General features: G+C 37.0%; 1 protein-coding gene, 1 long non-coding RNA gene and 1 pseudogene across 2 annotated transcripts; 2 read left to right on the top strand and 1 right to left on the bottom strand.

Annotated features, from left to right (window-relative positions):
* Window positions 1–43,786: 43,786 nt before the first annotated feature.
* LOC121990224 lies at window positions 43,787–44,316 on the top strand. The gene is made up of 3 exons (XR_006114514.1): window positions 43,787–43,856; window positions 44,078–44,170; window positions 44,246–44,316. It is a non-coding gene; the product is annotated as an uncharacterized LOC121990224 (long non-coding RNA).
* A 14,691-nt stretch (window positions 44,317–59,007) lies between these two features.
* On the top strand, window positions 59,008–60,080 carry LOC121991035 (annotated as a pseudogene).
* A 2,850-nt stretch (window positions 60,081–62,930) lies between these two features.
* Window positions 62,931–65,226, bottom strand: LOC121992538 (transcription termination factor MTERF15, mitochondrial-like). Its single transcript, XM_042546996.1, has 2 exons — window positions 64,015–65,226; window positions 62,931–63,081 (listed from the first exon to the last, which is right to left on the bottom strand). The coding sequence occupies exon 1, from the start codon at window positions 65,201–65,203 to the stop codon at window positions 64,016–64,018; it is 1,188 nt and encodes a 395-aa protein (XP_042402930.1). The 5' UTR covers window positions 65,204–65,226; the 3' UTR covers window positions 62,931–63,081; window position 64,015.
* Between the last annotated feature and the right edge of the window lie 6,863 nt (window positions 65,227–72,089).

Here is a 72,089-nt window from a genome sequence, read left to right as displayed (position 1 = left end):
CTCATCATGCTCTACCGCCTACTGGGCATCTGGGTTTGGCTGGTACTAGGCCCCCCTCCGCCACGACATGACATCATCATCATCTACATGGACACCTGCTAAAGAGAAGCTCCTAGGTCCTATGACGTCGAACTCAATCATGGCCCGAACATTACCTCAGGTGACATCAATATGAAGGTGGGCGAAATATGTACTCGTCAAAATATGATAATACGACATATGAACTCGACCGCTGGTGATATATCCAGCTGAATAGATAATGGTCTGAAAGATATGTAGACTAATATCTATGTCTAATCTATGACACAGGGCATACAAGAGAAAGGAGTGAAATGGTCTCATCATCGCAATGTCGCGAATGGATAGTGGTAAGATACAGAAAACTCAAACCCTATAGAGTGCATAATCATGAACTCGAAGGCCTACTGACCTAAACATAGTCACTGTGGGTACACGCTCCCCTCCGAAAAATATGAGTAAATTGTATCCAGAGTAATGTGTGAGTAGGGATCACCAAATGGTAAATCCCTAGGAGAGTAGCACTGAAAATGACACGTAGATGATCGTAACCCTAAGAAGTCCTGAATAGTGGTAGGAGATAATGTAATATCCGTACCAGCTACCCTAGTGATATAAGTGAGATCATCTACCCTAACCAAGTTATTATAAAATTCAGCACATAAATTTATGTTTACTGAACTGGTACAATAAACAAGGTTCCACAAGTTATAGTGACTAATAACCTCTATAACTGGAACACATTAACGTAGAAAAAACTCTCTATCTAGGCACTTAGTCCTAATAGGCACATAAATAGTTGATTCAAACTTAATCCTAAGTTCGTCAGTGGGGAACCTAGGGTCAATACTAGCAGTCAAGGGCCCAACACCAGATCTAGAGCGTTTTCTACATTATATAAAAAAAACTATATTTAAGCAAGTAATCAGTGAAATATTTGAAGAAACTTAGGAGGGCAAAGAGAGTTACCGAGGCATCGTGACTACAGTTTTAGAGATGACGACCTGGGTTGATTCGCAGTAGCGTAATAACCGCGGAATGAAGTAAAATTTTAATTTTGATCACTCTCGCAGTAAAGCTCGGAAGGAGCCTTAACGAGAGTGAAGAATATATGGGGTAAAGGGAGAGGGCGCCCTTGCCCCCCTATATATAGGGGGCTGCGGGCGCTCGGACCGTTCCCGGGCGCCCAGGATATGGCGGGGCGGGGTGCTCGGAGTCCCTTCCGAGCGCCCCGGATGGGAATACCAGGGGCGCCCGCCCCTGGTTTTTGACTTCGTTTTTGTTTTTAAAGAATTTCTAAAATAGTTTTTAAAGTTTTTTTTTAAAGAATTTCTAAAAGAGTTTTTAAAAGAGTTTTTTTTAATAATTTTTAAAAATATTTTTAAAGTTTTTAAAAGAGTTTTAAAATAATTTTTAAAAGAATTTTTAAAGTAATTTTTAAAAGGATTTTTAAAATTTTTAAAAGAGTTTTTTTAAAAAGGATTTTTAACGTTTTTAAAAGAGTTTTAAAAATAATTTTTAAAGTTTTTTTAAAAGAGTTTTTAAAATGATTTTTAAAAGGATTTTTAAAGTTTTTTAAAAGAGTTTTTAAAGTAATTTTTAAAAGGATTTTTAAAATTTTTAAAAGAGTTTTTTTAAAAAGGATTTTTAACGTTTTTAAAAGAGTTTTAAAAATAATTTTTAAAGTTTTTTTAAAAGAGTTTTTAAAATGATTTTTAAAAGGATTTTTAAAGTTTTTTAAAAGAGTTTTTAAAGTAATTTTTAAAAGGATTTTTAAAATTTTTAAAAGAGTTTTTTTTTTTAAAATAATTTTTAAAAGGATTTTAAAAGTTTTTTAAAGTTTTTGAAAGAGTTTTTAACGTTAATTTAATTTAATTTTAATTTAATTTAATTTAATTTAATTTGATTTGATTTGATTTAATTTAATTTAATTTAATTTAATTTTAATTGAGTCATTAGTCATCTCACCCGATCTACGTTTTCAATCAGAGAATCCTATAATTTTGTGAGATGAATTAGTTTCAATTTTAGGGTTTGGTTTAACTTTGTATTAGATTCAGGTTTAGCTTTGCGTCCAACTGATAGATATTCTCTGGATAAACTTCTGAGATATGGTGAGTCACTTGGACATTATTAGAGTAACCATGCCTTCGAGGTTTTCCAAATAGTCCTATCTACTGGACTTAGTACAAAACCTTAGTCTAACTGGTTACGATCCATAAAGGGTAGCTTCGGTCAATTCCACTTAGCCAAATGCACCAGGTCGAAGCCATATCTTCCTAGACATGCATAGACTAAGCTTCTTTAATGTACTATCATCCAAAACTTCACCAGTACCATAGGTTAAGTTAAACTTGAACCCTTTCTAATTAGTCCTTATTACCTTGCCAAGTAGGTTGGTTTGGGTTACCCTGCCGGGTAGGTTAATTAGGGGTGGGCATCGGCCGGTTTGGTCCGGTTTTACCCTACTACGGTTTTATTTTTTCGGTTTCGGTTTTAAAGATTTTTGATCCAAAACCAAACCATTTTATTACGGTTCGGTCCGGTTTTTATTGTAATACGGTCCGGTTTATACGGTTGGTTATATACGGTTTATACAATGAATTAAATTGATTTTGTGCTACTACAAATATTAGTTTAAAGACAAAGAAAAAGTATCAATTTATTAAAATAATTATGAATTTAAAGTAATACTAAAATTTTGTTATCTAGTAACAATAAATAAATATAAATATATAATTTGATTATGCTATTATATTATAAATGATTAGAAATTAATCCACTTGTATGATCCAATATCCATAAAAATAATGTTTTAAGTATAATACGGTCGGTTCGGTTTTTTCGGTTTTTTGGGAGTCAAAACCGTAAACCGAACCGAATAACCGAAATTTAAAAAACTTAAATCGAAACCAGCCGAAACACCGAAAAAACCAAACAAAAAAAATTGAAAATTTTCGGTTCGGTCGGTTTTTCCGGTTTGAACCGAATTATGCCCACCCCTAAGGTTAATTTTGGAGGTGCTAGCTATTCTGGAGCATCCCCCTGAATTATTGGCCTTTTAATTTTTGGTTCTTGGTTTATGTCTGTTCTTTTTGTAGTTATAATTTACTTGATGATATTCTAAGTCTTGGTGTGGCTTAAAATATTTAGATTTTGAATTTGTTGGTCTAGGTTTTAATTTTTGATTTGGTTTATTTGGTTTTATATACTGTATTTTTTCTTTGGGTATGTAGTATTAGTTAAGTCCTACTTGCGCGATTAAACACGCTTTCGGAACCCAAGCTTTACTTGTTGGTTTATGTTGAATTATTAATGATTTAAATATTTTATTTGAACTTGACTTATAGCCAAGCCTGATTTTATTGTAAATTGCTTTTTGATTATTTAAGATTAAATCTAAATTTTTAGATCTTGTTGTAAATTTTTCTAGCATTTTTGTTAATTTATTAATTTATATTTTTAGTGATAAATTCTCCTCCTCAAGTGTTAGATCTCAAGTTGGATTATCTTTTGTAATTTGTTCCTTGAGGTTTTGGTTTTCCTCAAGGAGTAATTTGTTTTCATTTTCTAATTTAACTAATTTCCTATTTAAACAAGAAATAATTTTAAAGAACTTTCGATTTAAATTTTCGTATACCTCTTCGGAACCTTCAGAAATGAGTACGGACTCGTGGCTCGATTCAGGTTCAGACCCGTCTTTCGAATCGTCCTCCGACTCTGCTTCGCGGGCCATCAGCGCGAGGTGACTCTAGTGCTTCTGATCTTCGGCCTCCGATTCGTCTGAGGAAGAGTCGTCCCACATCGCTTTAAGGGCCTTCTTTTTGGTCGTCTTCAGTTGTCGTTCTTCAATCTCGGGCACTCGTTCTTGTAGTAGCTCTTCTTATTGCACCCAAAGCACGTCGCATTCCTTGGTTCGGTTGGAGAGTTGCTCTTCTGCAGGTCCTTCTTGTTGAAGCTCTTCTTCCTCTTGGTGAACATTTTCCTTACCAGGTTCACCATGTACTCTTCGTCTTCAGAATCCTGGTCAGAATCTTTATCGAGTTCAGACTTGTTCTTTGTTCTTTCCTTGGAGGAACCTGCAAACAGGGCAATACCTTTCTCAGTTTGGGCGTTAGTCTGTTCGTGTAGTTCTAATTCACAAAATAGTTCACTAATTTTAACTTAGATAGATTTTTTTAAATTTTGTAGGCATCCATGATAGATGCCCACAAATTATTGTGTGGAAATGCGTTTAACGCGTACCTTATCAGATCTCTGTTTTCCATCTGGTGGCCTATCGCGTGGAGCCCGTTGAGGATGTCCTTGATCCTCGCGTGAAGCTGACTCGTCGTTTCTCCTTCCTGTATTTTTATGTTAAATATTCTATTTAATAACAAATCGCGTTTCGTTACCTTAGCGTCGTTGGTTCCTTCGTGCAGCTCGATCAACTTGTCCCAAAGTTCTTTCGCGTTCTGGTGCGGTGCTACCCGGTTCAGTTCTTCCCTTGTCAGTCCGCATTATAGCGTGTTGATTGCCTTGTTCTCCATCAATGTTTTCTTCTTCATGTCCGAAGTCCACTGTTCCGGATCAAGTAGATTTCCGGAGTTGTCAACTGGTGCTCTGTAGGCTTTTGTGACATTGAGCCATTGGTCGAAGTCCGTCTTCAGGTAGACTTCCATCCTTTTCTTCTAGTACGAAAAATCGTCCCCGTTAAATAGGAGAGGACATACCGTGCTGAAGCCTTCAATCTGAGACATGCTGACCCTGCACACAATAAAGCAACGACAAACAAAGTCTCAAGACTTGGTCTTGGATTAGTAGTGCGGGAAGAATTAAGAATAATAAAAAGAGCTAAATTGTTGTTGCACCAATTTAGATTTAATTGCAACGGGAAAAAATTCCAAAAAGGTAATAATATCAGTTTGGAATTATGCGAAAAATTGAAAGCCGAAAACGAATAAAAGGAAAGTTTCACCCCCTTGTCTGATTGGTGGTTGCACCAAATCAGAGTGGTACCTGCTCTGATACCACTTGTTGGATCGTGAAAGTCGATAGAGGGGGGGGTGAATATCGATTTTAAACTTTATCGAGAGATTGTGCAGTGGAAAATGTATAAGCGAAAAGTAAAGAGCAATGCTAACACAGTTCGATTTACTTGGTTCGGAGCCTGTGTCGACTCCTACTCCAAGGCCCGCACACAAGGGTGCTTTCGATGGGCAATTCACTAGCAATTCGAAGGTTTGATTACAAATTAAGTACAAGAATGCTAATGACAAAAATAAAACAATACCGACAAAGAAAGAAACTAGAGGAACAACGCGTTGTCGGAGCTTTGCAGCATCACAGGAGCACAAGAGATCAGATTGTGAGTTCTGTGTTGAGCTTCAGCCTTAACCCTCCTTATATAGGAGGTTTGGGGCGCTTGGAACCTTCAGGGCGCCCTGACCATGACGTAGTAGAGCCAACCAGGGCGCTCCACGTGGTGAGGTGACGCTGAGGATAAGTTTTTGCCTCCAGGCGCCCGGGTACCTCCTGGGCGCCCGGACCCTGTTTTCCAACGGTTTCCTACCTGCAAGAAAACGTTAGTCCGAGGCAAATATATATCCTGCAAAATAGAGTATTAGCACAGTTTTCATTAAATAAAATATTAATTAGATTCCATCTCCTCGAGACCGGAATCTAGTCAAGATCTCGACTTAGAGTTCCGAAATGGTTTTAAGTCGGATCAGCGCCTAAGTTCCCTTCCTGGGAACGCGTCTTCACAGTTACTCCCCTCTAGTGACTTACCTTCACTTACCTGGCAAACGTCCGGTCTGCCCTTCGACCTGTCTGGGCTTCGTGCCAGCTATCCGGTCGGCCTGTCACCTAGCTGGGCTTCGTGCCATACATCAGGTTAGCTCGTCGACTTGTCTGGGCTTCTCCTGCACACTTGGTCAGAGTATTAGATAACGACAAAACTAACTTAACATATTTTATCATTCATCAAAACTTGAATTAGACCGTTAGTGCTAACCGCACCAACACAGTCGACCGATCAATGTTGAGTCAAACTTGATCCTGAGATCAGTGGATCTAGATCAGGCTTAACTTGGCTATAAAATGAAGCCTCGATCAAGCACTTCAACAACTATTCAGAACAACTTCTACTCTTGCTCGCTACTCCGAAACAGTTCAAAAACACCTAGCCGCTGCTTCGACAATCGATGAACATCTTCTTATTTTTTTATTGTCGGTAACTAAATTTTTTATATAACAATTGTACTTTAAATTGTAATATTATTTGAGCTATTAGTAATTGTCTAACGAAAGTGATCATCGATGGTAGGTTTTGGAGTAGGAGTCATCAAAGGCTCCGAACCAAGTAAAATTATTTGTGTTTGCGATTGTATTTCCTTTTTTATTTCCACTGTGCATTTTGTCTTTTCCAAAAAAAAAAACGTGAAAGCCATGAGTGTTATTCCCCCCTCCCTCTAGCACGTCTCGATCCTACACCAACTACCATCGATTCTGACTCTCAACTACCACTGACTCCCAACTCCCGGCTACCACCGATTCTCACTCCCGACTACCACCAATTCTGACTCCTGGCTACCACCGACTCCCGGCTACCATCGGTTTTAACTCCTAGTTACCACTGACTCCTGACTCTCAACTCCCGGCTACCACTGATTCCAAGTGGTATTCAGATGAACCTTTATACAGCGAGAAGCGAAGAGCCCGTAAGCATCATAACGGAAGTTACGAAAAAGTGTAGACATCCCTTCCTAAATAAATGGGAAATAATGACCCTTTATTTCGAAGAACGTGGTAACGTCTACAAGTAACATGGAGAATGTGGTAACTCCTGCGGGTAGTGAGGGGGACCTGGCGAAGTCATCCCGCCCCTATAAAAGGTAGACAAACTCCATGGAAAAAGGTATGAGTACACAACATCCAAACCCTAATTCTCAGCAACCACTTCTCTTTTCTCACAATCTTACTTGAGAATTGGAGTGGCTGCACCGAGGAAGCCCCTGACCGTCATCCTAACTCGCCCTTTCGGACATGTTCTTCATTTCAGGTGCTAAGGAGGAGCATCGTGAGCCAGCATAGGAAAAGGGGGTCTCCTACACAATCAACATCCATGACACCTCACCGATAAGTTGACTATTAGCATTCTCAGGCAGGATCCAATTAGCACCATCTATGGGAACTCTGAGTTAAGAACTGCACTGAGACGCAGCTAGATGGATGACACCAGAAGATCTAGTGATGATGCTAGCGGAAAATCAAACGTTATCACCATGACAATGAAAGAATTTAACAAACCGATAGCAGCCACAGTTCAACTGATACTACAAGAACAACCCCAACCATTATCACCTCTTGGGCTTATCATCCTGAATGAGTAGCCGTCCCAACCCTTTGAGGCCGCACCAACATTGTAACAAAAATTAACTCGGCTTGTAGAGATGCCGAGGGAGGCATTCCCTAACTATTACTATAAGAAATTTGGGATTCAACAATACCCAATAGACAACGGGTTTTTAAAAAATTGTTGTCATTTTCTATTTAACAACAGTTTTATTGAAAATCATTGTTGTTGGTCATTTTTTTTAAAAAAAACAATGGTTTTTAAAAAAATCATTATCTTATATATGTCAAAGACAACGATTTTTTAAAACCGTTGTCTATGAGCTTATTTTTTTTTTTTAGTCTACAACAACGCTGTGAATCAACTGTTGCTATTAGCATTACTTACATGGTAATAGACACGATGCGGACAATCAATCTAAGAATAAAACTAGCAAACGGCGGCGGCATCATATCATTTCATCTTTGCCTCCCTCTTCGATCTAAATATGTTGGCTTCTCTTTTTCGCTCCAATCTCGATTCCTTCCTTCCTCCCGTCACTAATTCCTTCGCATCCTACTATCCTTCATTTTCCGCCTCTTCTGGATGGATTTCCTTGGTCGAATTTGTGGCAGAGAGGCACTTCAAATAAGTTATCCTCGATTGTGGTGTCTCATTTTATTTTATTATTTTCCCCTCTCGATCTGAGCTCTCTATCTCGTGGTTCTATTTATAAGTCTTTTTGAAACATTGATCCAGAAACGCTTGTGTTTTACAATATGAAGATTTGATAGATTTGTTCGGCAAAAGCAGTTGCTGTTTTTGACTCTGATAGGAACCTCAAATCTGTTTGATAGTCATCTAGTTTTGATTAATCTTCCAATTTTTTTTCTATGGTTAGGGATATGTCGCTTGGGAATTCGCTAAACACGGGAGCTTGTAATCGTCTCGAAAGAGTCGGTATAGCTTTCTATCAGCATTTTCTACCTCCTTCCAATCTATAGCAGCATCGGTTAACTCAAAATTTTAATTACTTATAATGACGAAAAATTCACACCAATTCACACTCGCATCATTTTCTCGTCTCTTCCAAATTTATAGCAAAATTGGTGATTTTGGATTCAAAATTATGGCCAAAGTTCACGCTTGCATCATTTTCTTGTCTTCAAACTTATAGGAAAATGGCAGATCCTTAATCGCATATAATTTGGCAAAATTGATACTTGCATCATTTACTTGTCTCCTCGCAACTTCTAGAAACATTGGTTATTTATGATCCTTAATTACTTCTAATGAGGCAAAAATTCAAGCATCATTTTCTTGTTTCCTCCCAATTTATATCAATATTGGTTAAGTCAGGTCCTTTATTACCTCTAATGAGGCAAAAAACTGCACTTGCATTAGTTCTCTGTTCATTTTCTTAAATTTTCTAGGGAAGTAGTAGATTTATTACTGTTTGGTCTTTGTAAATTATGTAGGTTGCTCCTTGTGAACGGCCAGCACTTAGCAAAGGATACATTTTTCCTCAAGGTATGGTGACTTTTGGAGGAAATAGGCAAATATGTACTGTTTTAATTCTGGCTCGAACTGTTTGCATTTGATCTATTTGGTTCTATTAGCTTAAATCTAGTCCATGCTGTAACTTGAAGATCACTCTTAGATTACTTTTATTCAGTTTGATATGGAGCATTAAAAGCACATATTTTTTGAAAACCTTGATATGGATATGCACCTGCACTTCAGATTTAAACTTGAAGATCCAGTATGGAGTATAGAAAGTCATTTAAATACTCAAATGGAAATGAATCGAAAGACACTGTAATCAATTATCAATCTTTTACCATTGGATTACCATCAATGGATGTTGACAGAGTAGATGACAATGAACCCCCATACTTTTCGTGACGATTATGATGGGACTTGGGCGGACAATGTTTAACCAAATATATTTTGCTTTTGAAAATATGTTTGCTGACAATATTTACATGTAACATGTCATTCTACTTCTCTTCCTATGATATAGTTCATGATCAATGCAAACTTAAAGGATTAATCTAGAGCCTATGATAATTTTCTTGATTCATTTTATTTAAGGCATTCTTTCCTTTAATGGGCCCTTTAATTTTCTTTGTATATATCGGTATATTGTTATGTTTGGCTTACTGAAGACCATACATATCTAATCGTTGTTGGATTACTAAAGTTAGTTATATGATTATTTATGATATTGCAAATAACATAAATTTTTATATTTTCTAGATGAAACTCGGAACATCATTTGGTGCATTTTTGGATCCAGTAGCTGACAAGGTGGGTTTGTTCTTGAGATAATAATTACTTTCTCTAAAATTAGAAATAAAAATTGCTACTTTCTCTAAGTTCCAGATTACATAATCTTATGCCCCCGGGACATGGTTGAGTTACCTAGTGCGGAGCAGAGTTACTACCATAGGTCAAGGGTTCGAATCTCGGTAAAGTCAAGGAAAAAAATCCTCCTCTGCACTAGTCAACTACAGCTTCCTGATTTACCTCCTCATAGATGGTCGTGGGGCCGATCGTGTGGAGCCGCTGGGGTGACGGATTCCACCTTTTGCTACCACAGATTACATAATCTGATTATCTTGATGATATTTTTTTTTAAAAAAAAATTTCTATCAGCTTATGGTTGCTGCCACATTAGTTTTACTTGAACCAAACCTTTGTAGTATACTGTGTTTAGAGAATTTCATTGTTTTCTAACAGCATCTTCAATTGCTGGAAGCTACAAATTGAGGATGAATTATTTGGAAATTAAAGTAGAACTACATACTCTTACTGATGAAAGTGTATTAATGTAGGCAAGTTGTTTCTCTACCTAGCCCTTGATGAATCCTGACGAGATTGTTCAATATTTTATTTCTTTTCACTTTTATTAGATGACTAAATCAAATGATTTTCATAGTTATATGAGATTTAAGCAGTGCAATTATATATATATATATATATATATCAGATATCTTCAAGAGTACTAAGAAGAATGTCGGAAAGTTAAAAAATTGGAGAGACTTTAGCAAGTTAAGGAGCATTAGGAGCTACAGTGTCGCCTCTTCACCGACATTTAAGCAGAAAATCTCATGCATGTGTTGTGAGAAGGAGTCCTTAAGGGTACTAGGAAGAACGTCGGAAAGCCAAAAAAATAGAGACTTCAGCAGATTAAGGAGCAATAGGAGCTACAATGTCGCCTTTTCATTAGCATCTAAGTAGAAAATTTCACGTTGTTGTGTTGTTCTACCTTTATTTTATTAGTGTCGTTACTTGTTATTATGTTGGTTGCTTATGAAATTTGTTTTGAATGTTGTAAACATTATTTTCAAACTTTAGAAAATTATATATTAAATTTTATTTTTTAATTTTATATTTTAAATGATTTATAATACTAGCAAATTTTATATTTAATTTAATTTTTTTATTTTTATCTGAAAAAGGATAATGATTTTTCATTGTTGTAAAATTATCTTTGCCTTCAAAGACAACGATTTTTAACCATTGTCTTTGAGCATCCCCTTTAACAACACAATCTTTAACAACAGTTCTAAAGGAGCTACGATAATGGTGAAAAACTGTTGTTGTTAGGTTTTTTTCTTGTAGTGCATGTCGATATCTCTACTATGAGAGAAAAATCTTTGGAGTCCTAAGGGGAACTCCTCGGCGGAGTCCTCCAAAAGAAAAAAAAATATGTGTATTGTGTAAAGTACAGGAGTCCTCCCTTCGTGCAGAATATCCTTTGAGATGAAGTCCCTAGGCATTTTTGAGCCTTGTAAATTCAGGAATATAATGACGCACTAATCCAGACAATGACATTTGTAAGTTTGAAAATGTCTCTTTATTACATCAATACACAGATGAGGTCAAGTGTCGGATTTTCTTGACGACGCTTTGGGGTTTGGTACAAAGATGGTTTAACCGTCTCCCAACATCCTCTATTCTATCTTTTGAGGATTCCAAAACAGTGTTCATGCAGCATTTTGCTACTAGTCAAAAATATCAAAAGAATCCACATGATTTGTTTGCCCTCAAGCAACATCTTAAAGAGCCTCTAAAAGAGTAATTGTAGAGATTCAATCAAATAGTCATGGATGCACCTTTGGTTACCCTCAAGATATAAGTCAATGCATTCTTACAAGGCTTAATCGACTGAGATTTCTTTAGATCCCTCGTAAAAACCCCCAGTTGACTTCGATGGGTTACAAGCTCGGATTTTAAAGTATGTTCAAGTGGAAGAAGCCCAGTCTACAAAAATAAAAGAAGTATCAACCCCTAACTCAGTGTTCGTTCAACTGGACTGAAATGCACCTCTTCCTCCTTTATGAAATTGGGATTTCAGAAAACATAAAAGGGAGAAAGCATTGCAAATACTAGAAAGTACCTCGGCCCCTGTTAGTGGACCAAGTCGGGAGGTTAAGGCAATGCCCTACTGTGACTTTCATTAGTCAAATACTCATTTCACTCGAGAATGCTAGCAATATACCTGGGAGCTACGATTCGTAGCCGATCAGAGAACAGCTGGTCATATTCAATTGACTAGAAGATCCTCTGAGCCTTACCAGCGGCAGCAAAGTGTTGGACAAAGGACAGATGCTCAACGAGGTCCTCGATCGTGGTCTCATTCTCCCAAACATATTCCTGTCAACGCCTAGCTGCAACAGGAGTCAAGGCGAGAGAAAAGCAATGCCAAGAAGGGCAAAGGTAAACTTGATCCTTTAGGAATGATTAGCATGACTTCTTAAGGTCTAATAGATGTAGATTCCACTCGGGCTTGAAAGGCCCATGATCGTTGATTGGAAAACTACGAGGCCAGCTCGAGTCGAGGTACGACTCAAGGCCCCATAATCAACTTCAAACCTAATGATTTGGAGGGAGTAGAGATTTCTCTTGAAGATGCCTTGGTAATTCAGACTTTTATAGCCAACTATATAATAAAGAGGATATTCATAGGCACGGGCAGTTTCATTAACTTCGTCTTCAAAGAAGCCTTTGATCAACTACAATTGATGGGGAGGAGTTATACCTCGTAAACACCTCTTTATTTGGATTTACCGACGCCGAATATAGTTCATGTTACAAATCCATCTTTCTCTTTCCCTAGGAGAAGAATCGAGGAGGAGAACTAGGTGCACTCCTTTCCTAGTCGTTAATACGGAGTCGACTTATAATGATATATTGGGAAGGTAAGCTTTAAGTGCTTTTGAGACTATCGTATCTACTTTCCATCAAAAGATCAAATTTCTAGTGGATAATCAAATTGAGGTGGTAAAGGGGAGTCAACTGGTGGCCAGAAAATGTTATGTAGAGGTAATTCAGGTTCATTCTCGAAAAACTCGCCGAACTCAAAACACCTTCTAGGTTACCAAGAAGTCATAGTGACCTGACTAGAGGAGGGTCATCAGGTGGCCATCGATCTCATATCATGGCTTAGAGACAAACTGATTGCTTGTTTCTCTTGCAATCATGATGTCTTTGTCTAGTCACCTAAACCGGTTGTAGGAGTCTCCCCTTCGGTGATGTTCCATCAGTTGAACACTCTACCAGGGGCTCGACCTGTGTGGCAAAGGAAGTGAAAATTCTCACCTGAGCAGAGCCATGTGATCTGGGCAGAGGTGGATAAATTGTCAGGAGATGGATACATACAGGAGGTTCAATTCCTGATTTGAATGCCCAATGTAGTGTTAGTCTCCAAATCAGGAGGTAAGTGACAGGTCTGTATTGATTTCTGGGACCTCAACAAAGTCTGCCCGAAGGACTATTATCCATTTCCTTGTATTGACCAACTGGTGGGCGTGGCTGCTGATTGTGAGATCATACGCATGCTTGACGTCTAACAAGGGTATCATCAAATCCCATTAGCTTTGGAGGATTAACAAAGTGTCAGTTTCATAACTCCTAAGGGAAGGTTTTGTTAAACCGTTATGCCCTTTGATTTGAAGAATATAGGGACGACCTATCAAAGACTTATGGATCAAGTTTTCAAATATCAGATCAGGAAAAACATGGAGGTATACGTCAATGATATCTTAATCAAATTTGCATGAACCAACACTCTCATTTTAGATATTGAAGTAACTTGCGGCACCCTTAGGCAATACGGTCTTAAGCTAAACCCTCACACGTGTCTATTTGGAGTTAGGAGCGGGAAATTCCTTGGGTATATCATCACCAAATGGGGAATTGAAGCTAATCCAGAGAAAGTACAAGCCCTCTAGAATATACGGTCGCCTGTAATCTTAAAGAAGTCCAACGGCTGGTGGCTCGTATCATGACATTGTCTCAATTCATCTCCCACTTGGCCAGTTAAAGTATGCCTTTCTTAAAAGTGTTAAGAAGAGGGGCCAAGTTCAAATGGGATGATACTGTTGGACCGTGAAGAATCGATAGAGGGAGGGGAGGGGGGTGAATATAGAAAACAAAAATTTGTCGAGTAAAGTACGTAGCGGAAAAGTAAAAACAATGCTAACACAGTCGATTTACTTGGTTCGGAGCCTTTGACGACTCCTACTCCAAGGCCCGCATACAAGGGTGCTTTCGATGGACAATTTACTTATAATTCGGAAAGTGATTACAAGAATTGAGTACAGGAATTATTAGAAATGAGAATACCTGCAGAAAGTAAGAACTTGAAAAGAAAAGCGCGTTGTCGGAGAGCTTCGTAGCGTCGTAGGAGCACAGGAGAGCAAATTCTGAGTTATGTTGGAGCTTCAGCCTTGACCCTTCTTATATAGGAGGTTCGGGGGTGCCTGGTACCTTCAGGGCGCCCCGGTGTGACGTAGCTGACCCAATCAGGAGCCTCCATGTGGCGTTGACGTGAAGGGGATAAAACCTTACCTCCGGGCGCCCGGGTACCTCCGGGCGCCTGGGTACCTCTCGGGCGCCCGGACCCAAGTTTTCCAACAGACTCCTTCCTGCAAGAAACACGTTAGTCTGAGGCAATTATACCCTACAAAACAGATTATTAGAACAATTCATTATTTAACAGAAATGAGTATGACTTAGATTCCGTCTTTCCGAGACCGGAATCTAGTCACAATCTCAACTTAGATTTCCGAAATGGATCTAAGTTGGATCGAAGCCTAAGTTCCCTTCCCGAGAACGCATCCTCACAGTCACTCTCCTCCAGTGGCTTACCTTTACTTACCTGCCAGATGTCCGGTCAACCCTTCGACCCGTGTTGACTTCACGCCAGCTATCCGGTCAGCCCGTCGTCCTAGCTAGACTTCGTGCCAAATGTTCGGTCAGCCCGTCGACCCATTTGGACTTCGTGCCAGCTATCCGGTCGACCCGTTGACCTAGCTGGGCTTCGTGCCAGACATCCGGTCAGCCCGTCGACCTGTCTGGGCTTTTCCTGCACACTCGGTCAGAGTGTTAGATTAACAACAAAACTAACTTAACCTATTTTGTCATTCATCAAAACCTGGGTTAGACCGTTAGTGTTAACCGCACCAACAATCTCTCCCTTTTTGATGGAATGACAACTTGGTTAAGTTAGTGTAAAATGCAAGTTAAAACAAGCATTAATAGGTTTTTAAGTTAGTTTTCATTTTCAATTTTGTTTTAGCTAACTTAACCACCTAACCCTCCCCCTTTGGCATTCATCAAATGTAAACATAGATCAAATAAACATAAATTTTGCAAAAATTTTGCAAAAAGAACACAAATCATATTGACTCAGGGGAGTTTAAAATATTTTACTTTAAAAGTGTCTCTTAACCTTTTCAAAAATAGCTCAGTTAAAAAAAATTGTTAAGTTAGAAGAATCGCTTTGTAAGGAATAACTTTTAACAAGCTTTTCAAAACCTTTAAAACATGAGTTTTATAGAGATCAATTTTCAAAGTAGGTTGACACGATTCTAGTTTTAAGGAAGAGTATTTTGAAGGAAAACTTAGTTTGTAAATTTAAACTCAAGATTACAAAATCCAACTAAGTAAAATTAGGTTTTGAAAAAAAACTAATTTTTTAAAGAATTTTAAAAGCTAACTTTATCTTTTAAACCAAATTAATTTTCAAACACTAAGTTAAAGGTAATCTTTAAATTTTCACACACTAAGGTAGACCTAATTTTCAAGTTTATTTATTTTTTTTTAAAAAAAAATTAAGATTAAAAAACGAGCAAAGTTTTGTAAAAGTTAGTTTCAAAAATGTTTTTAAGAAAACTTTAAAAAAAAAATAATTTCTCCCCCTGAACCTGATATACAAAATCTGTATAACCATTTAGTTACTTACTGACTATTCAAAAGATAACAACTTTCACTTAGTTAGTCAAGTTAAGTCTAAGTATCAGTAAGTGTTTGACTACACTGAATGACTTAATTTGATTAATATCTGTTTGGTATTTAACGCCCAGACTTATATCGATGCACTGAAATAAGCATCTTAAGTCCAGATAATCTGTCTATTCACCTAACCCCTTTCTATGTTTGGCAGTCACAAATAAAGGAATCCTAGGGTGTTGGTGAGATGCTCAAATACTAGTCTTAGGGGTACATGATTTCTAGGGAATTTTTCTAGTCTAAGGCTAAAAACTGTTTTGAAATTCTAAAAATAAGAAATTTTGAAAACATACAAGTATTTTACCTTAGAATTTGAAAATAGTCATTTTTGAAAATATTTTTAAAATTCCTAATCTATTAGACACATCCCTAATTTTCTACGTAGATTGCTAAATTCACTTTCAGGGTGTGATTTAGTGAATATGTCAGCTAAATTAGACTTTGACTTAATGTACTTGAGTTCAATGTCTCCTTTAGTGACATGATACTGATAAAGTGATGCCTAATTTCAATATGTTTGGTTCTGGAATGATGCACTGGATTTTTTGTTAAATTAATTGAACTGATATTGTCAATTAACACTTTTACATTTGTAAGGTTCAAGTAAAATCTTTTAAAGTGTGCATCATCTATAATAATTGTACAACGCATTCTCCTATGGCTATGTATTCTGACTCAGTTGTGGATAGCGCAACACAGTGTTGCTTTCTAGTAAACCAGCTAACAAGTGATGGACCTAGTAGTTGACAATGACCACTTGTGCTTTTACAGTCTAGTTTGCACCCAGCATAATCTGAGTCAGAGTACCTTATTAATTCAAAGTTATTAGTTCTAGGATACCAAATACCTACATTTGTTGTTCCTTTAAGGTATCTGAATATTCTTTTAACCTGAGTTAAATGTGATTCCTTAGTACATGTTTGGTATCTAGTGCACATATTAACTACAAATAAAATATCAGGTCGACTTGCAGTTAAGTATAGTAGGCTACCTATGACACTCCTATAATATTTTAAGTCAACCGGTTTTTCATTTGGGTCATTATCTAGGATTGTGTTAACGACCATTGGTGTTTTTATATCTTTGGTATTTTCCATTCCGAATTTTTTGAGTAATTCTTTAGTGTATTTTTGTTGATAAATATAGTTTCCTTCATTTGTTTGTTTGATTTGTAATCCTAGAAAATAAGTTAGTTTTCCTACTAAACTCATTTCAAATTCTTGTTCCATTAGACTTGTGAATTCATCTAAAAATTCTGAATTTGTTGACCCAAAGATGATATCATCTACATAGATTTGAGCTATGAAAATATCCTTTTGTATTAATTTAATGAAAAAGGTTGGGTCAATTTGACCTTGGTTGAACGCTTTAGAAATTAGGTACGAGGTGAGTCTTTCATACCATGCTCTAGGGGCTTGCTTAAGTCCATATAAGGCCTTCTTTAATTTAAAGACATAATCAGAGTGTTTTAGATTTTCAAACTCAGGTGATTGTCCTACATAAACTTCTTCTTTTATTAGTCCATTTAGGAAGGCTAACTTAACGTCTATTTGGTACAGTCTAAACCCTTTATGGGCTGCATAACTAAGTAGCATTCTAATAGCCTCTTGTCTAGCCACTAAGGCATACATTTCATCATAATCAAGTCCTTCTACTTGACTGAACCCTTTGACAACTAGTCTGGCTTTATTTCTTGTGATTTCCCCAGTTTCACTTAATTTATTTCTAAATACCCATTTTGTTTCTATTATCTTTTTATTTTCGGGTGGTGGTACTAAGTCCCAAACTTCATTTCTTTCAAATTGAGCTAGTTCTTCTTGCATAGCAATTACCCAGTCTAGGTCAAGTAACGATTCAGCCACTGTTTTAGGTTCAATTTTAGAGATTAATGAAATTTGATTTAGGTTTCTAAAGGATGACCTAGTCTGAACCCTTAGTTCTGGGTCATGGTAGAGGATAGTGTCATATCTGTACCAGCTACCCTAGTAACATAAGTGAGATCATCTACCCTAACTAAGTTATTATAGAATTCAACACATAAATCTATGTTTACTGAATTAGTACAGTAAACAATGTTCCGTAAGTTATAGTGGCTAATAACCTCTATAACTAGAACACAAGAACGTAAGAAGAGCGCTCTATCTAGACACTTAGTCCTAATAGCTACGTAAATGGTTGACTCAAACTTAACCCTAAGTTCATCAGTGGGGAACCTAGGGTCTATACTGGCAGTCGAGGGCCCAGCACCAGATCTAGAACGTTTTCTATCATAATAATTAAGAGGAAAATATAATAAGCATAACTAAACGAAATATTTAAAATCTTAGGAGGAAAGGTTTTACCGAGGCTTCGTGACAAGAATTTTTAGAGATGGTGACCCCGGTTAATTCGCAGCAACGAAATAACCGTGGAATAAAATTTTAAATTTGATCACTCTCGCGGTAAAGCTCAAAACGAGCCTTAACAACAGTGAAGAGAAGTGGTGCAAAAGCTGAGGGCGCCTCTGCCCCCCTATTTATAGGGGGCTCCGGGCGCTCGGACCATTCCCGGGCGCCCAGGGTTGGCTGGGCGGGGCGCTCGGAAGGGAATACCAGGGGCGCCCGCCCCTGGTTTTTGGCTTTGGTTTTTTTTTTGTTTAGTTTTGAAATAAATTTTTAAGTAAAATGAATTTAAGTTTGAAAATAAATTTAAGTTGAAAAATTTTAAGTTTAATTTTTAAAATAAATTTTTAAGTTTAATTTTTAAAATATATTTTTTTAAGTTTAATTTTTAAAATATATTTTTTTAAGTTTAATTTTTAAAATATATTTTTTTAAGTTTAATTTTTAAAATATATTTTTTAAGTTTAATTTTTAAAATATATTTTTTAAGTTTAATTTTTAAAATATATTTTTAATTTAATTTAAATATATTTTTAATTTAATTTAAATATAATTTAATTTAATGTTAATTTAATTTTAATTTTAATTTTAATTTAATTTTAATTTAAATTTAAATTTAATTTAATTTAAATTTAATTAAATTAAATTTTAATTTGATTTAAATTTAATTTAATTTTAATTTAATTTAATTTAATTTAATTTAATTTTAATTAATTTTAATTTAATTTAATTTTAATTTAATTTTAATTTAATTTTAATTTAATTTTAATTAATTTTAATTTAATTTTAATTAGATTTAAATTTAAATTAATTTAATTTTAATTTTAATTTTAATTTTTGATTTTAATTTTAATTTTAATTTTAATTTAATTTAATTTAATTTAAATTTAAATTCATTTTAATTTAATTTTAATTTGATTTTAATTTAATTTAATTTAATTTTAATTTGATTTAAATTTAATTTAATTTAATTTAATTTTTATTTAATTTAATTTAATTTTTATTTAATTTTAATTTGATTTAAATTTAATTTAATTTTAATTTAATTCCTTAGTCATCTTTCCCGATCTATGTTTTCAATCAGGGAATCCTATAATTTTGTGAGATGAGTTAGGTTCAATTTTAGGGTTTGTTTTAACTTATGTTAGATTCAGGTTTAACTTTGGGTTCAACAGATAGACATTCTCTGGATAAACTTCTGGGCTATGGTGAGTCACTTGGACATCATTAGAGTAACCATGCCTTCGAGGTTTTCCAAATAGTCCTATCCACTGGACTTATACAAAACTTTGGTATAACTGGTTAGGATCCATAAAAAGTAGCTTCGGTCAGTTCCACTTAGCCAAATGCACTAGGTCGAAGTCATATCTTCCTAGATATGCATAGACTAAGCTTCCCTGACGTACTATCATTCAAAACTTCACCAGTACCATTTTTCAAGTTAAACTTGAGTCCCCTTCTCTAATTAATCCTAAGTACCCTGCCGGGTAGATTAGTTTGAGTTACCCTTCCGGGTATGTTGTGCCAGCTATTCTGGAGCCTCCCCCTGAATTATTGACCTTTAATTTAATTTTTTGTTTTGGGTTTATGTCTATTTCTTTTATAGTTATAATTTACTCGATGATAGGTCGAGTTTTGGTGAGTTTTAAAATATTTAGATTTTGAGTTTTTTGGTGTAGGTTTGTATTCTGTTTTTTGATTTGGTTTATTTGACTTTACGTAATATATTTTATCTTTAGGTATGTAATATTGGTTAAGTCCTACTTGCGTGGTTAAGCACGCTTTCAGAACCTAATCTTTTCTTGTTGGTTTGTGTTGGGTTATTAATGAATTAAATGTTTTATTTGAACTTGACTTATAGCCAAGTCCGGTTTTGTTGTAAGTTGCTTTTTGATTATTTAAGATTAAGTCTAAGTTTTTTGATCTTGTTGTAAATTTTTCTAACACTTTTTAAGTTGTTAACTTTTAATTTTAAGGATGAATTCTCCTCCTCAAGTGTTAGATCTTGAGTTGGTTTATTATTTGTGATTTGTTCCTTGAGGTTTTGATTTTCCTCAAGGAGCAATTTATTTTCTTTTTCAATTTTCATTAATTTATTATTTAAACACAAAATAATTTTAAAAAACTTTTTGTTCAAATTAAAGTATACCTCTTCGGAACCTTCGGAAACGAGTACAGACTCGTGGCTCGATTCGGGTTCGAACCCGTCTTCCGATTCGTCCTCTGACTCTACTTCGCGGGCCATCAGCGCGAGGTAACTCTGGTTCTTCTGATCTTCGTCCTTCGATTCTTCCGAAGATGAGTCATCCCACGTTGCTTTGAGGGCCTTCTTTTTAGTCGGCTTCGTTTTGTCGTTCTTCGATCTCGGACATTCATTCTTGTAGTGCCCCTTTTTGTTACATCCGAAGCACGTCACGTTCCTCGATTCAGTTGGAGTGTTGATCTACTGAAGATCCTTCTTGCTGAAGCTCCTTTTCTTCTTGGTGAACATCTTCCTTACCAGGTTCACCAGGTGCTCTTCATCTTCGGAGTTATGGTCAGAATCTTCTTCAGGTTCAGGCTTGTTCTTCTTTTACTTGGAGGAACCTGCAAACAAAGCTATACCTTTCTCGGATCTAGCATTAGTTTGTTCGTGTAACTCTAATTCACAAAATAATTCATCTAATTTAAGTTTAGATAAATTCTTAAAAATTTTGTAGACATCCACGATAGATGCCCACAAATTGTTGCGTGGAAACGCGTTTAATGCATACCTGATTAGATCTCTATTTTCCATCTGGTGGCCTATCGCGTGGAGCACGTTGAGGATATCCTTGATCCTCACTTGCAGCTGACTCGCCGTTTCTCCTTCCTGCATTTTTATATTAAATATTTTATTTAACAACAAATCCCTTTTTGTTACCTTAGCGTCGCTAGTTCCTTCGTGCAGCTCGATCAATTTATCCCATAGCTCTTTCGCATTCTGATGCGGTCCGACTCGGTTCAGCTCTTCCCTTGTCAATCCACATTGTAACATGTTGATCGCCTTGTTTTCTGTCGACACTTTCTTCTTCAAGTCCGAAGTCCATTGTTCCGGGTCTAGTGGAATTCCGGAGTTATCAACGGGTGTTTTGTAGGCTTTTGTGACGCTGAGCCACTGGTCGAAATCCGTCTTGAGATACACCTCCATCCCCTTCTTCTAGTACGGGAAATTATCCCCGTTGAACAGGGGAGGTCGCACTGTGCTGAAGCCCTCAAGTTGCGACATTTTAATCTGCACACAGGAAAACAAATAAGAGAGGTTCCAAAACTTGGTCTTGGATTAGTAGTGCGGGAAGAAATAAAAAAATAACTAAATTGGTGTTGCACCAATTTAAATTTAATTACAACGGAAAGAAATTTTCAAAAAGATAATAATACCAGTTTAGAATTATACGAAAAACTGAAAGCCGAAAGAATTTTTTTTTTAAAACAGATCACCCCCTTGTCTAATTGGTGGTTGCACCAAATCAGAGCGGTACCTGCTCTGATACCACTTGTTGGACCGTGAAGAATCGATAGAGGAGGGGGGGGGGCGGTGAATATCGAAAACAAAAAGTTGTCGAGTAAAATACGCAGCGGAAAAGTAAAAACAATGCTAACACAATCAATTTACTTGGTTTGGAGCCTTTGACGACTCCTACTCCAAGGCCCGCACACAAGGGTGCTTTCGATGGGCAATTTACTAATAATTCGGAAAGTGATTACAAGAATTAAGTACAGGAATTATTAGAAATGAGAATACCGACAGAAAGTAAGAACTTGAAAAGAAAAGCATGTTGTCGGAGAGCTTCGTAGCATCGCAGGAGCATAGGAGAGCGAATTCTGAGTTATGTTGGAGCTTTAGCCTTGACCCTCCTTATATAGGAGGTTCGGGGGCGCTTGGAACCTTCAGGGCGCCCCGGTGTGACGTAGCTTACCCAACCAGGAGCCTCCATATGGCGTTGACGTGAAGGGGATAAAACCTTGCCTCCGGGCGCCCGGGTACCTTCCGGGCGCTCGGACCCAAGTTTTCCAACAGACTCCTTCCTGCAAGAAACATGTTAGTCCGAGGTAATTATACCCTGCAAAATAGATTATTAGCACAATTCATTGTTTAACAGAAATGAGTATGACTTAGATTCCGTCTTTCCAAGACCGGAATCTAGTCACGATCTCAACTTAGATTTTTGAAATGGATCTAAGTTGGATCGACGTCTAAGTTCCCTTCCCGGGAACGCGTCCTCACAGTCACTCCCCTCCAGTGACTTACCTTTACTTACCTCCCAGACGTCCGGTCAGCCCTTCGACCCATCTGGACTTCGCGCCAGCTATCCGGTCAGCCTGTCGACCTAGCTGGACTTCGTGCCAAATGTCCGGTCAGGCCGTCGACCCGTTTGGACTCTGTGCCAGCTATCCGGTCGACCCGTTGACCTAGCTAGGTTTCGTGCCAGACATCCGGTTAGCCCGCTGACCTGTCTGGACTTCTCCTGCACACTCGGTCAGAGTGTTAGATTAACAACAAAACTAACTTAACCTATTTTGTCATTCATCAAAACCTAGGTTAGATCGTTAGTGTTAACCGCACCAACAGATACATGTGATCAGGCCTTCATACAGTTGAAAGACTATTTATCCTAACTTCCCCTCTTCTCCAAGCTGATAATGAAAGAAATGTAGTGGGAATATTTGTCAGCCTCAGATGCAGCAGTTGTGACAGTCTTGATAAGGTAGGAGGTTAAGGTACAATGCTTTATAAATATTTTTTCGATCATCTGCTAAAAGAAACTATAAGGGCAAGTACACTAATCTTGAAAAGCTGGTGTTGGGGCTTACCTTGGTTGCTTGTCGGCTAAGATCATACTTTCTAGACCACCCAATTACTGCCCTCATGAATAGTTGCTTGAGGCGTTTGTTGACCAACCCAGAGGTCTCAAAAATGTTAATCAAATGGACTACTGAGTTAAGTGCATATGATATTCAATCCCAACCAAGGACCTCTATCAAGGCTCAAATCTTGGCCAACTTCCTTACAGAAGTACTAGAGTAGATGGCTGAAGGCACCTCGAGAATTTATGTGGATGACTTCTCCACCTAATAGGGTAGTGGGGTTGAAGTTCTATTGAGATCTCCTTGAGAGGAAGTGCTCTCTTTCTATTCATCTAGACTTCTGAGCACTCAATAATGAGGCTAAGTATGAAGCCAAGCCGTGAAATAAGTAGGAGCTTCTCGAGTCATAATCCACTCGGACTCTCAGACTCAGTAGATATCCGAAAATTTTGAAATTAGGAGTTAAAAGTTACAAGGTTATGCTAAGTCTTTTGGAAGACTTTGAGTCCATTTTTGAGAGATCAGTCTTCAAAAAATATCTAGAGCAAAGAATCAGAAGGTAGATAAGCTAGCTGGCTAAGTTAGCTAGTGCACTCTCAAATTAGAGAACCGAAGATTGCATATTACAAGTACTGTTAATCTCCTAGGTTAACTAAATCACAAATTCAGATGCATTAGCTGATTGGAGGGTGCCTATTAGGGCTTACCTAGAGCGAGGATGTCTTCCCGCTAACCCGAAATAGGCTTGGTTGCTCAAAAGGAGGGCGCCTCGATTCACTCTCATCGGGGATGCATTATATTAACGATCCTTCTCCCGACCTCTTATCAAATGCTTGGGTCATGAAGATGCTGACTATGTTATATGGGAAATTCATGAAGGCATCTGTGGTAATCATGTGGGAGGAAGAACATTAGCACAAAAAGTGTCGCTCGCTGGGTATTTCTGGCCAACTCTGCAGGTAGATGCTACTCGATTAGTCACCGCTTTCAGAAGCATCAAAACCTATCTCATTGCTCGACCGAGTTCTTAAATACTTCCATAGTGGCCTGACCCTTTGATCAATGGGGTATGAATATCGTGGATCCTTTCCCCATCGGCAGACAATAAAAAAAGTTTTTATTGGTAGCAATTGACTATTTTTCCAAATGGGCGGAGATTGTACCTCTAGCCCATATAACTGAGCAAGAGGTCATGAAATTCTTATGGAAAAACATCGTTTGTTAATTTGGATTGCCTTACAATTTATTTTAGATAATGGTCGACAGTTCCAGAGTCAACATTTGAAGCATTGGTGTGAGGGTTTCGGCATTCAGCATACTTTCACTTCAGTAGTCTATCCACAGAACAATGGGCAAGTCGAGGTAATTAATCAGGAGATCGTTAGAGAGTTAAAGATCAAGTTATATTATATTTGAGGAAGCTAGGTAGACGAGTTACCTAGTATACTCTGTCTTATTGAATGACCCCTTGAGAAAGTACAAGAATGACTCTATTCCATCTTGCCTATAGCAACGAAGCGATCGTTCTAGTGGAAGTCGACAATGAGTCTATTAGAAGAAATACTTACAAGCAGGATAATGCTGAATTGCGCCTTCTCGACTTGGACCTAATTTCATAAACTTAGGCAAAAACTTCTACCCGACTCATGACATATCGCCAAAGGATATGTCTCAATTTTAATCGGCATGTAATACCTCGCTCGTTCCAGGTTATGGATTTAGTTTGGAAGAAAGTAAAGTCAGTCGGTGATATTGGCAAGCTAGATCCCTGATGGGAAGGACTGTTTAAAGTAATGGAGAAGATGACCTCAGGAACATATTACCTGGCAGACTCCAATAGTAAAAGGCTAGTTCAACCATGGAATGTCAATCATCTAGAGCCATATTACTCTTAAAATCATCTTAGTAACCCAACTTATCTTTTAGGCATTTTCTTTTTTCATTTCATTAGAAGGTGTACTCATCTTTTTAACATGAATAAAAGAGCCTTATTTCCAGACTGATCTAGGACCTAAACTCTACTGACTCAGAGATAGTCACAATTGAGATCCTTCATTCTACGGTGTTACGGGTTATGATAGATCGGCTTGGTGAGTGAAGGAAGCGTCTAGGTTAAGAAAAATAAGAAAGACATATAGTCAGTTGAATGAATACCGAGCGAGCACTCACGTGCTCATATATGCTCGGCTGGACAAAGTCCACCTGAACATAAAGACATTCAGCCTTCTGTATGATTGTTAGCATATTACCGGCTGACTGCAGGCCGAGCGAGTACCCATGTACTCACATATGCTCAGTCGGGCAAAACTCGCCTCAGCATAAATGCATTTAACCTTATGTATGATTGTTAGCATATTATTGGCCGCAGGTCGAGTGAGTACCCACGTACTTAAATATGCTCGGCCGAGCAAAGCCGCCCGAGCATAAAGGCATTTAGCTTTATGTATGATTGTTAGTATATTATCGGTCGACCGCAGGCCGAGCGAGTACCCATGTATTCACATATGCTCGGCCGGGCAAAGTCCGCCTGAGCATAAAGACATTTAGTCTTATGTATGTTTGTTAGCATATTACTGGTCGACCGCAGGCCGATCAAGCATTCACATGCTCATGTATGCTTAGCTGGGAAAAGTCCGCTCGAGCATAAAAGCATTTAACATTATATATGATTATTAGCATATTACCAGCCGACCGCAGGCCGAGCAAGCATTCATATGCTCATATATGCTCGGCTGGGAAAAGCCCACCTAAACATAAAGGAATCTAAGCCTTATGTATGATTGTTAGCATATTACCGACCAACCGCAGGCCAAACGAGCATTCACATGCTCATATATGCTCAACCGAGCAAAGTCTGCCCGAGCATAAAGGCATCTAGCCTTATGTATGATTGACAGTATATTACCAGCCGCTCACAGACCGAGCACGCACACACGTGCTCATATATGCTCGACCGGGCAAAGCGCATCCGAGCGTAAAGGCATCTAGCCTTATATAAGATTCTCAACATACGATCAACTTAGACGACCGACCGAGATATATTCAACAGAAAGTATTCCTAATATACGACCGGCCTGAACGATCAGCCGAGACATATTCAACAGGTGGTATTCTTAACAATATATATGGTTGGCTTGAACGATCAACTGAGACACATTCAACAGAGGGTATTCCTAATATATGACCGGCTTGAACGATCCGTCAAGACATATTCAACTGGAGATATTCTTAATAGTATATACGACCGGCTTGAACGACCGACTGAGACACATTTAACAAGAGGTATTCTTAATATACGGTCGGCTTGAACGACCGACCGAGATATATTCAACAGGAGGTATTCTTAATATACGGCCGACTTGAACGATCGACTGAGACATATTGAACATGAGGTATTCTTAATATACGGCCGGCTTGAACGACCGGCCGAGACACATTCAACAGAAGGTATTCCTAATATATGACCGGCTTAAATGACCGGTCGAGACATATTCAACAAGGGATATTCTTAACAGCATATGCAACCAACTTGAATGATTGACCCAGACATGCCTAACATGATATTTGGCGGAAATATCTTGTAGAAGCTTCTTCAGTTATAATGACGTATCCCCATTATAAATACAAGTAATAAACGACAAAACAGGTACATCTGGGGTACATAAAATATTCCTTAAAGGATTATTTCACGAAACATAGCAGATGACTTCATCTCCTAACAAACCCTAGCGAATCGGGAACCACTTCACGACTACGGAGGTCACGTGAGGTAGTATAAAAAGGGGGATCTTTTCCGTTAGCAAGGTACGCAAGTTCTAGCATATAAACTCTGTTTCACTTCAGTTATTGTTCTTCTTCTTCCTTGCTTTCACCTTTGAGAGAGAAACTGACTTGAGCATCGGAGGGTCTAGCCAGGGATCCCCATCTCGGTCTTAGGTCACTAACGCTTTGTTGGTTTGTCTCACTGTGCGTAGGATTGCGAAGGGATTCCTCCAGATCTACAGGAGGTTTTTCTCATCAGGGATCGACGTTCACCGGAGCTAGTGCACATCTTCGTAGATTTTAGACAGGATCACTCAATAACAAAAGAATCACCACTACTTTAACCACCATGATCAGCTTTGAATAAATAGCAATAAAGATAGAAGGTTGTGTCTTTTGTAATGTTGCACTCTAGCCAATTCGGATGATTAATGAACCATATAACTTAAAATTTTCGTTTCTCCTTTAGATAAGAACACTAAGGAAATTCATGATTGTTACGCTGAAATGGATATTTTTATAAATAGTAACGCCTGACAATCTCCCTTTCATTCACATTATACTCGAGAATACTTTTTGTTAGTCCAAGATCACTAGGATACTCATTTAAGTCAGCATCAAATTGTGTTGGAGGTGGCGTAGAAGGAGGAGGTGGTAGAGGGGGAGTTACTCTATTTAAAGTAGGTTCATCTCATATCTTCTTAAAATATCTTAACATTGTTATTTCACCTAATTTATCATTAATATAATATTTTAAAAATATAAGCACCTAATTTAATAATTATCTTTTTCCAACCATTTAAAAACAAATAGCAAATAAAATTTTCTAAAAGTCCCAAACTTGCATTTTATTTCACAACTATACAATAATTTCTGAAATTTATATTTCGCAATTATAATGCACCAATACGTTCAAAATCAAATTATCCAATTCTAAAAAGCTCTATATTTATATAGAGTTATTTCATTATCATTCTGATATAAATCATCTTGTATATTTTATAAACTATAGAACTGAAGTTCTATGGCATGAGGGGTGTACTCACTTCTTTATTAACTTAGTTGAGAGGTTATATACTTCTTAGGAGATTATATTGTTTGTTTATGAATGACAAAATCAAGCATTTATTGTCATTATTATTATTTTCTAACGGAATGAAATTATTGTTTATCTATTATCATAAAAGAGTAAGTTGACTTATATCAGTAATTATCATATGAAATAACATTTTAATCAAAACAAATGAGAATAAAAGAACTCTATTTTGCTGGAATAAAAAAATCAACAACATTTCATACGCTACATGTAATTGATTTATATCATATAATATGAAAGAAAATAGCAATAGGGAAGAGCTAATGAATTCCCAACTGTTGGTTTAGTTCCGAATCAACAGAAAGATCAAGCAAAAGGGATCCAAATTGTCTAATCATGCACAAAAGACAATTCATGTCAACAAAAGACATTTGCTGTGGAGCATTGATGAAGCGACGATAACGACGCTAGCATCAAATGATAGCAACACTGGCAACAATAATGTACAACGACATCGACGTGGGCAGAGGAACTTGAGGGTGAAGATTAGAGTTAGGGAAAGAATAAAAAGAAGAGGTAGAAGAAAATATGGGAAAGACGAAAAGGTTTGTATGTTAATCGCCTAGTTATTATATCATGTAACGGATAAGATTAATTACTACAATGTATAGAAGTTACAACTAGTTACTACAATATGTAATAGATACGATGACTAACTGCTATAATTTGTAGTAACTACGATGATCAATAGCTGCTTTAATGCGATAACAACCCTTAGTAGTTGCTAAATTATCATAACAGCTAATATAAATACAATTGTAACATTGAAACAACTACGTACATAAGTAATTATTACAATTGTTTTAAAATAAATTTTATCCAATTTAAAAGTACTTTTGATAGTTGAAGCAATTTTCATCCTCTTAATAAAGATATAATAGTATTTAAAATTTAACATTTAGGATTTAAAATTTTAAAGTTTAAAGTTCAATAACAATTATTTAACATTTAGGGTTTAAAATGAAATAATATTTTGATATAATAATATTTATATAATAATTTAGATTAAAGTTAAATAGTTAGTTTTTTAATTATCTTGTTATAAAGACTTTTTGTATATATAAAATATGTGGTGGGATATTTTTTTTTTTTGGAAAAAGGTATTTTCATGATTTACCGAATTTTTAGTACTTTCTTAGTTTTGCCCAACTTTTTTTGCCCGACGAATTTAACAAGACGTTAAAATGTATATTATCAAATTCGGAGGATAAATGTCAAAATTTGGAAAATAAAAAATAAAAATGACGCCCCACATTTACTAGTCCAGAAAATTTTAGATTAGAAGAAATCTTTTTCATTCATTGGTTGGATGAATTAGACTCCATCTGTTAAATATGTGAGAATCAATTCATCCAATTAATAAATGAATAGGGAATATAATCCAGAGATCCTGGATTATAGGATCCTTGCCTCACGTTCACATGAGATGATTGACGTCCTTTTTTTTCTTGCATAGACCTCTAGATTTAGTATTATTACAGGAGTTACTGCCAACTTTTATAACGTCTAGGAATTAGTCAGTAGCCTTATCCAAAAAAACAAAAAAAAAAACCTTATCCATAGAATTTAGTCAGTAGTTGTTATATTCTAACTTTTATCTATTCCATATATAATGATTAAATTATATTTATTTAAAATAGAATTAGTGTCATGTAATTCTCAATATTTAATTTACTTGTTGAAATACTATTTTAATAAGATTATCATTAAAAAAAAATTTAAAATTAAAATAATATAAAATTATCATGATAAAAATTAACAACTAGCTTCTATAATTATAGTTAAATGTTAGCATTTATAATTATAGAATTAATTTCTACACGATGGATTATCATATAATATAAAAATATTTTAGACCGATCACTTTAAAAGGATAGAGGGGCACTCATTTAATTTCAATATAAAATGGGATACTCATATGTCGGAAACACGGAGAATGGACGCTCATTTAATTTTTATGAAAAAAATACTAAGCGTTTTTGCCTGACCTATTTAACTAGACGGAAAAATGTAAATTATAAAATTCTAAGTATAAGAGACTTGTTAGCCTGAGCGTCGAGATTAAATTTTCTGTCCCTAAATTTTTCTGTCCTTGTGTTTCCTTATCAATCAGACGGACCAGATTACATCCCAAGTGTTGGAGCAATCCCAATGGTCCGCGGGACCATGTGTTTTGGTGTTTGGGCAAAGGGTTTAAGTTAGGTTCACCCTTGTATTTGATATGTGTATTTGAGTTGTGCAGGTTTGCAGGATACACATATGACTCAGGTTGATGGCTTCGGGTCCGGTGAAGGATGGAGCATCCGAGGGACCGTGGACAAGGCAGCGAGGACAAGGGCCGAGGATGGCATTGGGGATGAGCCGCGGGCTTGAATGCATCTGAGGGACGAGAGCCAAAGGAAGTAGGCTTGAAGGCAAAAGGTCAAAGCTGCAAAGGAAGAATCAAGTGAGTCATAAGGGTGAGGGTACGAGTGCACGAGAGATTGTACTCGGAGTAAAATCCTAGTTTTTAGGGTTTTACTGTAGCAGTACTGTAGCGCTACTGTAGCAGTACTGTAGCGCTACTGTAGCAGTACTGTAGCGCTACTGTAGCAGTACTGTAGCAGTCGACTGGTGCAGAGTTGACTGAAATCGAGCCGTTGGGATGTAACGGTCGAATTTCCACAGAGGGCAGTCGACTGCATGTTTTAGCAGTCGACTGGTAGGCGGGGTTTTCCAACCCGTGGCCTATAAAACCAAAGCTTGGGAGCTTGGTTTGAGTTGACGAAATAGAGGTGGTTAATCTCTATTAGTAGTCTACTTGTGCCCTAGCGTCAAAAGAGTTCTTGTGAGGGTTGTGGTGAGGTTTCTCCACCCACAAGGAGCTACGTGAGCTAGCCGGAGTTTGCCGGGGAGTAATCCACCGAAGGATCGGGATCGTCCACCTCAAGGACAAGCCGTGGAGTAGGAGCCCTAATCTCCGAACCACGTTAAACGAACGTGTCATTGGTTTGCTTGTTCTTTCCTTGTCTTTAGATTAGCTTTAGTATTCGTATTTGTATTCTTTGTATTCCGCTGTGCTAACGAATACGTAGGAAGCAACGATTTGGGGGCGCCGTCTATCCAACCCCCCTTCAAGCCGGCCGTCCGATCCCCAACAAGTGGTATCAGAGCGAGGCCGCTCTCCATTGGACTAATCGCCAAGGAAGCAAAGATGATCGGCTTGATTGAACCGCCAAAATTTGAAGGAGGAAGCCTTGGGGACATCACGTATTGGATGATGAAGATGGAGATCTTCTTCAATACGGATTGGGACATCATGATGATTATCAAGGACCCATTTGAAGTCCCAAGAGACAAGAAGGGAAAAAGACTCCGACCACGACATTGGACGGAAGAGCAAACCTCACGATCGGAGGCAAACTCAAAGGTAATATCAATCTTAATAGATATATTGCCGTCTAATGTGATAAATGGTGTAGGTGAGTATAAGAACGCCCACGAGTTGTGGAGCAAAATAAAGAAGGTTCAATGGGAAGAACTCATACCTACACAAGAAGAAGAAGAAAAAGAAAAATCCGAAGAAACGGATGTAGAAGCTCAAGTAGAGGAAGATCAACAAGAAGTTGAGAAATGTTCAACATCCGAGGAGGAGAAGAAAGATGAAGTGGTTCAAGAGGAGAAGAAGGACCATTTGGATGTGGAGACCAATTCAACATCAAAAGAGGAAGAGGAAGTGAATCCGGTCACATCCAAGGAGAAGGAGGATGAAGAAAGGCCATCCACAAGTGTGAATGAGGAAGATATAGCATCTACATCCTCAAAGGTTGAAGAAGAATCCAAGACAAGTGAAGAAGAAGAAGAAGAAATCTTGGAAGAAGTCAACCTAGTGAGCACCTCCACCGAAGCAAAGTCAAAAGATCACATCATTTGTTTCGGGTGCAATGAGAAGGGACACTACAAGAGTAGATGTCCTATGGGTAAGAAGAAGGTAGCTCCTAAACTCAATTCAATTCATTTTGAATCTAATTTGAGTTGTAGGAAGAAGAAGGAGAAAAAGCACATAGTGTGCTTCACGTGTGGTGAGCGGGGTCATTACCACACCAAATGCCCAAAGAAGAAAGAGCTCAAGAAGTTGGCGCATTTGAAGATGTGGGAGAAGAAGTGGAGGAAGAATGGAGGCTCATGTCAAGGGGGAGCTCCAAAGGTAAAGGGTAAGGTAAACCCTAATTTAAATTTGAAGTCAAATTTAAACTCCTCCATGCATGCTAGGAATAATTCTCATAATTTACCCATGCAAAATTTTGGATTTAAATATCATGATAGGAGTAGGGTAAATGTGGATCATAACCCTAGGAAATCTATGCATTATAAATTTAGAAATGATAGACCTAAGGAGACCCAAGGCATTAATCCCAAGAAGGGGAGACATATGCCTAGAAAGGGTAGGTCTAGGAATGTCCAAGGTGGACATGTTGACTCTAGGTTTAGGAACCTAGAAAGGGAGAACCAAGCTTTGAAGGCAAAGCTTGATGGTTTGGAACAATTCCTTAAGAGATTCACTATTGGATCTAAGGGATTAAATATGGTGTTGGGTAGTCAAAGACCCAATAATGATAGATCGGGCTTGGGATACCGATCTAGTCCCTCCAAGGTCAAAAGGAGACCATGTGCTAGGGTGGCACATGATAAGTGCAAGGGAGTGTCGTCCAAGGCCAATGAAAAGAAATATGCTAGGGTTGCATATGATTATGGCAAGGATGATGTGTCTAAGGTCAAGAAGATAAGGAGATCTTCTAAGGGACATCATTGTGGTTTAGCCACAATAGATGAGTCACCTAAGGAGGTGGCTAAGGTTAAGAGCTCTAGGGGGAGCTCAAAGAGTCAATTTGGGACCCATGGCCAATGGATCTCAGGTGGATTTTACTTGGGAGTCTAGAGGAGTCATGGAGTGTGCCAAATGGTTTGGAGACGGACTTGAGTCTCAAACCTAGGGTTTTGGCATAATTGGGTTATATTTCATGCTTGAGAATATGACATTGGGGTCATATAGCATGATAATTGGTTTTGGATGTATAGATGTCATATAAACCAATGCTAGGGATGCATTGTGAGTTAGTATGGGCAAATACATCAAGAGGAAGCCAAAACTAGGACTTTAGGTCAAGGTTCAATTGAACTTTTTAGCTAGTTTTGAGTTTTATGTCAATCTTGGGATTGGTGATAGATACATTTTTGAATGTATTTTTCCCAAGTAGACATGGGTAAAACAGACCTCTCCACAAAATTTGGGGATTTTTGGAGGTCTGTGGAATTATTGGTGCATTTCTGAAATTGGGTCAGAAATGCTGAAAAAGGCTGAAAAACTGTGCCAGTCGACTGCAACTTTTGGCAGTCGACTGCACCAATCGACTGCTAAAACATGCAGTCGACTGGCTGGAAACAGAAGCATTCTGTTCGCTCGACCAGTAGCGACCAGTCGACTGGTACTTCTTGCAGTCGACTGATACCAGTCTGAAATTGTCTTCAGCACTGAATTTTGACCAAGTCAACTCATACAAGTGTATGAAATCCATGGGGGATAAACACACGAGTTTAGGGTCAATTGGAATGACAAGTTTTCAACAATTGGGATATTGTTGGAGAACTTTTTGGATGTTAGGCAAAGGGGGAGAAGTAAGGTTTAGTTAGGAAAACCTGAAAGTACCTTTGTGTAGGGGGAGCCTTGGGATAGGTTCTTAAAAAGCCCGTTGTAAAAATCCTAGCTCAATGGAGAGCTTAGGTAAAGGGGGAGCCTTGGGATAGGTCCTTCAAAAGCCTTATGTGGAAAATCCTAGCTCAATGGGAGCTTAGGTGTAGGGGGAGCCTTGGGATAGGTTCTTAAAAAGCCCTGTGCATTGTTACGGCGGTTGCCAAGTGTGTAGCCTTGGCAACGTAAGTCCATTCGGCAGTGTAAGTCCAAGTGTGTAGCCTTGGCAACGTAAGTCCATTCGGCAGTGTAAGTCCAAGTGTGTAGCCTTGGCATCGTAAGTCCATTCGGCGGTGTAAGTCCAAGTGTGTAGCCTTGGCAACGTAAGTCCATTTGTTTTAGCATGTTTATTTGCTATATATTTTCCCTAACTTAAACGTATTGCCAAACACCAAAAAGGGGGAGATTGTTGGAGCAATCCCAATGGTCCGCGGGACCATGTGTTTTGGTGTTTGGGCAAAGGGTTTAAGTTAGGTTCACCCTTGTATTTGATATGTGTATTTGAGTTGTGCAGGTTTGCAGGATACACATATGACTCAGTTGATGGCTTCGGGTCCGGTGAAGGATGGAGCATCCGAGGGACCGTGGACAAGGCAACGAGGACAAGGGCCGAGGGGCGACTTGAGGCATACGAAGGATGGCATTGAGTGCACAGCGGGCTTGAATGCATCAGGGACGAGAGCCAAAGGAAGTAGGCTTGAAGGCAAAAGGTCAAAGCTGCAAAGGAAGAATCAAGTGAGTCATAAGGGTGAGGTACGAGTGCACGAGATTGTACTCGGAGTAAAATCCTAGTTTTAGGGTTTCTTGTAGCGATCTTGTAAGCGTTCTTGTAGCGCTCTTGTAGCGATCGTGATCATTGCATGTTTTGGCGATCGGTGTGCGATCGGCCGATCGGTGGCGTGAGCAGAATGTGAAATCGAGCCGTTGGGATGTAACGGTCGAATTTCCACAGAGGGACCGATGATTTTAGCAGTCGACTGGTAGGCGGGTTTTCAACCCGTGGCCTATAAAACCAAAGCTTGGGAGCTTGGTTTGAGTTGACGAAATAGAGGTGGTTAATCTCTATTAGTAGTCTACTTGTGCCCTAGCGTCAAAAGAGTTCTTGTGAGGGTTGTGGTGAGGTTTCTCCACCCACAAGGAGCTACGTGAGCTAGCCGGAGTTTGCCGGGGAGTAATCCACCGAAGGATCGGGATCGTCCACCTCAAGGACAAGCCGTGGAGTAGGAGCCCTAATCTCCGAACCACGTTAAACGAACGTGTCATTGGTTTGCTTGTTCTTTCCTTGTCTTTAGATTAGCTTTAGTATTCGTATTTGTATTCTTTGTATTCCGCTGTGCTAACGAATACGTAGGAAGCAACGATTTGGGGGCGCCGTCTATCCAACCCTCCTTCAAGCCGGCCGTCCGATCCCCAACACCAAGGATGTCTTACAGATCACGAGGATGCTGCACACATCTTAAAGATGTCATGATGCTTTGAGATGTAATCTGGTCCATCCGATCGACAGGGGACACGGGAACAAAAAAAATTTAGAGACAAAAGATTTGATCTACTGAGTACCCATGACGTCAACTATTGGCACCTCTCACATAAGAGGCACCCCGCATCTTTTATGTGAGACGTGCCTATGGCAGTCGCCCACGGTAGACGCCCAAATTATCAAAGCCTCTGAGCATATATATGTATAAGGCGAAGTTCTCCCAGGTGGTTTGCATGTAGTTTGGTGCGACAAAGGACAGCTGGACGCCATGTCGACTACGGTAAATGGGATAGGAAGCAAGCAGTACCACAAACGCATCAGCATCTCACCTCTCCCAAGAAAATCCTAGCGCTCGCCTCTCCTCTCTCACCGAACCAAATCTCTCTCACTGCGATCTCTTTGTTGGATCACGACGATCTACTAGAAGAGGGGTTGAATAGCTTGCAAATAAAAAGAAAATTCTTCTCAAACTTTCAACAGAACACTTACATAAAATATAAAAGTAATAAATTAAAACAGAAAAGAAGAGGCATAGGATGTTTACTTGGTTACAACCGGGGAGGTTGTTAATCCAAGGAGTGGAACACACTAGGATATCTTCTTCCGGCGGAGAAGCCTCTTACAGCAATGAAAGCGCAAAAAAGAAAGAAGCTAAACTTTAAAGAAAGCACACAAGTATTGGAATTACAATTCTTGAGTTGATATGAAGTTTCTAGACCAAGGTTGTATTTATAGCCTTGGTCGGGGCGCCTGAAAGGGTTCCGGGTGCCCTGGGGGGATAAAACTTTATCCCCTTTCAACGGATTGCGTCAAACGCGATCCTGATCAAAATCCAACTCCGGGCGCCCGGACCACTAAAGTCAACAGAGTTGACTTTTGGTCCGATCCCTCTGCTCCTGTACTGCTCGCCTCGGTCCGGGTCTTCCGCTTCGACTCCACTCGCTTGGGTGATTTCGGTCAACCGAAATAAGGCTCATCCGAACCCAATTTCAGCCTTCTCGAGCAATCTTCCGCTCCGGCTTCTTATCCCTCGGAAACGCCGTGCACCTCCTTCTCGTCCGCCCGCGTACTCTTCTGCAGCGCCTCGTACCTCAAACGCACCGAGTCCGTCGACTCCCTCTCGTGCCGTCCTTCTTGCTAGCTGCGTCTTTTGCTTGACTCCCTATACTCCTAAGCTCCTGAACACTTAGACACAAGGTTAAAAACACGACAGGACCTAACTTAACCTATTGATCACATCAAAACAACCTTGGAGTTCCAACAATCTCTCACTTTTTGATGTGAGCAACCCAAGTTAAGGTAGGGTAAATAGACATAAAAAAGAAATAACTAATATTGCAATAAAGTACAAAAAAGATAGAGAAATTGTACAAAAAAATTATTCTACCTCCCCCTAGACTTATACTTTTCTTTCTCCCCCTTTGATCACATAAAAAAATGGGGTTCCGAGAAAAAATCTAAGGGTTAAAACTTAGAAAGATTTTTAAAAATTATTTAAAAAACTTGCAATAATGTTTCTAAGTTTTAAAAAAAATTCTAAGTTTTGCAAAAGAAATATTTTTGAAAGAATTTTTCTAACTTAAATTTTTGAGAATTTTCTAAGTAAAAAAAACTTTAGATTAGAAAATTTTCTGAGTAAAAATAATTTCTAATTTTTCAGAAGAAATTTTAACTTAGGTAAAAAAAAGTTTTAAGAATTTTTCTAAGTAAAAATTTTACGCAAGAAAAAATTTTTTAAGTATAAAAATATTTTTTGGAAGATTTCCAAAAAAATATTTGAAAAACTTTTTAAAGCATTATTAAATTTCAATCTTAATGCTTTATCAGAAAGTTAATTAAACGTTTTATTTCAATATTTTGGCTTCGAGGCAGTGGCGAGGCACTAGGCCTTCTTGGTTATTAGAACAACAACCACTTTCTTAGACAAAGCCTCATAAAGAAATTTTAATGTCTAATTTTCTCGCTGAAAGATCTAAATCTAATTAATGGTTCAAGTTAAATAGGACTTTGGAACCCAATATAGGTTCCAGCCTACTGGATTAACTAAAAATTTCTTATGGACATACCTTTTTGAGATATTCCTAATTTGTCCCTTGTGGTATCTAAAGTACCAATTTAGATTATTAAATTTTCTAACATTTGTATTAGATGAGCATGCACGGGTTTTCAAGTTATTTACTTGTATTTTTAAATTAGTATTTTCTAATTTTAATTTGTCTAATTCTTCTAAAGGGCAAGATTTAGCAAGTATTACTTTTAAAATTTTAATTTCTTTTTCAAATTTACAGCAATTCTTAGTTAACAGTTTAATAAACTTAAATAGTTTATCGGGAGGAAGAGATCGTACCTGACTTACCTTGTCGATCTCATTGTTTGTGTCTCCCCCTGAACTGCTGCTATCTTCCGATGTAGCTCCCCTTTCATCGATGCTCTCGATGCTCATTTCGGAAGAGCTTGACTCGTAGTAGTCGTCTTGATGACTTGCCATTAGTGCAAGTCCAGAGAAAGCCTCGATTTCCGATTCGGACGATGTATCGTCCCACGTTGCCTTTAGGACCTTGCGTTTTTGGACAGGCTTCTTACCTTTGTCCTTGTCCTTATTCCTCAACTTGGGGCAGTTGTCCTTGACGTTCCCTTCTTCGTTGTAGTGGTACCAACGGATCGTCCTTTTTTTTCTACCCTGCGGATGATTAGTATTTTTAGATTTACAAAGTTTTTTGAAACGTCTTACCATCATAACCATTTCCTCGTCGTCGAGAGAGGACTCTGACTCAAGTTCATCTCTCGATGCTTTGAAGGCGACATTGTGCTTGGACTCCTTCGTACCTGCACATCTTGATTCATGCACTTCAAATGTCGAGAATAATTCTTCTAACATAATTTTGTCTAAATCTTTAGAAATATAAATCTCTAAGGACTTTGAGGTAAGTACTTTAGAAAACTTATTTTCTACCTTCGAACTTCACGAGTCTCGAATTGCAGAACCAAATCAAGTGAAGTCAAATCTCAATGTTGTCTTATAAGCCGAGATGGACGATCCCGACTCCGAAGCACCAATCGACGAAACTGAAGCGACGCTATTGGTAAGGAAGTTAAATAAATTTATTAAAACTAATAAATTTAGATCGCAGTCAAGAAAATATCAACGCAACAAAAAGATGATTCGATGCTACAACTGCAACGACGAAGGGCACATCAAAGATGACTGCCCAAAATTAAAGAAATGGGACAAGGAGAAGTCTCAAAGACTGACGTCCTCCAAACGCAAGAGTCTGAAGGCTACATGGGATGAATCTTCATCCTCCAAGCCTGAAGTTCAAGCCTTCTCGGGATTAGCACTGATGGCCAACCATCAATCGAAAGAAGAAACCAGCTTAGAGATGAGCATAGATGAAGGGGGACACTATGTGAAAAATGACTTTTTACTTCGCCACAATTTACTTCGTCAATTTAAATATACGAAGTAAAAGTGTATAAGCAACTTCGCTGCAAAAATCGACGAAGTATATACAAATATAGACTTCGCAGGTTTAAAAACACGGGCTTCGCTTTAAACTGAAATAAGCTATTACTTCGGAAATTTGTTAAATACCGAAGTAGTAACGTCGTGAATACATTTTTTAGTGTTTACTCCGAAGTAATAGTACAAAGAGTTAACTTTTATTTTTACAAAGAGACTCTGACCACTTTTATTTCCCTCCACTTCCGTTCGTTTTCTTGGGTTAGGGCTTCCGATGCTCCTCTTCCGAAATTGAGTTGTTGGACCTCCTCTTCCTTCCCCTTCATTTCAGTCCTCTCCGTCCTCCCTCGTTAGGGCTTCCGATTTGGAGTCTTAGGCAACAGAGACGAAGGTTTGCAGCAGTCAACCAAAAATAAGGTTTGGCAACTTGAACTTTCTTACGCAGGGTTTAGGTTGCAAGTGTTTGAGATATACCGTATGTTTTCAATTTGACAGAGCTGGCGGAAGGCTGAGGTCCAGGTTTCTTTCCTTCGATTTCTTTTTCTTATTCTTCTTCTTTTTCTCCTCCTTTATTTTGCAAAATCATGTTTTAGACGGTCTCCAATTTGTTGTAGGTTTGGTGCTATTCTTCCAACAAAGACAAGTGTTTGGAAATTTTTTTGCTTTTTTTTTTCAGTCTCTATGTGTACGAGGTCATTACCTAAAGGGCTGATTCATGATGCTTTCTTGGAGTAGATACTTCTATTTTCGGTTGTTCTTTATTTGGTTTGTTGTTGTGGATCGTGTATTGTGGGATTGATTTCTGTTGTGAAAGTTTATACCAATTTAAATTGTTGGTTTTTGATGTAGAAGAATGCATTTCAGCTACACAAATATAGATTTTTATTGAGCACTGACTATACTTCATGAGATTTATGAGTCATCCCATGCTTTCGTTCTTTATATATCCACATATTGTACAAAATACGCATTATTTTTCTTCATGATGAGTAGAAAATATTGACAGCTGTTGGAATGAGTATAAAATACGGAACTGTGCTCGATATGAATTTGACTACCTTTTTGCAGTCTTACTCTAACTTTTGCTTAACATATATGTAGTATCTTCAGGTTTTGATCAAAGAACACATTGAGCTAGCGGTAAATAATTTTAGCACGATAATTCTGAAGAAGTTTCTTGGGATTCTGTTGTACTATAATGGATAAATCCTGGATTTACTTAGATAGGAGGTCCAAAGAGTATGAGGAGGGTGTGGAACAATTCATTAGAAGTTGTTTGCAGAATCCACATATCGACCCCAATTTAATTCATTGTCCTTGTTGCAAATGTATGAATCTTAAAAAGGGAGCGGTTATGTGGATTCGGGAGCATCTTTACTTCAATGGTTTCAGTAAAAATTATTTGAATTGGATTTGGCATGGCGAGGCTGCGGAGAAGGATAGATTAAATTCGAGTGTCAACCAAGAGCCAACTGATAATTGTCATGATGATTTTGAAACTGTTAATTTGTGTGAGGCAGCGTATGATAACCATACAGAAAATCCAGAAGCATTTATGAAGTTTTTGGAGGAAGCAGAGAAGCCACTGTATAAGGGATGCAAACGTTACACAAAGTTGAGTGCACTTGTAAAACTATACAATACCAAAGCAAGGCATGGGATGAGTGATGCTCTATTTTCAGATCTACTAGCAAATTTTGGGGGCATGCTGCCAGATAACCACAATATGCCATCGTCAATTTATGAAGCAAAGAAGACGTTGAGTTGTTTGACTTTGAGTCATGAAAAGATTCATGCTTGTTCCAATGATTGCATCCTTTATAGGAAACAATATAAAGACTGCGTAAGCTGCCCGAAATGTGGCTTATCAAGATGGAAGCTAACCAAGAAAAATGTTGAGAAGAAAGGTGTTCCTGCCAAAGTGGTTTGGTATTTCCCTCCCATACCAAGATTTAAGCGCATGTTTAAATCTTTAGAAACTTCCAGAAATTTAACATGGCATGCAGATAGCACAAGAGTTGTTGGTCAGTTACGCCATCCAGTTGATTCACCGTCATGGAAATTGGTAGATCATATGTGGCCTGACTTTGGAAGTGAGGCAAGAAATATTCGCCTGGCACTTGCAGCCGATGGAATTAATCCTCACAGCAATCTTAGTAGTCGCTACAGCTGCTGGCCAATCATGTTGGCCACATATAATTTGCCTCCAGACATGTGCATGAAAAGGAAATTCATCATGCTAACGATGCTCATTTCAGGGCCGAAACAGCCTGGAAACGATATCGACGTCTACCTTGAGGTTCTGGTGGATGATTTGCAGCTGTTGTGGGAAGGAGTTGATGGAGTTTATGATGCTTATCGAAGGGAGGTTTTCACTCTTAAAGAAGTTCTTTTATGGACCATCAATGACTTTCCTGCATATGGTAGCCTTAGTGGATGTACTACACATGGTTATTACGCATGCCCAATATGTGGTGAGGATACTTATGCAAAGCACTTACAAAATGGGAAGAAAATGTCATTTGCTGGGCATAGACGATTCCTACCACGATTTCATCCATATCGGAGGCAAATAAAGGAGTTTAATGGCATGGAGGAACTTGGTGAAGCAGGTAGGCCATTATCTGGAATTAAGTTGTTTGACAAGCTTTCAGACATAACATGTGAGTTTGGAAAGAAAACAAGTGTGAAGGGGAAAATAAGGAAAAAAGCAAAGGAGAATATTGTGGAAGACATTGAAGAAGAAAAGTATGTTGGAGCTACAAATTTCAGTAAATGTTGGAAGAAGAAGTCAATTTTTTTCAATCTTCCATACTGGAAATACCTACATGTTAGGCATTGTCTCGATGTTATGCACATTGAGAAAAACATTTTCAAGTCTCTGATTAATACTTTGATGAACATCAAGGGAAAAACCAAGGACAATGTGGCAGCTAGGTTGGACATGGTTCAGATGAGAATTAGGCCTCAATTGGCTCCTAAAATTGGTGAGAAAAGAACATATCTACCTCCTGCAGCATGATCATTCACAAAAAATGAGAGATTACAAGTATGTAGGTCATTAATGGATATAAAAGTTCCGGAAGGTTTCTCATCAAACATGAAGAATCTTGTCTGCATGGATGAGATGAAGCTGAGTAGCTAGAAATCACATGATTCTCATGTTATAATGCAGCACTTCCTGCCAATAGTCATACGTAATTCTCTGCCAAAATATGTTAGATATGCTGTCATAGGATTATGCTTCTTCTTCAAAGATATTTGTTGCAAGATTATCGATGTAGCCAAGTTAGATAAGCTGCAATCTGACTTGATCGTTACACTCTGCTTATTGGAGCAGTATTTCCCCCCTTCTTTCTTCGATATCATGCTCCACTTAACAGTTCATCTTGTTCTTGAAGTTCAATTATGTGGACTAGTCTACTTCAGATGGATGTACCCATTTGAAAGATGCATGAAGGTGTTGAAAAGTTACGTAGGCAGTCGAAAATATCCGGAAGGTTGCATTGTTCGGAGATATGCAGCAAAAGAAGCAGTTGAATTTTGTTCAGAATATCTCAATGACCTTGATCCTGTTGGGGTCCCTAAATCACTACGTGACCCAAACGCAAGCATTCCTGGATTCTCAGCAAGAAATTCATCAATCATCGTCCAACAAATTGATCTCCAACAAGCACACTTGACTGTTCTAGAAAATACAGAAGAAATATCTCCATACATTATGTAAGTATACTGCATAACTAATAATTATATGTACTTGGCAATCCATATGTATTCATGAAAATAAAACTTTAGAACTTTACTTCTTCAGTGAACACAAATCCTTCTTGAAGACAATGTTTCCCAAGAAACAGAAAGATGCAAGGTGGATACAAGATGCTCATAATAAGAGGTTCATTGACTGGTTTCGTGCAAAGGTGATGTAGAAGATGCTAACATACAATATTTGTTAATCATTGTTTTGATCACACTAATTAATAGGAATGCATGTCAGGTGACTGCTGAAATCGATAGTTGCAATGGCGGAATGACATCGTCATTGAGATGGCTGGCCCATGGACCACGTGTGCGAGTCTTAAAGTGTGATAGCTATGTCATAAATGGCAATTTATACCAAACAAAAGAGCGGGGTGATGAGAAAGTTTGTCAAAACAGTGGTGTTTCTCTACTTGCCAACACGATGCTTGTTTGTAGTGCCAAAGATAAGAATCCCGTGTTAGAGAATGTGACTTTTTATGGAGTTATTGAAGAGATATGGGAACTAGACTATCATCAATTTCAAGTTCCTCTTTTCAAGTGCGCATGGGTATCAAATGACAAAGGAATACAATACAATGATGAATGTGGCTTCACCTTAGTTAATTTGAACAAACGAGGCCACCAGAAGGATGAATTTGTGCTTGCAAGTCAAGTTAGACAAGTATTTTATGTTGCTGACCCACTGAACAAAGGGTGGTCAATAGTGCTTCCAGTTCCAAATAGATGTTACGAGGGAGAAGAGGATCTTTGGACTAGAATTCCCGAAGCTCGACCAATTGATAATGTTGATATTCATTGTATTCCTACACGTGAAGGATACTTTAGATCTTCTAAAGAGGGTTTCTTTGTAACAAATAAGAAAAAAATGATGTTTTCCACTTTTATGTCATCTGCATTAATATTTATTGTTTTTACTAGTGTTATTTTTACTTGTTCGTATGTGTTAATGTTATTATTTGTATCACGTCTTCTTTTATTATATTGTCACTGCAGACTTTATATACCGTTATCTCATCATTTATTTTCCTATATGCAGGGAAAAGAAAAATACGTCCTAAAAAATAGCAAAATATGATGAGCCACGTGTAGTTGAGGACACCGAACTACACCAAGATGCTGATGGGTTAGCCGCTACAGAGCTACGAGGAGAGACTGAAATAGAATAACCTTCTATTACTGGGCAGAAGAAGACTCGGGGGCCTACATCAATGTGCAGACTTATTGCTGCTGCAAGATGGGGAAAAAAGTCGACGATTGAATATGATGACATGGGACGACCTGTGTACAATGAAAATGGGAAGGCACTACAATCTTTCATAGGCTCTGTTGTTAGATCCATGGTGCCAATTAACATAAAGTCATGGCCCACTGTTCTAGAGAACATGAAACAGAAAGTGTGGGAAGAAATATCGGTGAGTATAATCCAATAATACACTTCCTTATGAGATTGCTTATGTTTTTTTTTCATTGTGATTTTTTCAATATACAAACTGATAGCAATTACTGTTGTGTGTTACAGAATGTCTTCGACTTAGCACCTCAAAGCGAGGCGGCAGTGAGGAGTTCAGCAGGCCAGAAATGGAGAGACTTCAAAAACAAACTCAACAGTAGGTTTGTCTCGCCATATAGAGATAATCCTGAAAAACTGAGGTCACCACCGGAGCAGTATCAGATCCCATCTGCAATTTGGAAAGCTTTTGTCGATGAGAGGCTACATCCATCTTGGGAGGTACTTGATGATATTATCATGTTATATTTAAATTATTATATGCACCAAGATTTAAAACATTTAGGGCATTTTATTAACAAAATGAAGTTCTGTACAGCAGGAATATATATAATAAGTTCATGTATAGCAGGAATATATATAATAAGTTCATCATACTCCATCCTATTGTTTTTAAATTCTAGCAATTCTTCTATAAATTTACATTTTTTTACGTGATATAGGTCACTCATGAAAAACAAAAGGAACGGACGAGCCATTGCAAGTATCATCACAAAATGTCTCGCAAGGGTTACATTGGCTTGGAGACTGAATTGGTAATCCATGGAACATTATATTATCCTTTTCATGTAGTACGCCATGCTTTAAATGATCATTTTTTGGAATTGTAGAGGCAGAGAAAAATATTCAGGGAGGATGAGGAAGTTGATAGGTCATTACTTTGGCGTAAGGCCCGCGAGGAAAAATCCGGAAACATCACAAATATAGAGACTGCTGAAGTTGCTGAAAAAATTGTATTATTTTAGTTTTATTTCAAGTTCATTCATAATAAGTGAAAAAAGTGTATTCATTGGAAATTTAATGTTACCTCCATATTTTTAGGACGATTTGTTGGACAAGAAAAAGAGGGGAGAGTTCATATCTTCTGGAAGCAATGACGTATTAACTACTACATTAGGGAGCCAAGAACATTACGGCAGGGTTTGAGGTGTAGGGGGATTTGTGAAGCCCCAAGTCTACTTCAAAACTCCAAGGAAGAAGAGGGAGTTGGTGTCAAAGGCTTTGGCTGAAAACTTCAAAGAGCAAGCGGAGGAAACAAAGAGTTTGAAAGCTGAAGTTGAAAAACTCAAGGCTCTTCTTGCTCGATTTATGCCAGAAACAAGTGATCGAGTTTCTAAACGTGTAGCATCTAACAAGTCATCGCACATGGCAGTTCAAAGATTGGAAGATGATGTGGAAGTTTTTGAATGCGGCAGTTCATTCAATGAGGTTTTATATTATATTTGGTACATTAAATTTGTTTCCTAGCTTTAGATATTAAAACATAATATCTTATTGTTCAGGGAAAAAAATGTCATTTGGCTCTGAAGAATAAGGGGAATGTGGTGGCATATGGCACGATAGTATCTGGCGGAGGTCCAAATGTTATGCTGCACAATGCTCCACTTGGGGAAGGCAACTTAAAGGTGTCTGTTGATGTTGTTTTACAGGAGGAAGCGGAGCTTCCAATTCCACTTAAGTCGGGACTAACAGTAATGGTAGATGCTGTTGGAACTGTGGTTGGCTGGCCAAAAGAGTTGGTGACATTTCCGACGACAAAGGTATTTTCAGTTCATTTTTCTGTTGCTATAGTTATATATTTTGCTACAATTATTTAAAATTGCAGAAAAAGGAGAAACCTGCACCACCATTTGTTATTTTGGAGGTTCCTGATGAGAAAAATAAATTCAAGGAAGTTGAAAGTGCTCTACCAATGCCATGCAAGTTTTTGTATTCTTATGTTGTTAGACTGATGACTGAGGAGGAGACCATTCCTATCAAATTTGATGAAGCCATGTTTGGACGTAATGTGAGTACATCGTTGTTGAGAGAGGATGTCATGCGCTGTATGGAAATGAGAGAGATAGGGTCCAGACAAATTTTGGTTTACATGGGATAAGTTATGTCTTATATACAATTCTTCTCTTTGCATGAGTTCATGTCTTAAGTAACCATGTTTTTTTATTACTTGAATGCAGTTACTTGTACAAGTACTTGAAGGAAACAAACAGGGCTGAGTATGCATCGTTTGTGGATAATATAATGTTCCATGGATTACCAATTGAGTCTCCAAGCCAATGTAACCCTTGCGAGACATTTTGTGATGATACTTGCAATGGCTCGTCCGTTCCTTTTGTTTTTCATGAGTGACCTATATCACGTAAAAAAAAGTAAATTTATAGAAGAATTGCTAGAATTTAAAAACAATAGGATGGAGTATGATGAACTTATTATATATATTCCTGCTATACATGAACTTATTATATATATTCCTGCTGTACAGAACTTCATTTTGTTAATAAAATGCCCTAAATGTTTTAAATCTTGGTGCATATAATAATTTAAATATAACATGATAATATCATCAAGTACCTCCCAAGATGGATGTAGCCTCTCATCGACAAAAGCTTTCCAAATTGCAGATGGGATCTGATACTGCTCCGGTGGTGACCTCAGTTTTTCAGGATTATCTCTATATGGCGAGACAAACCTACTGTTGAGTTTGTTTTTGAAGTCTCTCCATTTCTGGCCTGCTGAACTCATCACTGCCGCCTCGCTTTGAGGTGCTAAGTCGAAGACATTCTGTAACACACAGCAGTAATTGCTATCAGTTTGTATATTGAAAAAATTACAATGAAAACAAAACATAAGCAATCTCATAAGGAAGTGTATTATTGGATTATACTCACCGATATTTCTTCCCACACTTTCTGTTTCATGTTCTCTGGAACAGTGGGCCATGACTTTATGTTAATTGGCACCATGGATCTAACAACAGAGCCTATGAAAGATTGTAGTGCCTTCCCATTTTCATTGTTCACAGGTCGTCCCATGTCATCGTATTCAATCGTCGACTTTTTTCCCCATCTTGCAGCAGCAATAAGTCTGCACATTGATGTAGGCCCCCGAGTCTTCTTCTGCCCAGTAATAGAAGGTTCTTCTATTTCAGTCTCTGCTCGTAGCTCTGCAGCGGCTAACCCATCAGCATCTTGGTGTAGTTCGGTGTCCTCAACTACACGTGGCTCATCATATTTTGCTATTTTTTAGGACGTATTTTTCTTTTCCCTGCATATAGGAAAATAAATGATGAGATAACGGTATATAAAGTCTGCAGTGACAATATAATAAAAGAAGGCGTGATACAAATAATAACATTAACACATATGAACAAGTAAAAATAACACTAGTAAAAATAATAAATATTAATGCAGATGACATAAAAGTGGAAAACATCATTTTTTTCTTGTTTGTTACAAAGAAACCCTCTTTAGAAGATCTAAAGTATCCTTCACGTGTAGGAATATAATGAATATCAACATTATCAATTGGTCGAGCTTTGGGAATTCTGGTCCAAAGATCCTCTTCTCCCTCGTAACATCTATTTGGAACTGGAAGCACTATTGACCACCCTTTGTTCAGTGGGTCAGCAACATAAAATACTTGTCTAACTTGACTTGCAAGCACAAATTCATCCTTCTGGTGGCCTCGTTTGTTCAAATTAACTAAGGTGAAGCCACATTCATCATTGTATTGTATTCCTTTGTCATTTGATACCCATGCACACTTGAAAAGAGGAACTTGAAAATGATGATAGTCTAGTTCCCATATCTCTTCAATAACTCCATAAAAAGTCACATTCTCTAACACGGGATTCTTATCTTTGGCACTACAAACAAGCATCGTGTTGGCAAGTAGAGAAACACCACTGTTTTGACAAACTTTCTCATCATCCCGCTCTTTTGTTTGGTATAAATTGTCATTTATGATATAGCTATCACACTTTAAGACTCGCACACGTGGTCCATGGGCCAGCCATCTCAATGACGATGTCATTCCACCATTGTAACTATCGATTTCAGCAGCCACCTGACATGCATTCCTATTAATTAGTGTGATCAAAACAATGATTAACAAATATTGTATGTTAGCATCTTCTACATCACCTTTGCACGAAACCAGTCAATGAACCTCTTATTATAAGCATCTTGTATCCACCTTGCATCTTTCTGTTTCTTGGGAAACATTGTCTTCAAGAAGGATTTGTGTTCACTGAAGAAGTAAAGTTCTAAAGTTTTATTTTCATGAATACATATGGACTGCCAAGTACATATAATTATTAGTTATGCAGTACACTTACATAATGTATGGAGATATTTCTTCTGTATTTTCTAGAACAGTCAAGTGTGCTTGTTGGAGATCAATTTGTTGGACGATGATTGATGAATTTCTTGCTGAGAATCCAGGAATGCTTGCGTTTGGGTCACGTAGTGATTTAGGGACCCCAACAGGATCAAGGTCATTGAGATATTCTGAACAAAATTCAACTGCTTCTTCTGCTGCATATCTCCGAACAATGCAACCTTCCGGATATTTTCGACTGCCTACGTAACTTTTCAACACCTTCATGAATCTTTTCATGACTCAAAGCCAAACAACTCAACGTCTTCTTTGCTTCATAAATTGACGATGGCATATTGTGGTTATCTGGCAGCATGCCCCCAAAATTTGCTAGTAGATCTGAAAATAGAGCATCACTCATCCCATGCCTTGCTTTGGTATTGTATAGTTTTACAAGTACACTCAACTTTGTGTAACGTTTGCATCCCTTATACAGTGGCTTCTCTGCTTCCTCCAAAAACTTCATAAATGCTTCTGGATTTTCTCTATGGTTATCATACGCTGCCTCACACAAATTAATAGTTTCAAAATCATCATGACAATTATCAGTTGGCTCTTGGTTGACACTCAAATTTAATCTATCCTTCTCCGCAGCCTCGCCATGCCAAATCCAATTTAAATAATTTTTACTGAAACCATTGAAGTAAAGATGCTCCCGAATCCACATAACCGCTCCCTTTTTAAGATTCATACATTTGCAACAAGGACAATGAATTAAATTGGGGTCGATATGTGGATTCTGCAAACAACTTCTAATGAATTGTTCCACACCCTCCTCATACTCTTTGGACCTCCTATCTAAGTAAATCCAGGATTTATCCATTATAGTACAACAGAATCCCAAGAAACTTCTTCATAATTATCGTGCTAAAATTATTTACCGCTAGCTCAATGTGTTATTTGATCAAAACCTGAAGATACTACATATATGTTAAGCAAAAGTTAGAGTAAGACTGCAAAAAGGTAGTCAAATTCATATCGAGCACAGTTCCGTATTTTATACTCATTCCAACAGCTGCCAATATTTTCTACTCATCATGAAGAAAAATAATGCGTATTTTGTACAATATGTGGATATATAAAGAACGAAAGCATGAGATGACTCATAAATCTCATGAAGTATAGTCAGTGCTCAATAAAAATCTATATTTGTGTAGCTGAAATGCATTCTTCTACATCAAAAACCAACAATTTTAATTGGTATAAACTTTCACAATAGAAATCAATCCCACAATACACGATCCACAACAACAAACCAAATAAAGAACAACCGAAAATAGAAGTATCTACTCCAAGAAAGCATCATGAATCAGCCCTTTAGGTAATGACCTCGTAAACATAGAGACTGAAAAAAAAAGCAAAAATTTTTTTCAAACACTTGTCTTTGTTGGAAGAATAGCACCAAACCTACAACAAATTGGAGACCGTCTAAAACATGATTTTGCAAAATAAAGGAGGAGAAAAAGAAGAAGAATAAGAAAAAGAAATCTAAGGAAAGAAACCTGGACCTCAGCCTTCCGCCAGCTCTGTCAAATTGAAAACATACGGTATATCTCAAACACTTGCAACCTAAACCCTGCGTAAGAAAGTTCAAGTTGCCAAACCTTATTTTTGGTTGACTGCTGCAAACCTTCGTCTCTGTTGCCTAAGACTCCAAATCGGAAGCCCTAACGAGGGGGTACAGAGAGGACTGAAATGAAGGGGAAGGAAGAGGAGGTCCAACAACTCAATTTCGGAAGAGGAGCATCGGAAGCCCTAACCCAAGAAAACGAACGGAAGTGGGGGGAAATAAAACTGGTCAGAGTCTCTTTGTAAAAATAAAAGTTAACTCTTTGTACTATTACTTCGGAGTAAACACTAAAAAATGTATTCACGACGTTACTACTTCGGTATTTAACAAATTTCCGAAGTAATAGCTTATTTCAGTTTAAAGCGAAGCCCGTGTTTTTAAACCTGCGAAGTCTATATTTGTATATACTTCGTCGGTTTTTGCAGCGAAGTTGCTTATACACTTTTACTTCGTATATTTAAATTGATGAAGTAAATTGTGGCGAAGTAAAAAGTCGTTTTTCACATAGTGGTCGTTCCAACAAATACTCCTGCAGTTGCTTGTATCTTCGATCCTAGAGGGCGTGCAGGAATTTGTAGTGACTGGCTACTCGGTTCAAGTGTTGAAGCTGCATCCTTAAGTGGAATGGCTCTTGCTCATCATGTCCCGGTGGTTTTATTTTGTTTATGGATGAATATTAATTCTGTATTATTATTTCAGTTACCTTTGTATATCACCAAATGATGTCTAAATTATATGTAGTTCACGACCATGCTTTTTATTCACAACACAAAGTAGAGAGGTTAAAAAGTAAATCAATAGAATTCAAAACTATAGTTTTCACCAAGCTATTTGTTACTGTAATATCCGATTGCCATTACATGATCAGAAATATATGATAGGAATAGTTACCATACAAAATATGGAGCTTGTACAAGTTTCATAGAAGCTGCATAAAAAAATAAGCAGCACAAAATATGCAGCACAAAATATGATAACCACAAAGGTTCACATAAAAATAATTAGACGAAACAAAAGCTGCAAAAAAAATAAGCAACACAAAATATGGTAACCACAAAAGTTCACAAAGTAAGCAGCACAGTTCTTGGCTTAGCCGTAAATGAAGTATGCGTATTTGAGTTTTGAGGAGCTTGCTTCATTACATATTTGTCTGCATTTCATTGTAACTTGATGCCAACAACACCTATATTGACTGACATTAATCACTCTTAGTGGTGTCCTTTAGTTGATGTGCATTTCATTATAGCAACATCCACCTAATTGATGTACCCGGAGAAAAAACAAAACAAGGAAACCATGTAAGTCTACTAAAAATGGCAGATGCTACTAAAAATGGCAGATGCTCCAATATATCAATGCAGTCAGAGCATAACAACAGATTAACTACAAATTAAAAATATTGTTTATCCAATATATATCAATGCTCCAATATATCTATGATCGTTTCTCCTACCAAAACTTAGCTATCAAGAACATCACAAAATAAAAGCCAGAACATCACTTATTTGTCTTAATTTAGCCCATACACACACATGAAATTTGAATATTACCATAACATAACTTTTCTCAATAAAATTTGTAATTTTTAACATATTTTGCTTATGCATAAAAATCATGGTCAATGAGAGAATGTGTATTATTCCAGTCCAAAGCAAGCTACATAATTCCAATTGCTATACTACACGAGGAAAAAGCATCATGTGTTTGTGTTGCCACATTAGACATTGGACCTCTTTCCTAAGCTACCTTAAGACCAAAAAAGAGTTTTCAATGAACTAATTAAAGACTAGCAAATCCTGAACAATAGTTGAAACACATGTCTGCCAAGTTTATGATCACCTTCTACATGAAGGGGACACAAGCCATGCCTGCCCAGACATAGTTGTCTCTATTTGAACAAGTAGTTCATTGATCTTAAAAACAAACAGTGCTCTCAGATTGCATGCCCAGAACTTTTGTTTAAGCCTACTAAAATAAAGTTTTCTTTATTGATCATCCGATCATTAATTCTATTTGCCAGAATATTCTTGACTCTGTTAGTTCCATGGCAATAGAAAGTATGAGTAACTAAGTCATTAATCAAAAGAAATATAGGATCATCATGAAGTTTGTGCATATAAAAATACTTTCAAGTTGTTAATAAGTATACTGATACAACAAATCTGATCTTATGAGAAATGGTTAAAAAGACAACAAAGGTGTAAACCTGGTTAATTTCTTACCATCCTTCCCGATTACTTGTCTGAAAATAACCATTATCAGAGTGAACCTGAGACAATTGTGTTGACAAAAGTGGTGGAAATTGAGTTTCGACAATACTCAAACCTTCAATACAACTATAATTTATAGGCTAAAACAATAAAATATAGTATTAGATAGTGATAACATAATTATTTTAGTTTAACATACTAAAACAATCCTTAACTTGATTGATCATCCGTTGACATTCTACATTGGGCATGCTGGATATACTTTCACAACACCCTTCTACATCCTGCTATACAAAAAATAGAATGATTTAATTCTATATAATTTCTCAAATGTAACGATAAGAAATAAACAACGCTTTAGTAAGAATCAGGATAAACCTTAATAATTGTTGAAGTTTGGTTGATTTTTCTTGCTACTTTGCTTTTCTTTGAAATCTTATCTAAGGCACCTTTCAACCTCTTACTTGAAATCATTTTTTTCTTTGTTTTAATTCCTTTGACTACAAGAGAATTTCCTTGACCAATTTCAAACTCTGTTTCAATTGAGTGTTAGATAGTTGGTTCATTAACTTGTAACCTCTCATCCACCATCTTAAACATACTCAATAAACCATCTTTAACAACCTTGTAAGTGTCTTCCCTCTCCGCTGCCTTGGTAACCAATTGAACATACAACCCACTTAATTCTTTATATCGCAAATTGGTGCAAGCTTTTGGATCCAAACTACCTTTGTTCGCAATTAAATCAATAACTCCAAAGTATCCATCTTTCGTTTTTCGTGTCCATCTTTTCAATATATACTCACTTGGGATCTTCATGATATTTTTCATCGTAAATACTTTCAAAATATGAGAATACAGCTACACTCAATTTTTTGACCCGATGAATCAAGTGTAACTATATGATGGTAACTCTTTTTGTGAGAAGTAATCTTGTATTTTGTATGTGATTTAACATTCTCACAAATTTCTACACTAGAATCATGAGATTTGTACTACTCTTGTTCAAAACACTTGTATGCCTCAGGAGTATAAATACAACTTGCATGCTTTAAAATTTCAATTGGATACACTAAACATGGAACACTTGTATTTCATCTAAAATCTGCTTCTAACTCCTCATATCGACGATCATCAAGCAGTTTTTGGAAGTAATTGAAAAAGTCTAAAAAGTTATATTGATAAGTGACATACCTTTTCAAAATACTATTCATGCTCTCACTTCTTTGGGTTGTAGTCATATTCGCACAAAACATTTGTCGTCCATATACTAAAGCTCATTTTTCCTTTATGCGAAACAGATGTCTCAACCAATCATTGTCTTCAAGTGCATACTTGGTCAACATCATTTTTCAAACTGAAATAAAATCTTCCTCTTCATCAAAATCATATATGAAGAAAAATCTTTAGTAAACTCTTTGAAATCAGAAAAAACTCCACTCAAATGTATTGCGGCATTTTGGTAAATGTGCCAAATACACAAACGATGATATGTTTTAGGCCATCTGGAAGCTAAAGCCTTTGCCATTGCTGCATCTTGATCTGTAAGAATAGTTATTGGTTTTTTCTCACACATAGCTTTGGTAAATGTATCAAACAACCACTCAAACATCAAAGATGTTTCACCGTATAATAAAGTTGCACCAAAAATTATAGATTGCTTATGATGATTAACACCTACAAACAATGCAATTGGACGACCTTCATTATTCTTCCTGTAGGTTGTGTCAAAGCAAACAACATCTCCAAAATTTCCATAATCAGCTCTCATCTTAGCATCACACCAAAAAATATTAGTTATCAAATCATCTTCATCAACTTGAATAACATAAAAAAAGTTGGGATCATCAAACTGGATTTTCTGTAAAAATTCCAATACACCTCCTGTATCACCAACTCTCATATTTCTTGTTTTTTTGGATCGCAAGTAATTTTTGTAATTTTCAGGAATGAAACCTAAATTCTCTCTCCCACCTACTTGTCTCACCATAAGATCATGAGATGCTTTTGGGGGATTCCCACATCACTTGTCATCTCAATCTGTATCGCCGCAGAAGAAGATATATTTCTATGGCATCTGTAGAGGTGAGTTTTGTTTGGACTTGAAAGATAATGATTATTCTCTTTAACGAATTGCTCCACAGTCAAGTTGTCATTTTTTCGACAACTAATCTTCATTTTAGCATCATGATCATGAACCAATTTTGTCGCGAATTGGGTATCAAACAATGAAGTACCAAACCCCTCCTACGCTAATGAAGCATAGAAATGACTCGGGTCATCCGCCAACAAAAGCAACGATAGGATGGTAAACTTAGGGTCGTATATTATTTCTATTGTTGGGGTTTTCAATATGAAAATGGGGGTTTTGGATTTTGATTCTAAATTTAACAAATGAAGAGCAAAGCAAGTAGGGAATTAATCTAATGTTGGAATGAAATCTAACTAGGTGCCAATAATTAATCCACAACGTATTGTCACTCTACGCTATGGGTTAATCATCAACACAATTAAATTAAGAAATGAAATGACAAAACATTAAATGAAACTTAATCTAATAAATGAAAGACAATGCAAGTAATGAAATCTAATCTAACTTAACCTAATTGAATTCAAATAAAAGGCATAAACATAAGAGACACAAAGCATGAAACTAACAAAACATTGCAACTATCTAAACTCAAGAAAATGCAAGATTAAAACCTAACTAATGGAAGAAACATTTTAACAAACACTTGATGAACATGAATTAAACTAAGCAAAATGTGTGCAATTTAAGCATGGAGAATTAATAACTACAATTCATCACAAATTAACAATCAACATGAACATAAAAGAAGCTAAGAATCCCAACCACAATCCACACATCCGCTTCCGATTACCAACGACTATCTTTGTTGTCACACGAAGATCCGGCTTCGGAACCCCCAAACCCGGTGGACAACAGTGAAGAACTCTGCTGGTTGCTGCACCTTCGACACAATGAAGATGATACGAATCCTCCAACGAAGAACCCCTCCGCTGGAAGTTGGCTGGAAATGAATGTGGATTGCTGTGAACTGGAACGAACCGCCGCCTGCTGCTCCTTGCTCTGTCGCCTGAACCCCAAGCAGTGGAGCTGCCAGGAAGAAGCTGGACGGTGGAGATCACACCGGAGAACCCCTCCGGCGAGGTGGATTGGGTCGGAGCTCGCTGCCACCACCGAACCTTGAAGCCAAGCTTTTGCAACCCGATGTGGCCGACCTCTAGAGTTTGAGGGAAGAAGATAAACGCCGGAGAACCCCTCCGGCGAGGTGAGCTTGACCGAAGGAGTCATTCTCGTCGCTTGTAGCCGCCTGGAAGAGTGTCTTGCTGTGATGTCGCCACTGGAATCAAGAAGAAGAGAAGTAGAAAGTGGTTGGCCGACCGGCGACAAGGAATGTAAGAAGAGGCCGCCGGCCGGAGAGAAGAAGAAGGGAGTGAAGAGAGTGGGGAGAGGAGAGCGCCGCAGTGCCCTAGCCGCGTGAGAAGAGGAAAGTCGCGAGAGAGAGGAAGAGATGCGTTCTGTGCCGTGCGGGTGAGGAGAAAAGGGTGTTTTCTTAATGGGTTAATGGATTTCGGGTTTGGGTAAGGAAAGGGATCCGATCCGAATCTAATAAGAAAAAGGAAATCGGGTTATGAAATTGGGCTTCAGTTTGGGTTTTAAAAGTGGGTTTGAGGACTGAGCTTCTCTCTTTGATCCAAATTGGAGATGAATTGGACTTGGATGAGGATGATCTCTATGGACGATCTAGATCGCTTTAAATCAGGATGAAGGACTGGATCACTCGATCTGACTGAAGGGGCAAATTTCACTGGATCTTGATCAACGGTTCATATTAATTCAGCTTGATCTTCCTCATTTGACCTCCAAATCAAGCCAAATTCGATCCAGTTCGACCCTAATCCATAGCTCTTTGAATTTCCTACAAAATCACATAAAAATGTGAAATTAAATTCTATTAATTGCAAGAAATTTACAATTAAGTCCAAAATGAATCCCTATTCGTAAATCATGATATAAACACAATATTAAGTATGCGATAAGGTATAAAATGCTAAGTATAAAAGCCAAAATAATACACAAAAATACTCATTATCATCTCACAACCAAACCTTGTTTCAGGATGACTTGATTTCACATAAACATCTCGTTTGTCTTTTCCCCTTTTACCTTGCACACTACTATAAAAATTCTGTCAACTAATTTACCCTATTTATCATTGTGGCTTTTGCTCCTCCTTTTGCCAAATCCAACTTGTTTAGCATATTTCAAATAAAATTCATAAGCTTCCTTTTCTGTCTTAAATTCCATACCCATTTTTGGTATCAATTCTTTTGTGATAGATGGGTTAGAACTCATCAATAACATGGTAGAGTCCATACCCTCATCAATAACATCAAACTCATCATCCTGATAGTCTTTGTTTGCATCAAAAGTCAACCTACGACAACTCGTAGATTCAACCAACGATAACTCCATGATAATTACAATTAGGCCTGAAAAAAAAACAACAAAGAAATATATATTCATAATATTAGGTGCAAAAAGAACTTATGCTTTATCAAGAAAATGAATTGGAGCAACCACTGAAGCAAGGATTTCTCAAAGTAAGACCATATAATAGACTCAAATTTCTCTCATTAACTATAGATGTCTGAGTCAAAGAAAACATACTTTATATCATTGAGAAGTTCATTAACTATAGATCTCAAAGTAAGCTCTAAAAGTCTAGCCCAAAATAATCTCATACCTGCTGGTTGTTGAAGAAAGAAATTAGGGCACAATCACAACCTAGACAAGTATTTTAACTACCTATTGTAATAAATTAAATCCTATTTCCATTGAAATGTTGGGTCAACATTCCATGCATATGCATTCAAGTAAAATATAATTTCACTTGAAAGAAAGGTATAAACTATAAAATCTGAACAGAAGGGAAAGAGGAACGTAGATTTTGAATCAGCACCAAATGTCTTGTTTGAAACACGGTGGAGCTGCGACAACGGTGGAGAACCACGATGGAGATACGAACTTGTTGGAGTCGACGAAGGGAGGGAAAACCGGAGCTGCTGGAGTCGATGAAGGGAGGGGACGGAGCTGCGGTGATTCAGTCGTCAGCGGACCACGTCGAAGATGGCGGAGTGGACGAAGATGATGGAGGATCACGTTGGAGATGGCGGAGATGGTTGCTGGGAGCCACCGACGCTGATGCGTAGATGGTTGCTGGGAATCGCCGACGCCGCAAGGTTTTTTAGGGCACAGACAGTAAAAGCACGGGGTGACTTTTGGGGAGAAGGTAAAGTAGAGTCGCATTTTTGACACTGTTTAAGTTTTTGGCATTTAGTAAATGGGACACTGGGACAGAGGATCCACCCTCAAGTTTTGGGCCATCCAAGCCACATTCCCGAAGCAACTCAAGGTTGTGCTCGATCTTCTTCTCTACGCTGTACGAAAGAAACCCTAGGTTTCTCTTGAACAACTTCACCAGCACATCCTTGGACTTGAGAAGGCTTTGCCAAAATTCGATCTTAGAGGGTGTTTGGTTTAGGGGAATAGTAGTGGGGAATGAGATTGGGAATTATTGATTACCATTGTTAATGTTTGGATTATAGGAATAGGAATACAAATAAGGGAATGAATCCTTGAAATTGGGTAATAACTCATTCCCATGTACCTCCCCTTCAATGAGTCATTACACTATTTTCATCAATCAAAATAATACTCTTGACCTAAAACTAAAATTTTCTCCCTTAATATTAAATATCAAAATATATTTATTTATTTTTTCTTTCATATCACTTCTCTCTCCTTGTTCTCTTTCATCATATTTTCTCTCTCATTATTTTACTACACACTTTCTCTCTCCTTAATCTCTCCTATCACACTCTCTTTCATCTTTTTTTCTCATTACACTTTCTCTCTCATCATATTTTCTCTCTCCTCAATTTTTTTCATCGCATTCTCTTCCTTTTTTTTTCTCATCATACTTTCTCTCTCCTCAATCTCTCCCATTACACTCTCGTTTTTCTTTTTTTCTCATCACACTTTCTTTCTTCTCAATCTCTCTTATCACACTCCCTCCTCAACACACTTTCTCTCTCATCATACTTTTTTCCTCATCATACTTTCTCTCTCCTCAATTTCTCCCATCACACTCACTGTTCTCTTTTTTTTCTCATCACACTTTCTCTCTCATCACGCTTTCTCTCTCACCATACTTTCTCTCTCTCCTCAATCTCTCTCATCACACTCTCTCTCCTTATTTTTCTCATTACATTTTCTCTCTTCATCCTCTCCCATCATACTTTCTCTCACATCATATTTTCTCTCTCATCATGCTCTCTCTTATCACACTCTCTTTTCTCATTTTCTCTCATCACACTTTCTCTCTCTCTTCATTCTTTCTCATCACACTTTCTCTCTCATCATATTTTTCTCTCACATTCATCTTTCTCGCACACTTTCTCTCTCATCATATTTTTCTCTCACATTCATCTTTCTCGCACATCTAATTTTGTCTCTTATTTTCCTTTAAGGGTAAAAAAAGAAATTTTGATTTATTCTGATAGAAAATATGCAACTAACCAAACATTGCTTTTAAGAATGATATTCATGCTCATACTCATTCCCATTCCACAATACAATGATTCTCATTCTGATTCCGATTCCGATTCCTATTCCTAGGAAAGAACCAAACGCCCCCTTAGATACAGTGTGTTCGTGTTTCATTTTGACGGTGAAGGGATTCGACTGGACGATGTGGACGATGTCGGATGGGGAGAGACCTAAATCTTCGAAAGCTCGGAACTTTGGGAAGTGTCTTCTCTACGTCCAAAAGAAGGCATTTGGGGGAGTAACGTATGAGCCTTTTTACTGATGCGTCATTGAAGCCGTAACTTTTGAGGGAAGCAAGGATGGAGTCAGGCTGCTGCCGGGATTGGATGCCCTTGAGAAGCTTCGAGGCCTCGGTGGCCTTCTCCTGGTCGAAGTCACATGACTCGACGAGGTATTGGGCCATGAACATGTGCTTCCCAGTGGTGGATGCGACGCCAACGGCGGTGGCGGAGGCCGAGTAAGGTAAGACGGCAAAGAGGAAGGCAGCATCATAAGAACGAGGAGAACGAGTGGAAGACACAGTTTGGTAGAAGGCAGAGAAATTAAATAGCCTATTCATCATTTCTCCTTTGAAGATTGCGATCTGCTCTTCTCCCTATGGATTTTTGATAAGTTTTAGAAGAAGATTTCTTGAGTATGCTCTCTTGTTTCTAAGCTATAGTTACACTTTACACATGCTCAAAGTTCGTTATCTTCATATATAGAGTTAGAATTGCTATGAATGAGGGGAAAAGGATTTCTTAGAGGTTAGCAAGAAGCTAATACCCCAAATTTTGTAGAACTTGGGATGATCCATTCATGAGAACCAGGTCGAAAGCTTGCCGTGAGAAAATGCGCCGCGGCAAGCTAAATGACAGCTGCATATTGTCATCTTCGTGTACTAAAATATTGAAATGCTAGTCTTAGCTGAGAATATGGTGGTGCTTCTTTTCCCTGAAACATGATTACATTACCTTTCCATCATAACTGTGATTCCCTTGTCTGGGTTGCTTCTGTTCTATGTAGGTTCTCTCAACTTTCTTCAGTACTTGACACTACCTCCTTAGTCGGACAAGGCTAGTATTCTAACTGATGCAGCTAGTGTGTTGACACAGTTAAAAACTGAAGCACAAGAACTTGAGGAATCAAATGAAAGCCTTAAAGAAACAATCAAGGGTCTCAAGGTCTGATTCTATCATTAGCTTTCTCTATTAATCAGTAACTATCTATTCTGTAAGATCTGAATCAACTATTGCACATAATTTGATATATTTTTTTTGTTTTGAGGATTGAATAGACTTGAATTAGTTGAATGGTTGGATTGCAGTAGTACTATTTTGGAGGAATGGACTGACAGAAAAAGCAAGGGTCTTTGTTATCAGTTGATCAAGTAAAACCAGATCACAATCTGACTTAGGAAACTTAAAAATCATGGGATTTATATGGATATTGAAATCAAGATAGGCTATTCAGTTTTAATTGTTAATTAAAGTTGGAACATCTGTGGGGACAGAAAAATAAGTGCTTTGTTTAGTTTATTGCTATGCCATCATCATCATCTCTGAAGAAGCTTTCTTTTTAATCATCTGCTTATGTTTTAGCATACATTTTGACAGTTTTGCATGAATTTATTGGATTTGTGATTCCCTTTTGTGATGCAGATGGAGAAGAATGAGCTCCGCAAGGAGAAGATGAAACTAAAGGCTGATAAGTAGAAATTGGAGCACCGAATCAAGGCCATAAGCTTGCCCCCAACTCACTTCATGCCGCATCCGCTTACGTATCATCTAGCTGCTGCTCCTGCTGCAAGTGCGAATGTTCATGTGCCATCCAACAAGGCTGCCCACTTTACTGCATATCTTGGTATATTACCCTTGAATACAAAGAACTGATTTTGTTTTTATTATCTTTATATGATTTCTCATCCTTTTTTTCTTTATGCTTACTATGTCGCTTAAAAAATAGTATTTTGAATCTTTATGCTTAATATGTGAATGCATTTTTTTTAGATTACTATGTTCTTTCACTTTTTCTTTATTCCATATCTTTAAAACTGAAGTTCACATTTGTGCATCATTTAATGGTAGTTTGGATCAGCATGTATCTTGTCATAATGTTCAGACTACTATGCATGCATACTTGGTTTGATGGAAAAAAAACTTCAACCTTACAAAATTATTCTCCTAGAGAACCTACAAGTGTCTTGTACATTAAAAACTTGGCCAAAGATGTGGTTGTTGATGATTTCTACTTCATATTCGGTAAGTTCTCTAAAAATCAAAATGAGTTAAATATTGAGAGGGTCACCTCATATTTCTCTTCGCTTTTGACATTTGAAAACTGTAACTCTATAAGAAAGGCAATTCATCTTGGAGGCGAAGAATGAGTTTGCGATGAAGATATCCAATTTTGCAAATATTATTCTCTTGGTATTGAAGGTAGTCTAGTTGTTGAGGCATCTCCCAATCACCAGAACTTGAATAAATTCTGTGGTCATGTAAAAAAACTCTTGTACTGATCCCTAAATTCATGACAGATATACGCTACAATAAGAACTAAGTCCATGGCAATTGTTATATCTACACTTGACTCATTGCTGAATTTCATGGCAGGTGGCATTCTTTAGCTCACCCATTCGTCAATGAAGAATGTTAACATCTATAAGTATCCCATTGGCAAGTTGAGAGTGTAGCCTATAGGAATCATTGTATTTGCTATTATCATGGCTACTTTAGGTATGCCTCATCTCTATCTTATATATTTTGATTAATAATTATGAACTTTAAACTACTTTATATTAGAGTCACTTTGCTATTCTTTTACATGCATAGTTTGTTCCTAAGTTCACTTGCTTTACATGTATGTAGGTTTGTGAAATGCAACCTAAGTATCTTGGATTTAGATTGCAGGATCATATCAACCCCTTTCAAACTCATTGCATCCAAGGTCTCATGTGCTTATATCGCATTCAAATCCATAATTGGAGCTTTTTACCCTAGCCATATTCCAATGTGTTTGGCTTTCTTTTCTAGTTGTTTAATAACTTTGTTTGGTGGTAAGTTATTGCTCACTTTGAGCACATGGAGACATACTATACATATTAGTTTGACAAATCGTTTCATGTGAAGTTTATGTTGTTCTATTCGCAAAAGTAAATTTGCATTTCAAAAATTAAATATTTAATTGTAAATAAAGTTTGCCTAACATGAGGAAAGTTATTCTTCCATTTGTCTAACTGCAAGAGGATTCATAAGAAAGATAGCATAATAAACATCATTATGCTACATAATCTAAACCTAAGAGACAAATGGAAATAACTTGGATTCTGATTGTATATTGTTGCTCATTAGAAAGAGCAATTTGGAGCAATTTGGAGCTCTTGTGTAGTAGTTACCTTAGGTCATCTCTAATTGTTAAAGCTCTAAATGAATTTTTTTTATTATTTCAATATGTCATGTCAATATTATAAAACTTCATTGAAACGTCTCCAACAGTTAAAACTCTAATTGAATTTTTTTATGATATAATTTATAGCATATAATTGCATGGCTCCATGCATATGCATCAATTTCAATACAAAAGAATAACTTTGAATTTTCACTACTGTTCTTGAACTATAAACCTCAAACTTCATATTTATAATAGTTCAAATTTTTTTATCAGCTTTTTTAATTTTAAAAACCTCTCCTAAACTTTAGGAGATGTGTTCATCTCCTTACATTCACATTTATTGCTCCAAATCTAATCATTAATTGTCTATGAAACTTCTAGCACAAGTTCCAACACTTCCATCCTTGACCTGCTTTCTCCTATTTTGCCTCATTTTGCAATTTAACCTTTGCAAACATTATCATTTTCTTTTCAATATATGGGAACTTAATCGTTTCCTAGATATATAAACAATTAAGAAAAAAAATCGATGTATAATATCTAATTTATGCCAAGAAATTATTATATAAAATAACATAATAATATAATATATTTTAAAAATAATTATAAATGAGTTAACATTAGTAAACTATTTTAAAAAGCATAAGAATATCCACATCACTTCCAAAAAAAAAACTTTACATCAACTAACTTATCTATTCTCTAAATTTATATTTCATAAATAATACTTCTTTAAATTTAAGAAATAAAATTCATTTTCTAAATATTAAAAATATTATTTAATTTGAAAAACATAAAAAAAATAAAAGAATAAATTAGATAATAAAAAATAGATATTACATAGGTAGAGAAAAAAAAATAAAAAATAAAGATAGTATAAATTATAGGAAAGTTAATATATTGTGTAGTGAAAAATACATATCCAAATTTAATAAAATAATTTTTGTGCCTTAAATTTTAAATTTTGGATAGGAATATGACCTGAATGCTCTAAGATAAAACATCATTAAAATTTCTAAAAGTAATTTAACTCAAGTTTATCCATATTGCCTATTCACATACTTTGAGTCCTAGACCATATACTGACTTCTTAATGCTATCATTATTGATTGTATTTGGATCAATGTCCAATACTGTCAGTCCTTAATTTTAACAGATCAAATTCGAATCCTATTTTTTCAAAAAAGAATAAAAACACTCGAGCTAACGAATTATCCTACATTTTTTATGCTAGTTGGAAATTGACTTGCTTCACTTCTGAGTACAAGCAAAACTGAGAATGAAGATCAACAAGTTGAGCCACCTCCACACATTGAATGCACTACCAATGTGGCATTCACTTTTCAACTATTTTTAATGTTTCAAAGTACAAAGTTTTACTAACAAATGACCTGGCAATATGATCTATAACTAACAGAGATCATGAAAAGAGTGTAACAGAGAACTAGAAGTTCACCTTGCTTGTGATCTGTACAGAAGCAGGTAGATTTGCCTTGTGTCACTCTTGGAAAATTATGCAACCCAAATCACAACTTTGTTGATAGTTACTCAAACAACGAAAGGAGTTCTAGAAGGAAAGGACAAAAGCAGCTCTTAACTATTATCCATAGGTTGTCTAAGTATTATCCATAGGTTGTCTTAACTATTATCCATAGGTTGCATCTATTTACCATTTTAATTCTTTACATAACTTGTCAGAGATTCGTCTGCTCATTTCCAATTATTTGGAGGCATATCTTGCATTATTCGTACTTATTGTAGGGACCAAGCCTTCTGGTTCCGGACCAACAAAAAGCTTGTCTAACCTCACTTGTACTTTCTTAAACTAGTCCATTCCTATTTGGTTCTCAGCCATCCAAAAGTTTGCATAGTTCCCCATGGGTTCAAAGTGGCCTTTCATGTCACAGACTCACAAGTAGTGTAGTGTTATGGAAAATTGGAGCTATTCAGCGTCAAACATGTAATACCATTTCAATCGACAAAATCCAAGAAGTGATAATCATTGCATGTGTGGCAGCAGTTTCTCTCCCTTTTATAAAAATATGTTAGGAGACTTGATTGGCCAACCATGCAACATTCCATGGGACTTATAGATGAGTAACTACTACTCAAACAAGGAGATGTTACTGAATGTTCATAAAGGAAGAATGTCTCTTGTAGTAGAGTTTGCATGAATACAAGAATAACAATTGTCTAGCATAGCAAGCAACAAACCTGTGAGCTTTTAGTTCAATTGACACGCAAAATCAAGATCATGATCCTGTGAATTGTTCTCATCTTCATTCTTATTGACATGTAAAGACAAGCTATGATTCTGTGAATCTTCGCATATTCATGCTTGTTGGCATAAATATTAGCTTTAGAGTTTGACAAAGGAGAAGCCATACAGTGAAAATGGTAAAATGAGCGATAACTTGCAGGGGAAAAATGATTTACCTCATTGAAGTCCAGAATCAGAAGTATTTGTGTGTTTCAAGCTTGCGTAGAGTTCACTCAGATCTGGATATCTATCCTTATAGAAGATAATGTACTTCTCTACAAATTTAGTCTCAGAAGCCATCATATATGTCGTCACTTTGTAATCACTTTCACAGTGCCCCCTAGACTTCAAGGTTGCCAAGATCCGATGTCTTGGAATTAACCTTCTCTCCAAGCTCAATAGCAATAGTATCGGATGTATAGCAATGAAAGAAGAAGCATATCCAACCTCATTTATCAAGAACTCCATTTTTCTCTGCAATGTCGTCAAAGACCCTTGTGTGAAGGTAGGACACTTTTGGAATGCCACAACAAAATTGTCCTCTGACCATCCGAAGCTCTGGAACAATTCCATTTGCATCTTGAACTTCTCTGGACTGACCATGAAGAGTGAACGCAGAGCAATATGGAACATCCCTGATGTCCGCGGCACTCCCAATTCCTCTGCACGACTGATTAAGGACTTCAAGGAATCACCATTCTGTGCCACGATCTGTGGGGAGTTCCGCAACATAGTGTTAAGCTTTGGGCCATCCAAGCCACATTCCCGAAGCAACTCAAGGTTGGGCTGGATCGTCTTCTCGATGCTGTACCCAAGAATCCCTTGGCTTCTCTTGAACAACTTCACTAGAGCATCCTTGGACCGGACAAGGCCTTGCCAAAATTCGATCTTAGGCACAGTGCGTTCGTGTTTGATTTTGGCGGTGCGGGGATTCGACCGGACGAGGTGGACGATATCGGATGGGGAGAGACCCAGATCTTCGAAAGCTCGGAACTTTGGCGCAAGTGTCTTCTCTACGTCCAAAAGAAGACATTTGGGGGAATAACGTAGGAGCTTTTTCACTGATGCGTCATCGAAGCCGTAACTTTTGAGGAAAGCAAGGACGGAGTCGGGCTGCTGCCGGGATTGGATGCCCTTGAGAAGCTTCGAGGCCTCGGTGGCCTTCTCCTGGTCGAAGCCACATGAGTCGACGAGGTATTGGACCATGAACATGTGCTTCCCAGTGGCGGATGCGGCGCCGGCGGCGGTGGCGGAGTCCGAGTAAGGTAAGACGGCAAAGAAGAGGGCAGCATAGTGGGGGTGAGGAGAACGAGCGAAATACACGGTTTTGCAGAAGGAGGAGAAGTAATGTAGCCTCTTCATCATCTCGCCTTCGGAGAATTCGATTTGCTCCCCCAAAACCCTAGCATGTTTATATTGCTCCGGGATTTTTTTTTTTTTCAAATTTTGTCATTTGTCCTCAGCATTTGATAATTTACATTTTACCTATAGGAGATCCTCTAGATTGCTTTTGCAGTCTAGAGAATGTTCCCTTTGCATATATTGATGGGGATGCATGATCCCCACTAATTTAATGGGGATCATGCATCCCCATCAATATATGCAAAGGGAGCATTCTCTAGACCGCAAAAGTGATCGAGAAGATCCAGCTTGCATTTTACCGACAAGTTAAATTCGTTGGAAAGAAAGTTAGTGAAAATAACATTTCACTTCTCAAATTTCACATATATTTTCAAAAATACATATATATGGGTGGGTATCGGTCGGTTTGATTCGGTTTTACTCTACTACGATTTAGTTTTTTCGATTTCGGTTTTAAAAATCTATAATCCAAAACCAAACCATTTTATTACGGTTCGGTCCAATTTTTGGTGTAATACGGTTTAATTTGTATGGTCGGTTATATACGGTTTATATAATGAATTAAATTGATTTTGTGGGACTATGGATATTAGTGTAGAGATAAAGAAAAAATATTAATTTATTATGAATATTAGTGTAGAGATAAAGAAAAAATATTAATTTATTAAAATAATTATCTGATTGATTATCAATCCAATTGATAACCAGCAATCACAAGCTGTTGGTGTTGGAAGCATCCGACGATCGAACCGGTGTTTTGATTATGTCAAAGGTTCAAGTTAAGTTGATTTGTTATCTAATGTGTGTGAATGAGGAGTCCTAACTGCGGTTAGGCAAGTGGAAAACCCTAGGGGTGGTAACCCGAAGTCCTAGGGGGTGGTAACCCGAAGTCCTAGGGGGTGGTAACCCGAAGTCCTAGGGGGTGGTAACCCGAAGTCCTAGGGGGTGGTAACCCCTAGGTGGTTGAAAATCCTAAGGGGTGGTAACCTTAGGTCCTAAGGGATGGTAACCCTAGGTGAAGGAAAACCCTAAGGGGCGACAACCTTAGGTCTTAGGGAGTGGTAACCCTAGGTGGTGGAAATCCTAAGGGGAGATAACCTTAGGTCTTAGGGGGAGGTAACCCTAAGTGGCGGAAAACCCTAGGAGGTGGTAACCCTAGGTCCTAGAGGGTGGTAACCCTAGGTCCTAGAGGGTGGTAACCCTAGGTCCTAGAGGGTGGTAACCCTAGGCAGAAAGTCCAGTTGGTCTGGAGGACCGGACTGGCAACAGATATGCTCTCCTGAGTGGAGCAGGTGAGGACGTGTTCCCCGCGGAGGGAACAGTAGGCGTCGGTTCGACATAGGGTTTCCGATAGAAAATTCGAAGTCAGAACCGGACAGCCCGAAAGCTGTCAACTTATTTGTTTTATTTGCTATTTGTCTAACTCTGTTTTGCAAGAAACTAACATTTCTACAGGGTCAGACTTAGCCATGATCGGTCAACCGAACGGGCTGATTGGTCGATCGAACCGCAGCACAAAAGGACCAGATTTCCATATTGCAGACCGGGTTCAATCGAGGGATCGGTTGACCGAACCTGGGGATCAGTCGACCGAACCAAGGATGGGAGTTGACCAGATCGAAGCCGGGGGGATCAGATCGGATGAGGAGGAGATCATCTAATCGGTCGACCGAACGTGGGGATCGGTCGACCGATCCGCTTTGGGTCAAACCTGATCCCGAGCTTTGAGGATCTGGATCAGTCCTGCAGAGGCTATAAAAAGAGCCTCAGGGAGCAGCTTCGAGGGGAACGAAAACTGAATAGCCTGTGCTCTTATATGCTGCTCTGAACGCTCCAACTACGCTCTACGGCTCCGACAACTGAGGACGACTTTCTTCATATATTTGTACTGTCGGTATAATTCTTTATTCAGTACTTGTACTTTAAACATTGTAAAAGATTTACAAATTAATAGTGATTGCCCACCGAAAGCGATCAACGATCGCGGACCTTGGAGTAGGAGTCACCCAAGACTTCGAACCAAGTAAAAATACTTGGGTCTTCTTGTGTGTGTTTTATTTTCCGCTACTTTAGTCGAACGTTTTCGAAAACGATAAGTGAAAGTCACGAGCGTTATTCACCCCTCCTTCTAGCGCGTCTCGATCCAACAATTAGTATCAGAGCCAGACCGCTCTGAATTGGTGAAACCATCAATCGAGCAGGGGGGTTCCTTTTTGAAAAGTAAAATTAAATATCATTTTTGTTAAAAATAAAACCTTGCGCCTTTCGTTTTTTTTCCTCTAAAACTATTTTTTAAAAAAAATTCAATTTCATCTTTTCACCGTTGGTCGGTATTAGCGAGATATTATATTTTCAAAAACTTTGTACTAATATTTTTTTAATATTTTATTATTATTTTTATATTATTTTTTAAAATTAGTGAACTATTAGTTTTCTCTTAATCTTGCACTGCTAATCCAAGACCAAGTCTTGGAACAAAGTTTCTTATTTTTGTGTGCGAGATTGTCTTTCTAAAATGGCTCTTCAAGAAGGCTATAGCACCGACCGCCCACCGCTCTTCACCGGAGAAGACTTCGACTACTGGAAGGGCTGAATGGAGTCGTACCTCCAAACGCATTTTGAAGTCTAGATGATCATCAAAACTGGTCGGGATGTTCCAACTGACGACGCTGGCAAACCTATCCCATGTGAGAATTGGGATGCAGTACTCATAAAGAATGTAGAAGCAAACGCCAAAGCAACGTATACACTTCAGTGCGGCTTAACCAATGAGGAGTTGAACCGCGTCAGCCCTTTCTCAAGTGCAAAAGAATTGTGGCAGAAGTTGATTGAGCTACACGAAGGTACTTCCAATACGAAAGTAAGCATGCATGATTTAATAGACGAATTATTTGAGCAAACTAATACTACTCTGGCCGAGGAAGGTGTTGCGTTGGTTGCAGGTACAAGCAAGACAAAGGAGGCTAGAAAGAAGAAGGTGTTGAAGGCAACATGGTCCGAGTCATCAGACCAATCCGAATCCAACGAAGAATAACAAACGAGCTTTCTCGCTCTACCGGTAAAAGCGAACATCGTCGAAACCGAGTTTGAGTTCGAGTCCGAAATTGAGAGCGAATCAGATACCGAGTCCGAACGAAGCCATGGATCCGTATCTGTTTCTGAAGGGCCTAACTCCACTGTAAGTTCTCTATTCGCCTATACTCAAGTAGACGAATTACAAAAGTTAGTTTCTTACTTGTTAAAGAAATTGGCTAAATCCAACGTATGGGGTCAAGTACTCTAAAAGGAGGTAACATCCCTCAAGGAAGTGACTAACTTGAGTTATTTGACTGAGCCAGTTCAAATTGGAAGTTCAACTCAAGTCTAACAATTTGAAGAAGAAAATTCTAATTTGAAAACTCAAGTCAAAGAATTTAAAGACACGTTGGAACGGTTTACATTGGGTTCCAAGAATCTTAATCTGATTCTTGGAAAACAGCGAGCCGTTTACAACAAATTCAGACTTGGATTTAAGACCAAACACAAATAAGTCTTACTTATCACTTGTAAATAGAAATAATAGAAACTTAGTGCAAGTATGGGTCCCCAAGTCAAACCTGACTAATAAAGTCGGACTTGGTCAATATTGGGTCTCCAAGGATCTAATCTATTACCTTGATAGACCATATCGAGGCTATGATCCAGGGGGAGCCAATAGAAAAACTATCTGAATAAATAGATAAAATCTTTAGATGATTGCTTATTTTCTTTTCTTTATAATTTGCATGTTTAGATTAGGATAGATTAAGGACTTAGACATAATTTACACTTGTTTAGTTAAACCTAGAGATTTCGAAGTGGTGGGTGGTTTTATACCCAAGAAGGCCTAGTTCCTCGCTACAGCCTCGGAGTCGATCCTTGAAATATGTATTTAATTGACTAATTGGAAAACCTAAGTCTAACTCAAATGCAAATTAATCCTTAGGCATAATCTAAATTAAAAGATAATCATCTCACAAAACTATATAAGATTCCCTGATTGATAACATAGAATCGGGTGAGATGGATCTAGGATGAACTTAGTCGAATTTATTTAAACTAAGTTAATTTAATCTAATTAATCAACCTTAATCAATTAAATAAATTTAACTTAATTAATTTTAAAAATCTTAACTTCATAATTAATTTAAAAATCCTAATTAATTTCATAATTATTTCAAAAACCAAAATTAATTACATAATTATTTTTTTAAAAATCATAATTAATTTCAGAATTATTTCAAAATTCATAATTAATTTCATAATTCTTTTAAAAATCATAATTCATTTCATAATTATTTTAAAAATCATAATTAATATAATAATTATTTTAAAAATTATAATTAATTTCACAATTATTTTAAAAAATCATAATTATTTTCGTAATTATTTTAAAAAATAATAATTAATTTCGTAATTATTTCAAAAATCATAATTAATTTCGTAATTATTTTAAAAAATCACAATTAATTTCGTAATTGTTTCAAAAATCATAATTAATTTCTTAATTATTTAAAAAATCATAATTAATTTCGTAATTATTTCAAAAATGATAATTATTTTCGTAATTATTTTAAAAATCATAATTAATTTTGTAATTATTTTAAAATCATAATTAATTTCATAATTATTTTAAAAAATCATAATTATTTTCTTAATTATTTTAAAAATCTTAATTAATAATTATTTTAAAAATAATAATTAATTTTATAATTATTTAAAAAAATCATAATTAATTTCATAATTATTTTAAAAATCTTAATTAATAATTATTTTAAATATCATAAATATTTTCATAATTATTTTAAAAGTCATAATTAATTTCATAATTATTTTAAAAATCTTAATTAATAATTATTTTAAAAATCATAATTAATTTCATAATTATTTTAAAAAATCATAATTAATTTCATAATTATTTTAAACATCTTAATTATTTTCATAATTATTTTTAAAATCATAATTAATTTCAAAATCTCAATTTATTTGAAAATTATTTTAAATATCATAATTAATTTCATAATTATTTTAAAAATCTTAATTAATAAATATTTTAAAAATCATAATTATTTTCATAATTATTTTAAAATCATAATTAATTTCAAAATCTCATTTACTTTTATGAATAATTTTAAAATCTTAATTAATTTCAAAATGTCAACTATTTCTAAATCTTAATTAAATTATGATTAATTTCAAAATCATTATCTACAAAATTATAATTTTCAAATCATAATAATTTCAAAATACAAATCATTAATTATTAAATTTTCAATTCTCAAATCACATAATAATTAATTTTCAAATTATAGTTAATTGAAAATCTTAATGATAATTAATTTTTAAAATCTTAATTAATTCTCAAATCATATTTTCAAATTATGATTTAAAACTGAATTAATTATATTTCCAGAATCTTCAAAATTTTAAATGTTTACACATTTGAAATTCAAACTCACTAAATTTTCAAACTTACCTCAATTTTAAATATTGATAAGAATTAAATAAAGTTAACTCCGTCTCACACTCATTTATAAGCTGAACATGATTGATAACTTAGAATGGACAAGATGGAAATTTAGGAAAATCATATGTGACAATTGCTATGCTTGGACTCTAGGACCCTAAGAATTTATTAAGGCATTAATTAAGGGGGAGTGAAGGGAGTCAAGTTTTTTTTTAAAGATTTCTTTTTAAAAGGAATTCAATTGTTTTTTTAAATAAACATCAAATATTTCATCAAATTCAAATATTTTTGTATCTAGAAAAATAAGTTTTTGAAAAGTTTTTTCTAAGTTTCGATGTACTTAACTAAGTTTTACTTAAATTTTTTTCAAAAGCTAAGTACTTGATAAAGTTTTTAAAAATATTTTTCAAAGAAATTATTTTCTTAGCTAAATATTTTTAGAAGAAAATATTTTTAAAGACTAAGTATTTTTCAAGCTAAGTACTTAACTTGGCTTTTATGAAAAATCCCTTTAAGCTAAGTACTTACTAAGTTTTTTATGAAAATCCATTTTAATCCAAATACTTAATTGAGCTTTTATCAACATCTTTTTATCAATTATTTTTGCTAAGTTTTTATAAATTTTTTTAAAGGATTTATCAAAGTCCTTTAAAGCTAAGTTTTTAATCAACTTCTTTTGAAAGCTAAGTACTTGACAAAATAATTATTTTCAAAGTATTTTCAAAACTAAAAATTTAGCTAAGTTTTCTTTGGAAAGGCTCTAACAGTTTCAATACTTAAAGTTACCCTTCAGGGGGAGCTTAAAGTTACATAGAATATTTTTCTATATTTTTTTCTCTACTTGTTCTTTTTGATTTATGTCAAAGGGGGAAAGAAAAGTCAAAGTTAAGTAAATTAAGAATTTAAACATGAAAAGAGAAAGCATAGGTGTTGATTTCAAATTATTTCATTTATGCTCGTGTTTAACTTTATGTAGTTACTGTCATATTTTTGTGCTTAACTTTGAACCGTATTACCATAATCAAAAAGGGGGAGACTGTTGGTGTGGGAAGCATCCGACGATCGAACATGTGTTTTGATTATGTCAAAGGGTCCAAGTTAAGTTGGTTTGTTATCTAATGTATGTGAATGAGGTTTCAGGAAAGTCCTAACTGTGGTTAGACAAGTGGAAAACCCTAGGGGGTGGTAATCCTAGGTGGTGGAAAACCCTAAGGGGCGGTAACCTTAGGTCCTAGGGGGTGGTAACCCTAGGTGAAGGAAAACCCTAAGGGACGACAACCTTAGGTCCTAGGGGGTGGTAACCCTAGGTGGTGGAAATTCTAAGGGGGGGGGGGGGTAACCTTAGGTCCTAGAGGGAGGTAACCTTAGGTGGCGGAAAACCCTAGGGGGTGGTAACCCTATGTC

This window comes from Zingiber officinale, chromosome 6B, assembly GCF_018446385.1.
Source record: "Zingiber officinale cultivar Zhangliang chromosome 6B, Zo_v1.1, whole genome shotgun sequence".
NCBI classification, from domain to species: Eukaryota; Viridiplantae; Streptophyta; class Magnoliopsida; order Zingiberales; family Zingiberaceae; genus Zingiber; species Zingiber officinale.
The sequence above is the reverse complement of the archived record's forward strand: the minus strand, read 5'-3'. Positions and strand labels throughout refer to the sequence as shown.

Coding starts and splice junctions, on each gene's coding strand:
- LOC121992538 (XM_042546996.1), bottom strand. CDS start 65,203: ATGATGAAGAGGCTACATTACTTCTCCTCCTTCTGCAAAACCGTGTAT.